Here is a 72,089-nt window from a genome sequence, read left to right on the forward strand (position 1 = left end):
GTTTTTGCTTTTATGAACTTATCTGATCTGATCTAATATGAATGTCAGATTTGACCAAAATTAGACCTTAAATATACGATAATCTATGCAGAAAAAATATATCAAGTGGGTTTTGTTAGATTCGTAATAATGTGAATTTTATTAATATGTGATTTTTATAATTTTTTTCATTACGAAATTAAAGATATTTAGCGACAAAAAACTGCATATAAAATGATGATTCGATTCGAACTTATTTTTTCTAATCTGATCTATCAGAACTTATTTTTTCTGAAATAAGTAAAAATAAGGTGAATTAAACAAGGCCTTAATGTGGTTACGATTGTAGAAGGGTGTTTGAGATTGAGATATTATCAATATCAAATGTGACACATTTTTCATATTGAATTAGGAGAATAATATATTTAGGATTATTTACGTTAAAATATTATTAGTGACTATATTTTTAGGATTCGTGGTTATCTATCTATCTATATATTATACTAAAAGACAAGCGCCTCAATGTGAGGATGACAAATGTCACTCTCTCATTGGCTTATCTTATGTATAAAATATATCTATATAATTACTGTTTACATATTCAAGCATCGTTATTTTTGTTAAACTTCAAACAATAAAAGCAAGTTTCTATACATGCATAAGATTTTCATGATTTCCTAGCATAAATATTGATTTAATTTTTTTTATAATAAATATATACTTTCAATACTACAAATAATCCATAAAGTCTTTCCAATCTTTATTTATAGTCAAGTTAAAGAATAATAACTAATTTGAAGCAATATGATTAAAGTGGCATAATTAAGGAAACAAATATTTCGTATTTTGAAAGGCTAATATTGTTTTTTTTTTATGAAAATTAAATAAAATCGATAGAATTTAGTTTGACGCCAATTATGAAATTAATACAAACATTTAAAAAAAAAATCAGATGTACAATAAAATATTGTGCACCTATTATAAAAGCTACCCTGTAATGAATGAAAGTTATTTATGCTTTATTGATAAAAGTTGCCCAAAATAGTCTACAAGTTATCCTAAATTCAATTCATGTAATCGGATGAATACAAAAGTTTTTGATAAAGATACAAAATAGTGTAAAAACTACTTTTATCGTTTGTTGTACTCCTTGAAAAATACTGAATGCTGAGCCGAAATGTTGTCTTGGAAAAAAATACATAATCTTGAACATCAATTTAATTTTAATCGGTCTTTCATTTTCTATACAATGTCTTTTACAACGACCTTTTGTTTTTCTTGCATAAAAATAAAAAATAAAAAATAAACTGAACCAATAACCAATCTAAACAAGAAGAATAAAAGTTAAATTGAATTAGACATTTGACGGAAAAGGGATAGATATAAAATGTATTATAACTATTACTCTTGTTTTAAATTGTAATATTCGTATTAACAATGCTATTACTTATGAATTTTTTTTGCTCATGTACTATACTAGATATACAACAATCATGTGCAATAATTTATGTTGTTTTATACATAATAATACTTTTAACTATAATAGTATGTTTATTTTTTATAATATAAAAAAGTATATGTATATAATATAATATTTTATAACACGTGTCCTCCCTACCTAGTGTAGTCTCAATCACCACTACACCAACTGCAACAACAATCGGAAGGGGAATGGAACCTAATAACACTAGGCGAAAAAAGCAATTGCATCGGTGGCTTTTTGGGGGGTGGCAATAATATTTTAAAAAGCCATCGATTCAAAACCGGTGGCAAAAACAAGAATTTCCACCAGTTAACCGGTGGCAATAATGCTTCCTGTTTTTTTTTTTTTTTTTGGATATTACATATAAATGCCACCGGTTAACCGGTGGCAATAACATACATGATTTTTTTTTTTTTTTTGCTACAATTATAATAATAAAAATATTTTTAAAAAAACCGTGTAAAATACCAGGCAAATAACTCACAATTCACAATCAATATAATAGGAGCGCAATATTTCATTATATTCAACAATAACAGTTACTGTACAATACAAAAAAAAAAAATTACAATGAATTATAATCAATAATGTAATTCTAACTTTAAATTATTATGGTACAATACAAAAAAAAAATTACATCAAAAACATTATTCCAAATCAAAGTCTTGAATCTTGTTGCATCAATTAACACCTGCATCAATTAAAACCCAGAAATTAATAAACTCACAAAAAAAATGCGTAATAAAACCTAGAAAATTCGCCTAACAAAACCCAGAATATCGCTTAACAAAAATAAAACCCAGAATATTCGCCTAATAAAAATCGCATAAAAATTTACTACGAAAAGGATGAAAACCCAAAAAAAATCGCTTGTAGATCCGAAAAAACAACAAGAACTCCAGATCCGAAAAAATTAATATGAAAAGGATGAAAACCCCAAAATAAATCAATTAAACCCAGAATTAAAATCGAATTAAACCCAAAATTAAAATCGAATTAAACCCAGAAGGAGATCGAAAAAAAAACTGAGAAAATTCCAAAATCGAATTAAACCCACCCACCACCATAACCACAACCACCACCACAACCCACGAATTCCACCAAAAACAACAAAAAACAAAATAAAAGTAAGAAAAGAGAGAAATTACCTCGAATTTCACCAAAAACCCCCGAAATTATGTTAAATTTCGGTTATAAAGGTCAAAATCGACCATGAAAACTCTATATCTAGAGTTTTCATGGTCGATTTTTACCAGAAAACCTTTGGCGGCAATAGTAAGTGGCGGCGGCGGCGGTGGTCGAAAGAGGTGAAGAGGAGGGAGGGGGCGAGCGAGATGAGAGGAAGAGGAGAATGAAGGTGGAGCGAAGGGGACTAGAGAAGATCAGAACGAGATAAAATGAGGGACGAGAGAAGATAAGAACGAATAAGATAATTAAGAAGATCAGAAGGAAGATAGAATGAGGGAGGAGAGAATGAAGATCAATAAGAATGAGGAGGAGGGAGGAGGGAGGAGAGAGTCGATGAAGAGGCCAGGGTTTGGTAAAGGGGGTTATATATACGGAGTAGGAAGGAACAAAAGGGGTGGGCTAAATTAAAAAGGCCGGTTTTTTTTTAAAAAAAAATAAAGCCACCGGTTCAAAACCGGTGGCATAAATAATTGCCCCACCGGTTCAGTTTGAACCGGTGGCAATACTTTTCCCTCAAAATCCCGCCCGTTTTTCCCCCTTTTTTCCCCACCGGTTTTTAAAAACCGGTGGCCTTAGGGCGGTGCCAATCTTCTTTTTTCACCTAGTGTAACCTAGAACTGATCCTCAAATCTGGATTAGCCCAAAGGGTGAACCGGATAGAACACCCAAAACTCAATGCATATATGACGGGAATTAACTTATCCTTTATCTATCTTATACAAAAATCCAAAGTCAAATTTTTTTTTCAAAATATAATAATAACATTTGTAAATTTTTGTTAATATGAAAGATATAAACCTATCAAAATGTATATATAGTTAAATTGTTTAATAACTTATATCGAATGTGTAGTTTTATTAAAATTATTTGCATGTAATCATTAAATGTGTTGGATGTTGTGTAGTTATGCAATGTCCAAAACTTTAGTTGAGCGACTTTGATTTAGTGATTGTACTGTAAAAAGATATTGACTTCGATCTTGAAACCTAATAGTCTAATAAATTCTAAATAGAAAAATTAAAACAAAAGGAAATGAAAATAGTAAATGGCTTTAAATATTGAAATAAACATAACCTTTTAAATCAATTTAGCGAATTCAAGATACAAGCTTAAGGCTTTATTTTAAAATTAAATGGGGAAAAATATATGTAAAAAGAACATTTTTAGATATATAAATGTCCATGCACTATTATAAGAGTTTTGTTAACCTTTTTATAATTAAGGTAGGGATAAATCTTAGTAATATATACTCCGTATATTTTATTTATATAAAATTATCAGTATCCATACCTATATATGAAGTATTTGTGTTGTATACTATATTTAATCAGCTGTTGGTTATATATGTGACTATTATATAATATATAGTTTTTGGCACAATGGTTAACTTAGGAAAATATATGTTCTGGTAGGTCAAATATAAGGTTATTATTGTGTCTATAGATTTAATGAGTGCGACGGGTAAATAAAACATGTATATATTAGATTGATTGTAGCTACTAATGCGGATGGTATGATAAGAAAATTTTAGTTTTTTCTCAACGGGAGATATATATAAATTAGTCCACTTCTTATATAGCTATGTGGATTGTGGAGTATTATTCAATTATTTTTCAATTAATAAAATAACATTATAAAAAATTAAAAGAAATTCAAATAACATAAAATACTATTCAAACAACGTTTCTTTAATTTTTTATTTTATTGACTATTAGTAACCAAGTCCTTTAATAGCAAATGAATTACCTTTGTTTTGATTTTTATTTTTCCTACGGGTTTAAGAATTTGATTTATAAATCGTGCATCGCACGGACACTATGCTAGTGATAGTATATTTTTCAAGAAAATTGTTTCCTATCTCATGAATCTTAAGTTTGTATAAATATTATCTACCTATTCTTGAATAATGATTAAGGCATTCTATTAACTCTCTACTTAAAATTTTCACGAATTCAATGTGGTTCATTATTAACCGGGTAAAATATTACTGATCCCTAAGATTAACCTATCTTGTAAAAATAAGTCTTGTGTAAGGCGAGTGTGCATTAATTTTAGGTAAAATTGGCCTTAACACTCTAAACTATGGCTTGGGTGCACCTAACAGCTTGTACTTTGCTTAGTAACCATAACACCACAAACTAATGAATTGGGTGCAAAGTGCACCTTTAGTTAGTTTTCCAGCCACCATTCTCGCCGGTGAATTAAATTTTTATTTTTCGATTTACGTGCTGAAAAATGGTGGCCGGAAAACTCACAAATGGTGCGTTTTGCACCCAAGTCATAACTCATACCTGGCGCGAATTAATTCCACTTTGAAGGAGGGGTGGATGAGATTCAAACCTGTGACCTTTATGTCACGCTGGCTCCGATACCATGTTATAGGACCAACTCAACCAAAAACTTAAACTGATGGTTGAGGCCTAAGAATATGTTTTATACTCTTAAGCAAAATATAGGGTGTTGGGTGCCCCCAAGCTATAGTTCAGAGTCTTAAGACCAATTTTTATAATAAAAATAATATTTTGTACAATAAAGAGTAACTTTAAATTAATAACTTTACATCATCTTACAATCTTACAATAAATTAACATACACCGTCTTTTTAAAGAATTTATGACCAGGTAAACACCTACTTACACACTCCTATTTTTTTTTGGCGGTGATACCTTTCCATCAACATCCACAACTTTAACGTTTATTTTCCATTTTCCCCTCAAAACTAAAAAAAAATTCCATTATAAATATCTATCTAGTACTCAACCAAAAACAGAACAAACCAAGGGAAAAAAAAAAAAAAAAAACAGAGCAAATAAACCCCGAAGTCCCCAACTACCTCTCCCCTCTCAACACAACCTGATATACATACAAAAATTTTTTTTTAAAAAAAAACCCCTTTTATTTTGTATTTTTCTCTATATATTTACGTGTCCAAACTCCAAGCTTTCAACTTTCAAGAATAAATTCTAGTCATCTTCATCTTGTACTCTTCTTACCCCTTTCCTCATTCTCATGGATAATTCTAACATTAATCCTTCTAAAGGTGGATGGAAATCTGCCATCTTCATCATCTGTAAGATTTTATTTCTCAATTCATTTCTTTTTTACATTTTATTAAAATAAAAAAAATAAATTCCCATTTTTTTTTACTAACTTTTTTTTTTTTTTTTTTTTTTTTTTTTTTTTTTTGGTAATAAAAATGAAAAAAATGAAGTTGTGGAAATGGCAGAAAGATTTGCGTATTATGGAATAGCAGGGAATTTAATCATGTACTTAACAACAATAATGGGTATACCCCTTGCAACTGCTGCTAAAAATGTGAATTCATGGAATGGTGTTTCATCTCTTGCTCTCTTTATTGGTGCTTTCTTTGCTGATTCTTATCTTGGTCGCTTTAAGACTACTCTCCTTTCCTCCTCCGTTTTTCTCATGGTAAGTTTCGCTTTTCCTTTTCCTCTACTTATGGAATAGTATCTATCCGCTTTCGCTTTTTAACAAAGGCTACGTTTGTTTTGACGGAAAACATATTAATTTGACTTTTAAAGGACGGAGATAAAACTAATTTTGAAAGGAAGCTAGTGATGTCACATTTTCCACCCTACTTACTCGCTTTTCTCTCCTTCTCTTCGATCTTTCCCCTTCCACGTTATATCAAGGCTGTTTTTACAACTGTGTTTTCCGTAAAAAATTGTAAATTCTGTTTTCCGTCGAAACAAACAGAAGTTAAAGAATATATCTACGGCAATTACTTATGGCTTGAGATTGAATTTCGTCTATAATAAACTTGGACCTCACTTGAGTTTTTACAACTGTGTTTTTCGTTGAAAATTGTAAATTCTGTTTTCCGTCAAAACAAACAAAAGTTAAAAACTACGACAATTACTTATGGCTTGAGATTGAATTTTGTCTATAACGGCTTTGGACGTCAATTGAGTTTTGAACTTGTTAACACCTCATTTGTTTCCCTTTCCCTTTAGGAAATTTAATGAATAATGCCAAAAAAAAGGGTGGGTAATGAATGCATTTTTATTTTTATTTTTATTTTTTTACTTTATGTTTTTGGGTGCTAAAAGCTCCTTAAAATAATTAGTACGTGATTATCTGTCAGTGCCATTCAACTAGTCTATCCAGGTCATACTGCTCTCTCTATCATGAAGTGCTCATGATACTAGAGGGTGAAAATCAAGTCATACTCATGTCATTTAATGAAGATGACATCACTAGTTGGTCCTTAACATAAAATTTAATAAGTTTATATGAGTATAAATTTCATACATCTTGGTGTTAATCAGTATATTTAAATTGCATCCATTGTGATATTTCGGAGTTATTAAGAGTATATGATAAGTGTGTGTCTCATATTCTATATACTACCTCCGTTTCATATTATTTGTAACGATTAGATATTTTTTCTCTCTACTTTATGTCAAATCGTTGTAAATAATATGAAACGGAGGTAAATAGGTAATAGATGGTAATGTGCCAATGTGGTATTAAGAAATTTATAAGGAATATGATATGTGTGTCTCGCTCATATTGTATTTATTACGGATGGTGTCCGTAAATATATTTGAAATGTTTAAAACATATTTTTACACTTAATTACCTTTATTAGTGGTGTAACTGTGTAAGATCATGAAACTGATGTTGAGTTAGTGCCTTGAGAGAAATCAAGCAATACATTGAAACTTAGAAGGTTTGTCAAAATTATGCTTATTTTGATATATTAACCTTGTGTAAATAATTACGGAGTAATTGCTTGTTATGAAAGAGTATACGGTTATTAGAGCTAAAATAAAAGTGTTACTATATATTACTTAGTTAGGGAAATTTCCAACTTTGGAGAAAAAAAAAAAATTGAATTTCTAATGACTTTCTTCGATAAATTCCCTAGAGCTCTTGAACAAGTCAAGAACTTAAAGATTGTTTTTCCATATTAATCCGACATGATACGATCTTCTCAAAGCTATGATATTCTAAATTAATTCAAAAAGTTAAGTTTAATGTTATAGTGATAGTCAAAGTTCGGATTATTCGTTTCAATCTTTACCTTTCAAAATTTAACAAGTAACTTAGGGTCTGTTTACATTTACTTAATTTCAGTTCAATTCAGTTCAGCTCTAATCACTTCAGTTCTCAGTTCAGTTTAGTTCAACTCTTAATTTCCCTCTGTCATAAAATATTCATTTCAGCTCAGCTCCAATTAGTTCAGTTCAGTTCATCTCTAATCAGTTCAGTTCAGCTCAGCTCATCTTAGTTCAGTAAATATGAACAGACCCTTAGTTTACTTACGAATACTGAAAATTCACTCCTAAAAGTAAAATCAACAACAAAAATAGCAAAATATCATTTTTGCAAGTTGCGAGTCTAAAAGTATATGATGCACTCATAATTCTCATGGGACTAGCTGATTTATTATGTTTCATTTTTAATCAACAGGGATTGATTTTGTTGACAACATCAACAGCCACTAAAATCCCACAAAACATTCGTACACCCTTATTTTTCTCGGCTCTTTACATAACGGCTTTGGGTGAAGGTGGTCATAAACCATGTGTCCAAACATTTGCTGCTGATCAATTTGACGAAAATACCCCTGAACAAAGAAAGGCCAAGAGCTCATTTTTTAACTGGTGGTACCTTGGAATTGTTGTTGGTGCAACAATTGCCGTGGTTATAATTGTTTATGTAGAGGACAACGTTAGTTGGACCGTCGGGTTTTCCATTCCTACTATTGCCGTAGGGTTGGCTTTAGCGGTTTTTATCTTCGGATGTTCGACTTATCGGATGGAGCGGCCCGTGGGGAGTCCGTTTACTAAAGTGGCACAAGTGGTTGTTGCCGCCGTTAGAAAGAGGCACGTGGTTGAGACTAGCAATGGTCGAGGGTTGTGCTACGATGATGATGTTAGTCATGGATTGGATGCGCGTAAATTGGCTCGTACTAACCAATTCAGGTAACGTACTCGTGACAACTTTTATGTTACGATTTTATTCTACTTGGTTTAATACTGGTAATGTTGTCATCTGAACAAAACACTTTTTATTCCGTAACATTATCATTGCTTATACGCTGTTAACCCCATTCAATATAACTACAACACCATTCTAGCCATTATTTTACATATATATATCTTGTTCTCCTTTATAATAAAATATAAATTTAAGGTAAAAGAACGCTATTACTCACTTCAAATGTATTACTCCGTACTATTAGTTTGCAATTTGTATTTATTTTGGACATAAGAAAAATAAAATAATGGGAAACATTTGCTTCAAAAAAAAAAAAAAAAAAAAAAAAAAAAATAATGGGAAACATTGTCGTACTACTAGTTGCTATTGCTAGAAAAAAATAAATAAAAAAGCTCACTTGGATATAATATTTGATAACGTACTAACGTAATATATAGGTCAACTGCTGGGACCATGTGATTCAAATTCGACACTTAATTAGCTACGAAATTGTTGCAATAATAAATTAATCGTAATTAATAAATTAATTGTTATTTTGGATATAAATTGACATTAATTTGGGATTAGTCGGCAAGTCTGATATAATTCAACACGAAATCAGTCGGTAAGTCTAGGATATTAGTTTATGACTTTAAGTCTTTAGGACCTTTTAAGTAGTGTTGGTCACTCCACTAAGTAGAATAAGCAAACTTTGAAAATTATTTGGGATTGAAATTTTTTTTATTTCTTTTTATTAGGTGTGATGATTTGATGTAGATTTAAAAGCACGTTTTAATTAGCAAATCCACTTGATGACAACCCTTGATGGAATGAGATTTTCTCGAGTTTTTTTCCTCCAATTCTCATCTTCTTATTAATATATTTAATTTAATATCGTCATATTTTCTATCATTATTTATATCTAGCCGTTCTATTGTCTTATTAATATATTTAATTTAATATCGTCATATTTTCTATCATTATTTATATCTAGCCGTTCTATTGAGAGTTGGATGACTCAACGTAATAATACATACTATGTTTCAATTAGAAAGCAACATTGCTTTATAAAAATAATTAAATAATCCTTAATATCTTTGATTACTTATTAATAAAACTTGTATTAAAAGTTGACTCTTTCTAATCACAAAGGCTAGTGCTGACACTGCTGAGTACACTATAAACCAAATATAGTACTAATAGAAGAATTGAGATCTTCTTTGTTGCACATATAGTATAATAATGGACATCACATGAAATAAAGTAGATTCCATACTGAAGGTTGTTATATGTTTAGTAAACTCATCTATACAAAAAGTATCATGCATCATCACAAAATATTCAAGTCCAAGAAAGAGGGGCAGTGGCCAGTTAAGTCTAGGGATTGGGTACCGGTTTATCTGGTACCTTTAATTTTAGGGATCGAGTCTCATCCTTTTCAGGTCGGGTTTTTCCTTATTTTTCGATCTTCATCTTATCTATATAAAAACAAAAATCAAAACTTAGACTCAAAATACACCAAACTAAGTTATTAGTAAATTAAGATTACCTCATAAGTCATTATGAGATAATTAATTAAAATAATATGGATGATTCGGGTAAAGATTATGGTCTATATTATATTCCTTGTTGGTGCATCACATTACTACTTACTTTAAACTTTACAACAATCTCATTAATTAGCATCTAACAATAGTCATATAACGACAAAATATAGGAAAGAAGGGATAGTAAATGAGAGTAACGACAAAAACATACAAGTTTTTGTTCTATACTTTCATTGCTTTGCATTTGTTTCTTTTGTGGAAAACATTCTTCCCATTACCTTTTGTCTCATTTTTAGTCTGGTAGAATTGGGGAATGGATGCTCTTTGCCCTCTTTCTTTTATGAAAACATACACATTACATACATTGATCATTGGATTTTTCTAGATTGAAGTAAGAAATAAAAATGTTCAAAAATTTACAAATAAAAAAATATCCCGATATTCTGGTAGTAGATATTTTAAATAAGACCGAGCTGAGGAAGTAATAGTGTAATACGAAGTATAAAATATGGAGGAATTAATTTCATGAAATGGTTCTATAATGTGTTATTTCTTAGGTACCAATTGCTAAGTTTTAGTGATTAATAAATTTAATTTTTACTCATTTCGAGTTATATTTTTACTGATTAAAATTAATTTTTGCTCATTCATTATTATAATTGTTTTATGAGTTTACAATTTTCTACCAATTTTTTTTAGAAGGCTACCAATTAAAATTAAATATCATCTAATTTGGATATGTTTAGATGTTAGGTGCCTTAGGTCTTTAATATTGTCAAAGAGGAATTCTTTGTTTACTTGGCCCACATATTAATAAATTTATTCACAAATACATGTAGTAATCAGACAAATGTTAGGTTAAATCTATCCATAAATACTTAGCCAATAAGATACTTTTTCAGTTTCATGCTTTGGGTTCTCAAGTAGAGATGGCAATGGATCGGATTCGGATCGGGTGGAGCTTCACCCGCATCCATCCATTACTCTAATCGCTCCATCCACATCCATCCATCATCCGCTTCACCCATCATCCATATCCATCCGTCCATCATCCGCGGATGAAACGGGTGGAGCGGATGACTAATGGATGAGTATTAAAGTTGAAAAAAAACTCACATAAACTTTAATATTTGGTTATTTGTACAATAGTTTTATTAATTTTATTAATTAAAAAGGAAACAATAACAATATATTGTTTGAAAAATTAATTTGCAACAAAAAATACATATAATTTTCTTGCACATTTCATATTTTATTATTAAAATTCTTTGATTAAAAAATTAATATATGTTAAACGGGTGGGTGGATTGTTAGCGGGTGAAAAAAGTATCATCCATATCCGATCCGATCCATCATCCGCTTCATCCATCACCCGCTTCTCATCCATTTAATTCGGATTTTCGTCCATTTATTTATTGCGGTGGAGCGGGTTAGTGGATATCCACTTAATATTGCCATCCCTATTCTCAAGGGACCCTACTTCTACTAAAAGTCAGCCCATACTACTCTTATTAATTTTTATTTTGTTTATTTTTTTTTACCCCATTAATTAAAAAAAAAATTAAAAAAGTAACTCGAGGGATGGCCGTCATCATCAATTTAGTCAAAATTAACAACGCAATGCAAAATACTCATCAATTAGATCATTATTAAGCTCCACTAAGCAGTTGCATGGATTATTTTTGCTTTTTACCTCAAATTCTCAATACTTATCTTTAGAGCTTAAATATTTGTTAGTAAAGTGTGCTTTTTCTTATTTGTCATTTCTTTGAGTTAGCAATATTAAATATGAGGTTGAAAGTATACCCCGATAAAATCAGCCTATTTTTAAATACTCAATAGAAGTTAAAATTGTATCTTTAATTACATGATTTGATTTTGACATGAAGAAGTTATTTGATTAGATTTGAAGTGACCCAAAGTTAATGCGACTAATATTATCTAGTTAATCCTAACAACTTGATTGATAATAGATTCAAAATCAAAGCTATATGGCATGAATCCAACCAAATACCACAACCTATTTGCCCATTGTTTTAGAAAGATAGATGTTTGGTATAGGAAGACAAATCATGTGTTTTTTGACCTACAAGTCATTGGCCTATTGCAAATGGTCATTGTAAAGTCAAGAGTTTTTTATTTTTTTTAAACATGTTTCTTCCATCCTACTAAGATTATCCCATATTCTTTAATTAGTTCGCTTTTTTTTTTTTTTCAATTATAATTTATTAATTTGAAAGAATGTGGAGTACCATTGAAGTAGTGAGGCAAATTCAAATTCTCATTTATTGTTAGATTATGAGACAATTTTAGTGGGATAAATAGAATATATATGACCATATAGGTGTTTTGGACTATATGAATTGATTGGAGGCCAAGAAGGTGCTTTGTGGTTAAGAATTTGTACTCTATTTCTTTTTTAGAAGACAAATTTCATTCTTTTGCCAATAAGAATTCAATTTAGTGAAATGTATGACAAATTGGGTCATATAGTTAGTTGTTCTAGCATTCTAGCTTAAGATCCTTAGCTTTTGTGTTTTGCCGGGTTGTACATTGTACTACTAGGCTACTAGCCTCTTTTTATGGGTCACAAAAATGGTCAAACAGTCCGACCAACATCATTTATTGAGGATCAACCTAAGACTAAGGCAACAAATAGTATAGGGCCACTTTCATAATAAAGGTAGAGAGAGCAAAGTTGGGTAAAATCAATACAAAATGTCTTTAAGATTATGCTCCACAAGATTTGGACCATTATTTGGTGATGGCTTGTACTATTAAACTTTTTTTGATCACAAAAAAAGCATATCTATTATGATAATGACAAACCTAATGAGAAGACATTTCCGGGCAAAATTGAACCATAACTTTGTCAATTTTACACATTAAATCACCTTTTCCCCCTAACAATTGCACTAATCTTTCGACACATCATGAACAAGTCCATTAATTTTGAACCATCATTTGTTTTTCATGGGATACTATTTCAATAAGATTCTATGTACCGTTAAAAAATCCACCAAATCTACATTGCTGTAATATAGAGTAGAATATAAGTTTTCTGTAGTTTACGTTTTATTAACTTATGTGAATTTTAAATAGTATGAATAAGATATTTGGAAATAAAAACCCTTATTCCTTCTAGAAAACACTATTATATACATTTTGGTACATAAAGAACTAAAGAAGTACAAAGCACAAAAATACAGATGGGATTCGATATTAGTTTTTGATCCCCATTGACCTCCCCACTAGTAGGGAGGGTCGAGTTAGGGTTGGATTTAGAGAGTGTCACATTTTTTTTTTTTTGTTTTTGGCCAATGTGAGTCGTGGGTTAGTAATGGACAAATCAATAAACAATCAAGAAAAAAGAATAGAGGAGATATATTATAATTTAGTACGTGTAATCATATAAGAATACGAAAATAAGTAAACGTAATTATTTATTTTTTATTATTATGTATGTTATCTATCTATTCCCTTTTTCTATTAAATTGGACAAATAATTTAGCCCTATAGTGATCCTATATTCCTATCCAATAAGGGACATGCGCCCATGTCCATTAAGGTCCTTGTCCATTATTTAAGAGCCTTGTAACCTTGATCCAAAACAGATCTATTCTCTCATAAAGCTTACCATACAACTTAATAAACATCCAAATGTTTTTTATTTTGTTTATTTTATTTTATTTTATTTTATTTTATTTTATTTATTTATTTATTTTAAAAAAAACTTTTTTTTTTATGAAGTTTAGAAAACGACACTTGACATTAAGATATACGAAGTATAATATACATAACTATAATAAGATAAATGGAGTATAAATGTATAAAAAGCAGTTTTCTTGACCATCGTTTTTAGGCAATATAACTTTTTATTTTGAGAAGCTTCATTGTTACTAATCTTACTATATATGCGTAACACCTGAAAATATTCATCTTTCAAAAATTCTGAACCTTCTTTTTTGGTAAAGGTTGATACTCCTACTAAACATATCTTTCTAATTGAGGGGAACATTTGAACAGTTAAGATAAGGTTACCACTAATGCATATTCCACACAACTCTAAATTGTTTGGTACGGTTCATTGTTTCAGTTATATGCATGTATATCACTACACTCAAAACCTAAATATAGAAACCCACTAATTTTGAATAAGTGCATGCACCTTCATAATTTCTAAAACTTGCCATAAGTTTTGAACCTGTACATCCGATCCTTGGCCATAAAATTTGAGCTTCAAGCTAAGCATCATTCCACTTGCTAAGTGAAACATGACATGATTATTCCAATTTGGTATACTTGTTTTGTCCAATTGTCCAAGTACCAAGTATATGATATGATATGATGTGTGAGCCCAATGGTACTAACTTGCTTATTGACTATCGAGTGTGTGTACCTTCGTTTTTTTTAGTTGACATATTTTGATTTTAACATTTTTCACACGCTTTCTTTTGACAGTGTTATACGTAATGAATAATAGTCATGTAGGATTTTGTTAATTTATCACGATATATATTTTCATAACTTTTATTTATTAGTAATTAAAGTTATCAATGATTGAATTTATGCATTGACAAACGTGACTAAAGAAACATGTTAGCTAAAGAAACAGAGAAAATATATAGTAATGAATGTGGAATCCACCATACATACTCTCTACTACTCTAGATCGAGGATGCATGTGGATTGGAAGTGGAAATGCATATGATGCTGCTTTCCATACTAACTACCAGATCCATATTGTGACATGAGTCACATGACATCATAATAATATTATATTTTTTTAGGTTCTATAACTCGTATCATGTTTGTGATGAAATAAGTTTAATGAATTATATCTTTAAATACAAATATAATAATTAAAAATTATATAAAGTTAATACTATAAAAATATACATTGAGACAATTATACCAACATATTACACGATTATAGAGTATATTTTATCTTATGTACATATTATAAAATTTAATTACTGTACAGTTTGTAAATAATGTCAAAAATCAAAATGTGTTAACTTAAAAAATTTACTAGTATATGAAGTATATGAATGAATTTTCTAGAATAATTTAGAAAGTGTATGTAAATGAAAACACCTGAGGAAATGAAATAGAGCAACAAATATAAGACGCATGTGATTGACAAAGACGTAAAGGCAAACCCTGTAATTTTGAGTTGAATTCACTTAACTTTGTTCACCACCATCTTTCTCATCTCTCTACTTATTGGAAGATGAGAACATGTCTTCGTTTTCCTGCATTAGCTACTTGATTGTGTTTTTATTGTGTTTTGACTTGCATGTTTTTTGCTTTTTTCTTCCTTACTTTTCACATTTTGCTAACGTGAAACTATTTTTTTCAAAGTAGACCTTGAGATGTTATTTTATTTTATTGCTATGTACATGCATATGGTTGGATCAAGTCTAAATCCTCTTATCTCTACTTAGGGCCTGTTCTGGTTTACTGAACTGAACCGATTGAAACTAAACTAAACTAAACTGAACTGAATATTTTATGAGAGAAGGAAATTAGAAACTGAACACTGAAAATAAGCTGAAGAGAACAGACCACTCATAATTGGTTGACTTGTATTACTTTATGAGAATCAAACTCTTTTGAATACGGACCACAAAAACAATCATAACTAGCTCTAAACAAATGGTGTATCATTCGGTTTTTTTTTTTAATTTTTTTTTTATAAAGTGTAGGAAAATTTGCAAATTGCAGCCATTTAAAGTTCATATTTTGCAAATTGCAGCCATTTATTTTTTTTTTTTTGCAAATTGCAGCCAAAAAGTTCGTATAAATTGTAAATTGCAGCCCGATTCAATTTTTTCATCGATTTACATGTTAAAAAAAATCTTTGGTTAAGGTTTTAGGGGTCATTTTAGTTCTTAGGGGCCGAATTGAGCTCGGAATTAGCAAAAAAATAACGTAAGTGTCTCATATATACAGTTTCCCACAAATCGATACATTTTTGTTGCGCAAAACAAGATACTTGCGTTATTTTTTTGCTGATTCCGAGCTCAATTCAGACCCCTAAGGCCTAAAATGGCCCCTAAAACCTTAATCGAAGATTTTTCAACTTATAAACCGATAAAAAAGTTAAATCGGGCTGCAATTTACAATTTATATGAACTTTTGGGCTGCAATTTGCAAATTTTTTTTTAAATGGCTGCAATTTGCAAAATACGAACTTTAAATGGCTGCAATTTGCAAATTTTCCTAAAGTGTATCATTCATTCACGATTTATCTTTTCGTACTTTTCTCATTTTACATCTGCTTAAGTTAGCTTAGAGAAGGTGTCAAAATACCATAAAATCTACTTAGAATTACTCAAATACTAGACTAAATGATTCATCCCTTTTTTTAGCTAGTACTTTTCTCATTTTGTTTACGTTAATCAGACTTCTAGCTTTGTATAATTCTCAATTTGCTAATCACAGTTAATTTCTTTGCCAAATTAAAGTAGTTTCTAAAGTACTAATTGTAAAACTTAGCTTATTATTTTTCTAAAGCAATATTTTTGTTGTTAATTAATAAGCACTAGCAAAATGGTAAAGCCTGGAGTGTTAATCTCGAATACTCCTAGCTAGTATCTAACTATACAAGTAAAACTTTAATATTACTTAATATTTGATGATGGTTGATGATTTGTTGTTAAATAATTTGATATAATCTGTATTTATTTGTTGCATACAATTTTAAACATTCTAGAATATGCTACGTTTTACAAGTATTTAGTTGTTTATTGCTATGTATATTCTAATTAAAATAAATTTCAGCCCATTTTAGTAACTATTTCCTTTATCCTTCCAATTGACCACTTACAAGTGCCTAACTTGTAAATATCGAACCCTATTAAAAAAAAAAAAAAAAGTCTAAAGAATAAGGGTCGAGATCTGATAAGAGTCATTCTTTCTTCAAAGAAATTAGAAGTTGGTCATAAGATTTTCATTGAATATTTGTATCAAAAAAATATTATATGTAGGAGATGACGCATACACTTTGTACATGTCTTTTTACAAGCAATCAAACTCTTGCAGATGTCTCGACAAGGCAATGATCATCGACGAGAGAGATTCATTGATGAAATCCAGAAACCCATGGAGGCTGTGCTCCGTTAATCAAGTGGAAGAAGTGAAGCTCATAGTTCGGTTAATCCCGATTTGGGTATGCACCTTTGCCTACGCAATAATCGTAGCACAAGTCCATACCTTCTTCATCAAGCAAGCTAGCACCATGCAACGTTCACTTGGCCCTAAGGTTTCAATCCCACCTGCATCTCTTCAAGTCATCCCTGGGATTACTATCTTAATATCGGTTCCAATCTATGATAAACTCTTCGTTCCTTCTATGAGAAATATCACTAAAATCCCCTCAGGTACGAGTTTTAAATCTTTAAACATTTCAATTATTAATATCAAATTTATTTTAATACTTCGTAGCAGTCACCCCATTAGAAATAATAACTATATTATTTTTTTCTCTTACAAAAATTATAGCCCCCGATGTTAAAAATAATATTGACAGCTGACACCCCATGGATAATAATGACACTCGTCTTTAAAACCTGGCCCCGCCACTGTTAGCAATGTTAGACTAGTAGAGAAAATCTTAATTGTTATTGTAACAATCTAAAGTGATGTTTTACTCTAGTCAATCGCAACCAATTAATCATTGAAGATGCCTAAATATGTGTCACGGATCGATCATTTCTGATTATTATAAAGAATACAAATATTAAAATTTGGTAAATTTCAAGTCATATGATGCGAGATAAAAATGAGAATAACCTAATTTAATAAGGATTATGTTATTCAATATATTCAATATAGTTAGTTTATGTTAGGTACTTTTCTACTTATTAGGAATCAACTTTATGTAGTGTCTTATGATACAATAAACACCTTTTTGTTTGGACAAAATTGCTTCTGTAGTTCTACTCTGTTAGCAAACTTGTCTTTTTTTGAAAATAAAAAGCTTGATAGAAACTTTTCAGTTTATGAAAAGCTTGTTCTGTTCATTTTTTTTTTAAAATGTGTGCAAATAATAGCCAAAAGTTTTTGTTTGTTGGTTCTTAAGAAAAACTTTACAATAAAGGACATCTTATGATTAGTCATACAATTAGAAAAAATTAAAATAAAATCACTACACGAGGCGGTGTTTTTAGTAACATAAGGGCATGTAACGCGTAATAAGCTGCCCTATGCTCTTTGCAGGGGTACAAGTACTAATATTCGCAAATGTTACATTTTTTTCCCTATTTTTCTACATGTACGCGTACTAGTATTGTTACAAATCTGGAAATATAATAATATATGGATTGTATTATGTTTAATGGATGTATAACTATGTAGAGAAAGTTTCCTCCAGGTATAAGCTCACTCCATAGGATCGGCATTGGGTTGGGACTTTCCATCTTGACCATCGCGATAGCAGCTCTAGTAGAAAACATGAGGGTTGGTGTAGCAAGTAAGCACGGGCTCATCAACGATCCAAAGGCTATAGTTCCGATGAGTGTGGGATGGTTAGTCCCCCAGTTTGTAGTGATGGGACTAAGTGATATGTTTGCATATGTTGGAATGCAAGAGCTTTTCTATGATCAAATGCCAGAGGACATGAGAAGCATGGGTTCAGCCTTAACTAATGGTGCAATAGGGGTTGGTGCTTTCATGAGTAGCGCGATTATAGTTGCTGTACAAGAGATGAGCAAGAAGTGGGGGGAAGAATGGTTGGTTAATGATCTTAATCGCGCTCATCTTGATGAGTTTTACTGGGTTTTGGCTGGGTTTTGTGCTTTGGATTTGGTTATATATGTATTGGCTGCTAAATGGTTTGTGTGGAAGAATACTACTCAAGTGGATCAAATTGTGATATGTTAATTAGAGAATGCATGTATATTGGTGTGACTATATATAATTAATCTTGTAGCTCAATATGAGGGTTGCCTAAATCATAATATATGTAAATATGTAGAAGGTTTGTGTTTGTGTGAGAAATTATCAATAGAAGTAAAGTTTGTTTGGTAAAGTTCCCCTCTTCTAATGTGTCTTCTATAAGCTAATATTGTTATTCCCCTAATGTACACCCAAATGCAAGTTTTATATTCGTTCCAGAGTAAACATATATGTGAAAATGCACTCTGACCCCATAAAACATCACATGTGACTGGATTAAAAAGAGACTTTACAAGTGAGGGAAAGTGTTAAGACATAGTTAGATAACCTTTGCAAACAACACATGTAAATGTCTTGCATTGATAAAAGATACGAAAGAAGTTATACTACTATTTCTATTGCCTTATGGATGAGATGGAACCTCCTTGGACTCTCTTTTAGTGACGGATTCAATGGCTAATAACGTCGGTTGGTATTAAATTGTCTAAACCTTATGAGACTGTAAGAGTATTCCACATTGATGAATTCCACTTCCATTGCCTTATCTTTTGAGTCAAAAGGCGATGGAATCGATCTCCAAAGCTTATCAGGCCTCATGCCATGATGAGTTGCTGGTACAATTATTTGAGGTAAAAAAAAATTGAAGTTTTTGACTTGTCACATGCCAATTTTAAAAATTCAACAGTGCTTTGACTACACATACACATTTATGTACAGTAATAACGATGGTGTAATAATCAATCAACAGTTACCAATAATACCTCAATAATTGAAGAAACATTCATTTCTCCCAAATTTGAACAAATAACAAATTAAAACTGCTAAAATGCACACTACAAAATTATCATCAGAACAAAATTCTAACAATGGTGCTAAATTCATACAGCCCCTTATCCCGGGTTTCTTCAACACCTTTGTACGTCGTCCCTCCCTTGATTTTATCCCACGTCTTGTTTACCAACTAAGCTAGTTGACATTGACCGTTTATTGTTTACACCTTTGATTTGCATGCAGTCAATTCCGGTGTCATTTATGGAGCGTATAGAGATGAAGCTAGACGGTCATAAACCGGAGGGCGTGAAGCTAGTCACGGACGATAACCACCATTGGGCCGTAAAACTTGAAGGCGGCCGCCGTTTCGGGGATGGTTGGAGGGAATTTTGTGAGCATAATGAGTTGAGTGTTGGTGATTTTTTGGTATTTACACAAATTTCTAAATTGATCTTCAGGGTTACTGTGTATGATCCTACTACTGCCTGTGCGCGCCAATTTAGTAACGGTATTTTCTCCTTTTTTTTATTTTGTTATTTTTTAAATTAAAGTTTTTTCTGATTTAATCAAATCAATGAGAAATTGAAATCTTTAGTGATTTTTTTGTGCTTAAAAAATTTTACTGATTTTATTTTGGAAATCATCAGGAATAACATCTTTGAAGTATCTATATTTCGATTCTATTATTGACAATAAAAATTACTCCAATTTATAAGCTAATTATAAATTTATACGGAGTAATTGATTACGAGTTTTTTACTACTGTGATTAAAACATTTGCACAAGATATTATACGGTTTACCTATGAATGTGTCAATTGTCAATGTGTCAACGAGAGTGAGATCCAACTCAAGTAAAAAAATATTTTTTACTTTTTTTAAGAAAGAAATGACCGAAGTAAATTGGAACATCCTATATAAGAAATTGAGACAAGTAAATTGAGACGGACATAAGTAATTAAATTGTCATTATTATAATGTTTAATATGACGAGAGAATCATTTGTAGAGCCTTCACTAAAGACCTTTTAATTTGTAAGGTATGAAGACATGTAATATAAATAAGGGTCTGTTCACATTTACTGAGCTGAACTGAACTAAACTAATTGGAGCTGAATTGAGCTAAAATGAATATTTTATAAGAGAAGGAAATTAGGAGGTGAACTGAACTGAAATTAAGCTGAAGTGAATATTTTATAAGAGAAGGAAATTAGGAGCTAAACTAAAGTGAAATGAAGCTGAAGTGAACATGCCCCTAGTATGGTAGTGATGGTACTATCATTTCTGGAATCTTGATTGGTGTTTATGAAGATCAAACAATTTAAGGCATTGTTGTTAATTTCAAACTTTCATACAGAGTAAATTTAAATTACTGGTAATTAAGAGGTAAGGAAATTTAGGATTGTGGAATTAGTACACATTTGTTGTCTAGTAGTAAATTATTAACAGTATTATTAATGTGTTAGGGACAAAAAAGAGAGGAAACCCAATGGAAGAAGATGATGCTGCAACGGCACAATTGCCATCAGATGAATCCAAATATCCGACCTACAATGTCACTATCAGTCCTACTGTCATTAAAATGGGTCAAGCGGTAAGTCCATTTACGCCATCGGCCCATATAGCGAACAATGTACATGTTAGCTCACTTTGCAAGTTTTTTAACTTAAAATTTTGAGGTCGTCTTGTGTTCAGTTCCTAGTTTCCTACCAATAATTACTCTAGTCATAAATGACATATCATGTATTTATTGGTAACATACTTTACACCTTGTGTATTATATTGTATCAACATAAGATTTTAAAAAACCAACACGACAACCTCGTTAAAACATAATGTTCAAAATCCCACATTAGAGGTTATTGGGATGATACATACAAGTAATTACTTAATTATGAAGCATTTAGCCACATGTATGTACAAATTCACCCTCCTACTTCATATTGTTCTTCCTACTTTGATCAATTTTGTACCATTTACATACGAGTGTTTCTAAATGTAGTATCTTCCGAAGGGCTTCGTAAAATCAAGCGGTCTATTAAATAGACAATGTTACATGAAGCTCATAGATGGGAAAGGAAAGGCTTGGAAAGTGATGCTAAAGTACAAGAAAAGCAATGGTCAATCCTACATTGGTCAAGGATGGAAAGATTTTCAGATTGCAAACGGCCTCAAGCCTGGACATAATATCGTCTTTCAGTTCCTTCAGGATGGGAAAATGCCTATCTTTAAATGCTTTCAATTTCCAAAGTCACCTTAATTCCTATAAATGCATGTTACACTTGCTTGTATTGTTCTTCCTCTATATATAATGTTCAAACTACGCTTACACATAATAATTCGAGAGTAGATCGATTTATATAAGTATTTTCTTGAGGGAATGAAGTTGACTCGATTATTCAAAGCTTGCTGAACTCTAATTAATTCAGATTTGAACCTCGTTAGACTCCAATTGAGGGTAAAGTTTTATTTACAAATGTTGTTGCACTCTTGAAACTTAATTTTCTTGTTTTTGGTGCAAATATGTTAAAAGATTAATTATTGAAAATAGAGGTGATATACTTCGTATTATAATTTTATTCTAAATTCTAATAGATGTTAAGCATAACACATCTCTTAGCCTAGATTCACCTAGTCATAGAACCACCAAGGCCCCGTACTTTAGAGCTGCTCTGCTTAAAAATAATACTTAATCTGTTCTGTTATGCTCTGCTTCAATCTGCTCTGCTCTGCCTAGAAGCTCAAAAGAACATGGTCCAACTTAAGGATAAAAAATTGCTAAAAATTGAGTCATAGCCAACTTTTTTTTTTTTTTTTTTTTTTTTTTTTTTTTTTTTTTTTTTTCAAATTGGTCTTTGTAACTTTCCACTATCACATATTCATGCACACGTGATTTATGCATCTTCGGTTTAGTTAATCTGCCTCAAACGAGGAAAATCCATAGAAAATTAATTAGGTAGTTTTTACAGATATCATAACTTCTGTATCATTTTTAGACTAAACATGATTTATGCATCTTCAGTTTAGTTAATTTGCATCTTCAGTGTGTTTACAAATTACAACTTAAGGTTTTATGATATAATCTGGTTTTAAGTTTTTAACTAAATTTTGACATAAGGTGAACTAAACGTAGCATAGGTTTGCTAGGAAAAAGGAGATGGAAATAGCATAAGAGAAGAGAGGAGTGTAATTATGAACAAAAAATGAGAATAAAGAAAAACTCTATAAGAGGAGCTTCTACTGAGGGATTGTGCCAACATACAGAAGGCATCTACAAGAACAAAAAATGAGAATAAAGAAAAACTCTATAAGAGGAGCTTCTCCTGAGGGATTGTGCCAACATACAGAAGGCATCTACAAGTGAACAATTAACCGTAGATAACATGAAATTAATAAAATATGATTTATGTTAAATCCACTAGGTGAGAGAAATGAATTAAATACTGTAAAAACTTTTCAAGTAAGGAAATGAAGTAAGTATTTAAAAACGGTCGAAAAAGAAAAGTGGAGCAGGTATTTAAAAACGGAGGGAGTGTTCATTATTATTACTTAGAGATAGAGGTGTTAATTCAAGTGTTTTGGTCGGATTGTCGGATCGGTCGGGTTATATTTCAAACTTGAGGCATACTAAATATTGTGTCCATGTGAGACGAAATATGAATTGAATTTTTTTTTGGACCGTTTCGCATCGGGCCGAGTCGGGTGTGGTTTTGACATCTTAATTTCAGTACAAGTAAATTCAGTTTAGTAAGGATAAGTTCAATTAAATAATTTCAGTTTAGTCTAAATTAGTAATTTTAAAGAAGATATATAACAGAAAATTAGTTTTTAAAAAAAATCGTTTCAATAAAATTAATTTCAATTCAATAAAAATAATTTAAGTTCCGCAAAAATAATTTCAGTTCAACAAAAATAAAGTGAAGTTAACGGGCCTTACTCGTATTATTTTGTATAAAAATCTTTTAGCATTTAATTAAATAATTATGCTGATAAATGTAAGGAAAGTTATTAGAATTTTTATGTTTCCATTTATTTCTATCCATGTATGAGTTGTAACCATATGTAGTGCATGAACCTTTTAACCCAAAAAATAATTTGATATTATCCATTTCCTTACCTATTAAGAACTTTTAAAATTTGATTAACATTGTATTAAATTATCATTTAATACATAATCTGTATTGATATCAATTCACACAAGTCAGTTACAGCCAAATTTTGTGACTTTTTTTTTTTTAAATGAACTTTCTTTACCAAAGTGATTGGTACATAAAATTAAACATGTGAGGATGCCTTTTATGACCTTGTTCAATAAACTCACTAGCTTAGAGATAATATCAGTGACATAGAGTTAACTTAAAAACTCATATGTGATTTGTGACTAATTATTGTTTCACATTAAAAAGGATTTGTGACTAATTATTTTTTCACATTAAAAAGGAGTATAGAAGATGATGAATAACCTTTAAAAAAAACAAAAAACAAAAAGAAGAAGATGATGAATAACAAATAAGTTTGATAAGTTATTACACTAAGTCACTAATAATTACCAATTAATTTTAGGATTTTATCTTATCTGGGATTATAGATGGCCTTAAATGTCCTCCCTTGTTGGCTTAATGGCATAATAAGCTAGTCCATACTTATATTAAGTCTCCCTCCGTCACTTTATTAGATGTCTATTTCTAGCATTTATTACTTACATAATAAAGAGAAGTAGACATCTAATTAAGAGACGGAGGGAGTATTAATTTTCTTTCTACCAAATTAAGTGAACATTAGCTACATACTCTAATTTGGTTAGTAAACGTGATGTATCAGTTGAGTTTTATTTAGTTTTTAACTCATAACTCCTATGATAATTGGCATGAAGAAAATGCTTATAAAGTTGAATTAGCTTAAAAACTATGTTGTGTACATACCCAAGTTGTCCACTCTAATACACTCCAATCAATGGGTTCTATCACACTTTTTGAACTCAATCTCTTTCATTCCATTGATCGTGTTCTCTTTTCAAAGCTAGTTACTACTTTGAAAATACAAGCATCTCAAGCATTGTTGATTATGGCCTTGTTGTTTTGGCTAGAGGATGCAAAACATTGCAAAATCATAAGCAAATTAGCGGATTTATCGGATAACTTTCTTGATGCTGTAGTCAATGAAGTTGTTTTGTGCATCAATTGTCTTAAAACAAAGACACCAACTACTCATAATGGTAGCCTTCATCTCTTGTCAAGAATGATGGACAAAGAAATATCCTTGAAAATAATATGCGACATGAAATACACCGCGATTAGTTGTGTAAAAGCTTATCTAAATGATGTTTGTGCTTGGATTTTTACTGACATTTTAATGCAAGTTTTGCAAATGTCCTCTAATTTGACCCTCAACCGTCCTCTTTTTGTTCCCGGTTTTCCTCATCCTACCTTCGGTCCACTTGAAATATCTATCGTACCTATAAATGCTATTGTTCCTAGTAAAGGGTTATGGGGTTGGAAATTAGAATTCGAAGCTCCAATTGAAGATAGGACCCTATTCCTCACATTTTCACGAGGTTTTCCGGTTTCTCAAGAGGAAGTGATGCAATTTTTTACACAAATGTGTGGAAATTGTATAGAGAGCTTTGAGATGGAAGTGGTTAATAATCACTCATCAAAGGTACAATCTTTGTATGCTCGAATGGGGCTACGTTGTGTTGCCTACATGGATCAAATTATGAGAGGTAAACATCTTGCTATGTTTCGTTCAAAAGGTAAACATATTTGGGCTAGAAAGTTTGAGCGACGTGACCTCTAGTTTGAGGGGTCATGCATGGTTACTTTGGTTAATAATGTAACAACGAAAGGAATAAACGCTACCTAATGAATAAGTTTAATTTGAAGAGTATTGTGTCCTTTATCTGTTATACTATGGGTTTTTTTTTTTTTTGTTTGTTTGTTTGTTTGTTTGTAAATACTACTATGCGTCTCTTTTAAATGGAAAAATCCCGGTTTCTCATGGTGAGAAACGAAATTTGTTTCTCATGAGGGCATTTTCGTGAATAAATCAACAACTTTTTCATTATTGTGGGCCCCACAGTTGAATAAAGTTTTTGATTTATTTACGAAAATGTCATGTGAGAAACCAAATTTGTTTCTCACCATGAGAAACTGGGGCACCCTCCATTTATACTATGGTTTTTTTTTTTTTTTTTTTTTTTTTTTTTTTTTTTTTTTTTTTTTTGTAAATACTACTATGCGTCTTTTTTAAATGCAACACTTTGATTTTTATACTATTTATATACCCTATTTTGACTAGCTTTTTATTGATTTATGGTTAAAGAAAATATAGTCATGTGACTCATGTCTAGGATATATGGACCAAGTCCTAAAATATAAGATTTGGAATTGGAACCATTGGATATCGATTTCGGTTCCAATTTCGAGTATCCACTTATATATATATTTGTTAGAATGTAATACAAATTATAATATTTATCTAGGTCTATTTTCATTTATTACTTATATATTTATTTTATAAAATTTATTTAGCTTAACAAATGCAGCATAATCGGGTATTTAAACGGTTTCGGTTCCAAAAATTTGAGAATTGAAATTAGTTATTACCGGCTCTTTAATTTAATATCCGACCATTGAAATTAAATCACCAGATTCAATTCCAGCTCCGAACCTGCCTATTCCTAACCAGTTCCAATTCTAATTCTAGGTGCTCGATGATAGAGTATAAAACATATTCCTGGGCCTCAACCATCAGCTTAATCTTTTGGTTGAGTTGGTCCTTTAACATGGTATCGGAGCCAACGTGACACAAAGGTCACGGGTTCGAATTTTTGCTCACCCTTAGGGAGAGCTGTGAGCACGAGGCACACGTCACGTTAGACATGAAGTACGTAGCGTGTTTGAGCAATTTAATCTAGCATAGTGGTTTATATAGTGCTTGGAAACTCTGGTAGGTTCCAAAGTTCGGTTACTGTTGCAAAACACATGCAAAAGATGGTAAAACCATCAAAATCAGAACTGAAGAGTTGCAGCATTAATGGCGCTCGATTCATGCAGCCCCTCCTTCCTGATTTCCTCAACTCCTTCGTATGTTTCTCCCTTAGCTCAGCAACTTTCATTCTTGTTTAGTACTAACTCTAAATTAGGTGACATATTTTGAATTTTGTCTTTTGTAATTTATTGAAATGAAAAATATGATGTTAAATCTGTTATAACTCTCTTAAGGTGTATTTTCAATTTATAAAATTTCAATAGTTTTAATTGTTGATAATTAGAGAATCTACAAATGAATTTATGGAAAGTGATTTTGACATACCACCAATTGATTTTGGCACACCCTTATACGAGAATGACATAGATAATTATACTCTCGCATAAGGTCATAAGGGTGTGTCAAAATCAATTTTGGTTTTGGTGTGCCAAAATCATTTCATGAATTTATGCATGAAATAACTTAATATTCCCTCCATCCCTTTTTTAAATGCCTAGTTCTCTTTATTATGTGAATAATAAATGCTAGAAATAAGTATCTAATTTAAATAGGCGTGTATTTCAATATGGAGAGTGTACTCCCTTTGTTTTAAAATGATTTCCAATTTAAATAGGCGTATCTGTCAATACATAATTTTGATGTATAATATTTTTAATTGTTAGAGGACCAACTCAACCATATAGCTCATGGTTGAGGTTAAAGAATATGTTTTATACTCTTTCACTCCCTCTCACATGAAAACACAGGCCCACCCATACTTGGTGCGAATCAATTCCACTTTGAAGGAGGGGCGGATGAGATTCGAATCTGTGACCTTTGTGTCACGCGGGCTCTAATACCATGTTAGAGGACCTACTCAACCAAAAGCTTAAGGTGATGGTTGAGGTCCAGAAATATGTTTTATACTCTATCATTAATGTACATAAATTACTGACATTAATCAAAGTGGTCAAGTGGATTATGTAAGTAGTGCAAAAGGCTAAATTGAGACATTTCTTTTGATATGGATGGAGTAAAAAGAAATGCGTTAACTAATTTAAACGAAAGAAGTAGGGGTCTAAGTTAAGCATTATTGAGGCCATCAAAAAATTTTAAGCATTAATGAACATTGGAGCATGTTAAGTCAAAGGCAAAACAACTACTTTGTACAAAAATCGAATGAAAAATAAGAGCTTGTCCGGGCCAGTTCTCTCAGCGATTATCAAAACCGTTTATCACATGTCATTTTCGTAAATAAATCAACAACTTTATTCAATTATGGAGCCCACATTAATAAAAAAGTTATTGATTTAATTACAAAAATGTCATGTGATAACAGTTTTTATTTCAAACTTGTATTTTTTGAAGGAAAATTTGTCTAGAAGGAACATATATGTTCACTTATTTGTTTAGAAGAAACTTATAAGTTTGTTTTGTTGTTTGGGGGGACTTTTAGGTCACTTTAAATATAGAGGGTCCTTCTAATAAGTGAACATATATGTCCTTTGTAGACAAATTTTCCTTTCTTGAATAACAATAATATGAAGTATCATTGACGGCCTATATCGATATCCTTGCTTCATTTGCATTTGAATGCAGTCATTTCCATTGTCATTCTCAAGGAAGCTGAAGGAGTTGCAGGGTTGTCCATCCTCGACGGTGGTGTTGACAACAAAGGGTCAGCCTCACCGTCATTGGATTGTAGAAATCGAAGGTGGTCGCCATTTGTTAGATGGTTGGAAGAAATTTTGTGTTGATAATCAGTTGGAAGTGAATGATGTTTTGGTATTTGTATATCAAAACAGCTTTATCTTCTGTGTCTCTGTCTATGACTCTGTTACCAAATGCGAGCTAAGATTTTCGTTGTCCTCCGATCACCATATTAAGCTCAATGGTACCTTCTACATAGCTTAGCTTCCTTATTTAACTTTTCTTCATTTTTTATAAGTTTTATACTTGACGTAATGTTGCATTGATATTCTCAAATAATTTGTTGTGTAACATTGATATTACAAAGTGTTAAAACAAATATGAAATAGATGAAGTGAAATCAACAAAAAAGTGTGTTGTCAACCATAAAGTGTTCCATAAAAAGGCACACGTCTTATGTATTTTCATGTCAACCAAATGACCACTTAATTAAATTTTCGAATCATGTCATCATGATACTGCTATTGCTTAAACACTATGCTATTGGTGGTATTCATATTTTGATGCTTAACATAGTTTGTTCACTATAGGCTCAAGAAAGGAAAGATCCAAATTGAACATTCGATCTACTACTTTGTCAACTCGTAAAAGGAAACGGCAGGACTCTGAAACTGAAATTGCAACTTCATCAGTACCAAATAGGCAATGCCAATCCCCAAGCTGCCATATCACTCTCACTTCCTATAGTATAGAAAAAGGCATTGTTGTAAGTTTTTCATTAACATTTACTCGCAAGTAGCCTATTATTTTACTTTCCAAGAATTTTGTTCTGATTTCTTCTGCCTATGCATATTTATTTATCTGTTGTTTTTTTTTTTGCAAAGTATGATCTTATACTAACTTGTAATGTATGACTGTATGAGAATAATGAGCACCGAAACTACACCTTGTGAACCTCAAAGTTTCCTTACTCCCTCGAGGTTAGGGTACTTACATACGAACTCCGTATATGTTGGATTAGACCCTACAGAGTCCTTAGCGTAACATATTTATGTATTCCTAGTTTTGCAGACTTGCAGTAAGTTAAATTTCATATTGATTGATGAAGTATTTTATTTGCATCAAATGAGGATTCTAAGCAATGTTTATAGCTCAAAGATCATAATCCAATGCCTTTTTTTGTTATTGCAATACGATATTAAATGTCACAGTATACTTAGGATCGATAACTATCTCCACTTGTGTCTCTTGTCAGTCTGTGACTTGTTTGATCAACATGCTTTCAGAATATCCACAGGAGAAACCAGCATCTGTCGCGCATAGTATTGCATATTATCTGCTGATACACTTACCTGTTACATAAGTAGCTGTAAAATTGCAGATCATTTTACAAATCACCTATTAGTCTTCTGATAGTTCATGAAAAATAAGTGCAGTATCTTCCTAAATCTTTTGTGGTATCAAGTGGTCTCCGAAGGATGTGCTGTAACACGAGGGTCATAGATGGAAAAGGGAGGTCTTGGCAAGTGAAGCTAAATTACTGGAAATGTAACGGTCAAGCATATATTAGTAAAGGATGGAAACAGTTTCAAGTTGCTAACAATTTAAAGCCAAAAAATGTCATCAGTTTTCGGGTTCTTGAAGCTGGAAAATGTCCTGTCCTGAAATGCTATGTAAGTATGCTTTTCCTTAAAAGATCCTATTTTAATCAACTTAGTATTTTCCTTTAAACTGATGAATTCAAGTTTCCCTTGAATCTATGGATTGTTATTTGTTAAGACGAAAGAATTGCATTACTGAATTTTAAGTGAATTTATTGATAATATTTGAGCAGATATCAACTCGAGCATAGTATAATTTCAGAAAAGGTTACTCTTTTGGCTAAATTACTAGTTCCGGAATCAACATAGACTCAGCTCGATCCATTCTCTTGAGGGTGCTGGAATGTTAAAGAAATGTTGCCTATGTTGCTACTAGCTTGGTAAACATAATTAGCTGATTAGTGTTCATATTAAGATCGGTATGTAGTTATGTACTATAACAAGATAAGTTCTTATGCTAGACTAAGCAAAACATAACAGCTATTGATATTATGCTGGCTATACCTTGTGGTTTTTCCGCGTGCTAAATCTACATTGTTGTTTGTTATTAGTACTTCTGTATAAAATTGCACCCCATTCCAACGAATGTAGCATGTAGTCCTTGCTATAAAGTTGTTTCGAATTAAGTACATGAATGCTTAATCTCCTTCACCCCAAAGAAGTCCTTATTTACTCCACACAAGCTTTCGTGGATGAATTTACCAAGGTAAGTACTCCAGGCACAAGGTGATTAAGTACCGGATAGTTGGCTTCCCTTGTCTCATGATTCCGGCCACCATAGTGTTGGGATTATTGGCATTTCCTTCCATTGATCGGAATAGAAGCAGCTAGCATTCGCGAAGCAGTTCATGATAAGCTTAATAGAAGGATCATCAAAGCCACGTCTAATTTTGAACAGAAATCGTTGTCTTCCGATTGATCTCATATTCGGCTATATTTTAGACATCTCATATTCTCATCAACTATTAGCCAGTCCCAAACACATTAATATGTTTTTCTTCTTACTATTTTTTGTGAATTTATTACATTCAAAATAGAGGTGATAGGCTTGGCTCACTTGATATTGGGCCCAAAAGTCCATCACCTAGCCTAAAAGCCCTTTAATGTGGTCCAGTTTTAAGTCGACGATGGCCCTTTGATTTGTCAGCTCTACTTTAATTTAATTACAAACTTCAATTAAAGAAATACTGTGAGTCTGTGACATGTGATGATGTGAATAAATAATCAACTAGTAAAAGTAAAACCAATTAATTTGGAAATTACTATGGAAAAATGAGATTGGGAGAAAATTGATGTATATTAATATGAATTCGATTGGATTAGCTTGTGACTTCTTGGGTTTAATTGAAATATTTACTACTTCTATAATACGAAAACAAATCAAATAGACACAACACGAAAATGAATCAATCCAGTATGAGCCTTTCAGAAGCTCGGCATGACATGTCATAAGGCATTATCTTAATCTAGCACGAGTACGATTAGGGATGACAATTCAATCCGAGTTTGATTGGAATCCAACTCGATCCGAAGAATAAAATTCAATCCAAATCTGTTTAAAAGTAGTCCGAATCCAAATCCAAATAAGAGGCGAATTGGATTTGGACCCTACGTAAAGTCTGACCTAGTTTAACCCGAGACAATATTTTTTGTTTTTTTTTTTTTTTTTTTTTTTTTTTGGTGTTCCATCCGGTTCACCCTTTGGGCTAATCCGGATTCGGGGATCAGTTTTGGGTGGTTAGGTTCCAGTCCCCTCCCGATTGTTGTTGCGGGGGATCGAACACGGGTCCTCCCTACCAAGTGTAGTCCCAATCACCACTACACCAACAACCAATTGGTTTAACCCGAGACAATATGATATAATAAATAAAGTTTATTAGGGAAAATTTATGCAATTATAGGTACATCACACATTACAAAAAAGAAATAAAGTATGCGGATCATTTAAAGGTCTGAAAAACGGATCAAATTCGAATCCTAAAATTACGAGTTGGATCGAACTCAGATTTGGACTTTTCGAATTTGGATTCAGATCCGAGTCCAGAGTCCATTTAGTAAACGGATCGGATTCAGATTTAGGTACATCCGACCCAAATCCTATCCGTTTTCATTCCTAAGTACGATGTACCAACCCAGTCCATTTTTGGCCAATTAAAGAAAAAAATATATATTATCATGTAACCTGGATCGCACATGATTCATATTTATGAAAGATTAACACAACCTACCGTAACACAAGTTTTTCTTGAATCATTCCTAACCCGACTCACTTGATTACGAGGCATAACCTATGACACGTGGATTTGCCTAGTTCGATCTATGTCCAACTCTACTTCTACTTCCACACGCGGGAAGCCACGAATATAATTATGATCCACGTATCCCGAGGACGGGCCCTTAACCTGACCTCATCTTCTCCCAAAAAAAAAAAAAAAAAAAAGTTGAAACTAATGTGAGCCCCATGCTCTAATTAAAATCAATCCGATTCGGAAATAGAATGGTCATAAGGAGACAACGATAAGAATGATAATAGGGTGAACTGTCACAGCAATATCATTCATGCTGGGCCTCCTGTTAGCATCCCCAGATTTGAAGCAAGATTTTCCAAAGGATCTGGAAGGATCCACCAAGGAACCGGGGATAGCCTTTTGTTTGTTTTTTTTTTTTTTCAAGGAGAATATTATTTATTGTTTCTTTTCTAAAGAAGATTTACCCTCAATAAAGTAGACTTTGTTAACGACTTTCTCCTTCATTTCCAACCATGTAATATTCCCATGTGCGAACGTACGTTTTCAATTTTTTGATTCTTATATGTCTAGGTGGTATAAAATATAAATCGATGATTAATAATACGAGTCCATATTTTTATTTATTTTTTTAATGGTAAGAATGATCGTGACAAAACCTCAACTTTTTCGGGTTTTCAAATTTAGTATTTACGGACCAGACACTTTAAAGAATGGACATAGAGGAGAGGGTAAGAGAATCCTTACCCCCAATTATAATCATCACTTTGATAGGATTCGAACCTCATACCTCTAATACATATTATCATACTTATATAATGTTTGCTAATTGAATTAAAATTTTATGTACGACGTTGTAATTATTTTAGGTATACTGTCACATTTTGATCTCCTCTAAACACCAAGTGTAGATGTTGTGTTCAATAACAAGGTTAATTAAATCACCGCTCATATATTTGAAACTAGTTATTTGCCCGAGCAACGCTCGGATGTTCACTAATTTATATATATATATATATATATATATATATATATATATATATATATATATATATATATATATATATATATATATATATATATATATATATATATATATATATATATAAATTACTATGACTCTATGTTGTTAGTGTTTATAATCTTTTTTAATCAGCAATCTCACTTTTCTTTATTATATATAATGTAAAAAAAAAATATTTATTTTAAGTAGTTGTAATTGTTCTATTGTTTGGGTTATTGCTTAGGTGGTAGATTTTTTTTAAAGATACATTATCTTAATTTTTTAAACCAAAAATAAATAAAGTTTTTAGAGGGAATAATTAAAAAAAAAATAAAGAAGTTTTTGGAGGGAATAATTCAAAAAAAAAATAAAGAAGTTTTTGGAAGGAAATTTTTTAATATAAACGCAATACGTGTACTTTAGGGATAAGGCTGGTAATTACTTTAGTATATCGTAACTATTGATTAGTAAGTTGTACAACTGTCAAACCTAATAAAATGGTTGAAAAATCTAAAGATGGGTGGATGAGTATACATGAGCAATTGGGAACAATAATGAACAAAATTTTATAAAATACTTGTTGCACTTGTCAAGTTGATTTGCACTTGAGGTAAAAACTTTGGTGACAACAAGTGTATAGTACATTAAACTATAATGTACAATTAGAGTAAGCAATAAGTGATACGATACGACAATATTCGATACGCTCTAGACAAGAAAAAAAAGGGTTATTGTGAAAATACGTGAGTAACTCTTTTTGTTAAGGTACGTGAGTAACTCTTTTTGTTAAAGGACCAACTCGATCAAAAGTTTACGTTTTCGAACTCGTGAGGCCGTGATCTTTGAATTGTGTCACGTTGGCTCTGATACCATGTTATAGAACCAACTCAACCAAAAGGTTAAGCTGATGGTTGAGACTTGAGAATATGTTTTATAATCTATCACTTTCTAATACTAGAATAAAAACAACATAACATGACACTTTTGCTTGCTCAATTAATAGTTTTGAGCTTTTAATGTAGCGTTTAACATGATTGATGTTAGCTTTGATTTATGATACGTATATTACTTCATACTTTGTATATCTTAAGAAATGATTTTCTGGGGTAAGTTTTAGGGCCTGTTCTCTTACATTGAAATTCAGTTCAGTTTAGCTTAGTTCTGTTCAGTTCAGTTCAGTTCAGCTCCTAATTTCCTTCTCTTATAAAATATTAAGTTCAGTTCAGCCCAGTTCAGCTCAGTTCAGCTCAATTAAGTTCAGTTCAGCTGAGTTCAGTCAATAAGAACAGGCCCTTATAGCATCTTCAATAGACGTACAATAGTAAGTTACAGTGCTTTGTAGCTTTCTTTGCCTCATTATTTTTAAGGTACGACACTTGATAGTTATTAAGTGTTCCAATGGTGAGCTATAACATCTTTTAGCTTGCAATTGTTAAATTAAAATAAAATCAAATAGCTGTACATATATATGTCACAATATGATTGAAGTTTAGTTGTTTATTTTTTTCAATAAAGCATGTAGCTTGTTTTGGCTACAATAGCTTATTTTAATAGAATATTATAAAAATAAAAAAAATAAAAAAAATAGAGAAAAGTTACTAAAAGGGGAAACGTTTTATTTATTTAAACACAGCCGGCGAAGAAAAATGTTTCATTTATTTAAACATGAAAAAAAAGATTACACTCGGTATACAATACTAATTGTATGTGTACCTTATTATTAAGATGAAGGGGTTGGTGGCGATTAACATTACAAAAGGAGCAATTTAGGTATTTCACTAGATGAAATGGGTATCATTAGATAACCTTAATCAATAAATAATATCATAAACAACCAAACCTTAACCAAAAAAAATATATTGAAAAGTTATCATTTACCTATGGGGCATCCTAAGTGACATCAAACAAGCATGACATACTAATTCAAAATAAAACGTTTCTTAAAATAGGATAGGTTAGTTGATAAACCTAATTACAAATTTTTAATTAGAATAAATCCCATTAATTAAATAAAATCCAATACTTAAAACCCATAAAGAAAAGGTCAAAAGCCATGCCCATTCACCACACAACATGGGTGTGATGGTGGCTTATCCTTATATCGAAGAGTCAAACAAATCCACCCAAAACCCAAGATATCTTGATCTTGGTATAGCATATATTTTCTATTTTGACGAAGATTTTCTAATCTTAGAAAATCAAGAATAAAGATATTGCTAAAAAGACTCGTACCAAAATTATTAAATTTAAATTCAAACTTTTTAATCAAATTCAAACTTTATTTTATTTTTAATTTAATCGACCCCACAAAATAAAATATGCCGACAAAAGAAATCCCGCAGATCCTCCTACGTATCCCTTCGAATCTCTTTCCTCAACTGTCCAAATCTCCTGAATCATTAATTTTTCTTACCCTCTTAAATAAAACCCCCCAACACATTACCTTATTTCCATCATTCCTATTCTCATTCTCTCTTCTTTACCTTTCTCTCCCTTTGCCTTTACTATTTTTCCGTCCTCCGGTTTTTTTTTAAGTGTTACACTTTCTTTCATTCGTCGCTAAAGCTCAAGTTGGAAGATAAAATTTAATCGATGGATACCCAATTTCATGTTCTTGCTGTCGATGATAGCATCATTGATAGGAAATTGATTGAGAGACTCCTCAAAACTTCTTCATTTCAAGGTACTTTAATTTTTCTTAACTTTAATGGTGTGGCGAGTCACATATAAGAATTTTAATTTTTTTTGTTGCGTGTTTGTTTTTTCATGTTATCTGACCTTTGAATTCGTTATTTTTTACAGTTACCGCAGTCGATTCACCAAACAAGGCTCTAGAATTTCTGGGTTTGAGAGGAAATCAAGGGAGTTTCGACGAATCATTAGCAAACAAAGTTAACATGATAATCACAGACTACTCAATGCCAGGAATGACAGGGTATGAATTATTAAGGAAAATCAAGGAATCAGAAAGATTTAGGGATATTCCAGTTGTAATTATGTCTTCAGAAAATATTCCTGCAAGAATTAACAGGTGTTTGGCTGAAGGAGCAGAGGAATTCTTCTTGAAACCTGTGCAATTATCTGATGTTGATAAGCTTAAACCCCATTTGTTGAAGAGCAAAGTTAAGGATTTTTGCAAGTTTCAACAACATAGAAGGTTGTTAACTTGGTATTCTCATGCTCAAAATTTATGCCAAAGATGCATATAAGTTTCAAATTATATTCGAGTTTTGAATGAGATGGATAGAATTTCAAGTTGTTTGACTTGAATTGGAGATTGGGCTTTCGGAGATGGGTCAAGGAGGTTCAGATGCACGCAACCTTATGGCTAATCAGCATCGACGGAATTAAAGTGGGTTTTTCGGGTTGATCCATAAGCAAGCTAATTGGAGATTATATTGGCTTTTGAAATGGCCCAATTAGTACATGGTGTATCATCAAACAAAATTGTAGATGTGAATTTTCTTAACTTTAGTCAAAATCGAAATTAGAGGTGTTAATTTTTATTCGCGACAATATTCTTTTAGATTGTTTGAGAGGAATTTTTGTTCATGGTCCTCTTTTTAGATCTGTATCTGTATATATCCAGACCTAAGTGAATAATTTGCAATAACATTAACAATGAATTTTTGTTCTTTGTGCAAGATTTTGAGGTTCATCCTCTTTTATTTTTCTTGTAACCTTTACCAAATTTTATTAGAATAATCAGAACAATCAATAAAATTTCAATTACTAGACGTAGAATAACTTCTTTGTACAAACTTTGGAAGGTCAAAATTACTCGTGACATCATTTAAAATAATTGTACACGGTTTAATGGTAAAAAAACTTCTTTTCCCATTTAAAAAATGCGATTAAGCATCTTTATCATCGGAGATCCTTACAATCAGTACGGGTAATTAAAAGTTGACGAAAATTAACTATTATTCGGTATGACATAAATTAAGATTATAGAGAATATTTATTTCTTTTTTGTTACTCTTGGCTAATAGAAAACCATATTTTAGGGAACCAAATAATCCTGTTGAGATCTGCAATCGTGGCCTTGTTATCAATAAAAGTATCTTTTGCGCTGGATATAATTGATTTTTCTTAAGAATCGAAACCCAACAACCACTTGGTGAAATTAGTTGGAACAATACGGTATGGATTATATTGTAAGGAACATTATTTGTTTTATTATCAACCTTCAAAGCAATTGCTTTTGGTAATGGCTCCAGCTATTAAAATTAAGAGCATTTAATAAAATTAAATTTTAAATGGCTTCTAGGAAATTGTTACTCAAGTTCATTATTAGCCTGTTCTGTTCAGCTTAATTTCAGTTCAGTTCAGTTCAGTTCAGCTCCAATCAATTCAGTTCCTAGTTTTTTTCTCTCATAAACAATTCATTTCAGCTCTGGTTCAGTTCAGTTCAATCCAGTTCAACCTTAATCAATTCAATTTAATTGTTTTCAGTAAATCGAAACAGGACCTTAAATCATCCATTTAATAATTTAGTTTAGCTAAATGATAAAGGGAGAAAAGCAATATTATGCTGGCTATTAATTATACCGTTGTCTCACATTAACTTCCAAAACTTATCATGTTTATTATTTTCGACTTTTACAAATCAATCACATAAGCTTAAAAAAGTAGGTGAAAATTAGGGCAAAAACACAAAGTTCACACATTTCAATTTGGTTTAGTTTGTTTTTAGAAAATCGAATTACTATTTGGTTTGGTTTTGACCGAATAGTAATTCGGTTTGGGCTAAAAACCGTAAACCGAACTTTTACCCTATATTCAATACCTATTATTGATTTTCAAATGTTGAAGTGATTTGATGTGCAATTATGAAGTTGAATTTATTATTCCAATTAATCAAATTATAAAAAAAATGTAATTGATGAATTCATTATTGAAAAAAGGTGTTTTCAAATTATTTTTATTATATGTTCTAATTATTGTTTTTGTGTTATTTTCTAAGGTTGAGGATGATGTTATTTTGAACAATTATTGTTTCGTACAGGCACGTGTACCATTCGCATGGTACACCCGAAAAAACATTACCCTATAAATTAAAGAACATAACTTATAAATAAAAGATCATTACATATAAATGGAACAACATTACTTATAAATAAAAGAACATACACTAGTAGAAAAAATGTAATGGCAAGCGGTTCAAACCCCCTAATGGCAAGCGGTTTTGAACCGCATGGGCTTAGGGGGCTTGCCAATATCCATTTAAATGGCAAGTGGTTCAGAACCGCTTGCCATAGGGGAGAATGGCAAGCGGTTTGGCGCCAAAACTACTTGCCATTTGCACTTGACATAATATTATGTCAAGTGTAATGGCAAGCGATTTTGACGCCAAACCGCTTGCCATTTGTTTAATATTTTTTTTCCAAAATTAATATTAATTAATAATAATAGTATTAGTGACTTGTTTTGATATAAATATTAATCTGTCATTATAAAAATTATTATTATTATTATTAATTAATTAATATTAATAATAATTAAAATATTACAAATTTAAGAATAATAATACAATAACAACAATAAAATGCATAATAATAAAATTTATAACACTCACAAATAATATATAGTACTAATTATATATAATTAATGTACATATAAAAAAAAAAAAATAGTAACTAAATATTGTTCATATATAATAACAAAAAAAACTCAGCTCACTAATATAATTCTACCTAGATGCCATCAAATGTCACGAAGAAAGCCCACATTTATTCTACTGCTTATATAACCTATAAATAAAAAGGAAAATTTGTAATTATTAATCCCAACTTTAGGCTATTTACTTTGAGTAATCCCAACTATCCATTATTCGTGAATAATCCCAATTTTGGGGGGTATTGATTTTTATCAGGTCCAAATGACCGATTACCTGAAGAGAAGGTGTTTTTTTTTTTAAAAAAAAAAAAATCGCCACATGTCAAGCTCTAAATGGTCCAAAAAATGTCCTAAAAAAATTGTCAATCCACGACTGCTTCTACCCCCAGCCCTAAACAACTGGCGACTGCTTCCACCCCTAGCCGGCGACGCAACCGACGCTGACAACCTTCCCTTATCCCGAAAAATCCCTCCCTCGCTGAGGCCCAACCCCCTTATAAGAAAATACCTCCCAAACAACCCATTGCGAACCACTATCCCCCGCTTGCTTCCGCCGCAAAAATTGAACCCTAACCCACTGGCTACTGCAAATTTGCCCAAAAAACCACCATTATTGCTTGGTGTGCGCGTTGCATGGTCTTCCTGGTGCGTGCATCGCGGTGGAGCAGCCAAATCAAAGAAGTGGAAGGGAAGGGTTGTTTTACAGGTCGGGGGAAAGGAAGGGGAAGGGTTTTGGGGTGGAAAAGGAAATTTTTGGACGGGGGAAGGGTGGGGAAGGGTTTTGGGTGGGGCTGCAAAGCCTAAAATTCCGATGGGAGGGGTTTGCTAGTGGTGCCGGCTGTGGAGGATTGCTGGTGGGGCTGCAATTCTGGTGGGTGGGGCTACAATTATTTGTTTTTTTAGAAATTAGTTTTTTTTTTTTTTTTTTTTTTTTGGATTTTTTTTAGCAATGGTGTGCTGACACATGGCAAATGACCTGCTACAACAAGTTTGGTAACCGGTTTGGCCTGATAAAAATCAATACCCCCAAAGTTGGGATTATTCAGGAATAATGGATAGTTGAGATTAATCAAAGTAAATGGCCTAGAGTTGGGATTAATAATTACAAATTTTTCAATAAAAAATTATATTTATAATAATTTATTATACATTACAAACGAACAAAGAGTACATCATTTTTTCTGAAAAAGAACAATACATATAAAGTAAAGAACGTTATGTACGAATAAAAGAACATAACTTAATAAAAGGACATTACTTATAAATAAAAGAGTATTATCTTTCTGAAAAAGAACATTAAATATAAAATAAAGAAAATTACATATAAATAATGAAATAATGTTACTACCTAAACTAATGGAAGAAGATGATGAACAACAATGGTAGTACCAAAAATTCAAACAATCAAGTAATTTCATTATAATAAAAACTTCTTATGAGCAACAAACATCATTACAAACACACAAAATGTAGGTAAAAAGAACAAGCAAATAGAGTTCACCATTGAAGCACAACCTAAGGTTCGTTTCAATGAAGTAGAACAGAGATGAACAAAGAAAGAGAAATCATACCTCAAATGAGTAGGATACCCCTGTACGTAAAGTGAATTATTAATGGAAATCAAGCGGGTAGAACACTCAATTGCAAGTTCTGTAATCTACTCTGTCAAATCAGCATATATGCTCGGTAAGTCCTATAATCTGGATCTTTTTTCATAAATCCTGGATATACATTTGGAAGCTGAAAGTAAACCCAAAGGTCCGCCACTTTTTGTGGCTTGTTTGCACTGGAACACTCCCTGTGCGAGCTTATCTCAACTTTAGTCATATGACCGATTTAATTGATTGTCCTTGGTGTATTGGATGCCCAGAAATCGTGCAACATGCTTTGTTTGATTGCCATACTGTTCGTGAAACTTTGGTTAGAATGTGACTGCGTGGAGATGTCTTTTTGCCCAAATGGTACGTCTTTATTGTAATTAATTGATTCATGGAGTAAGTTGGATGCAAAGGTGCAATTTTGATGTGGAATCTATGGAGCAGAAGGAACGAAATGATTTTTAATGGGAAGGAAGTATACCATCCTGTGATCTTGGAGTATACCCACAGTCTAGCTATGACTGCAACTCTTATATGAAGAGGATTAATCATTTATGGAGGGGTCAAAAAGAATATATGCCGCAGCTCTAAAGTATGGAAAGCACCATCTGAAGGACTGATCAAAATTAATTGTGATGCCTCCCTGAGCGACGATGGATGGATAGGCCTAGGGGTGATTGCTAGGGACTGGAATGACGATGTCCTATTTTCTGCTACCAGAAAGATTGAGGGCAAATTGACCTCCAATCATTGTTGAAGGGAAGGCTGCTGCATTGGCGATCAAACTTGCTCAATGTTGTGGCTTCACTGATGTCATCATCAAATCGGATAATCAAGTCCTCATAAATCGCCTTTCCAAAGCTTCAATCTTCTTCACCGATCTTGATGCAATTTTGATAAAATTTTTTCATCTTGTACTTTGCTTAATTCTATCGCAATCGCTTGGTGTCATGTTAAACGGGACGGTAATGTTGTTGCTCATAATTTAGCCCGTTTAACACCCTTTGGTGTAGAACAAGTATGGGAGAACCATTACCCTTGTGAGGTTTCTTCCTATGTTTTGATGGATAAATTATCAATATAAGGAACCCATAGCGGTTTTTCAAAAAAATTGCAAGTTCTTCAGCCAAAATAAAAAATACCCAAAATTCTCAAATCATGAAAAATCCAAAAATTTGGTTGTGAAATTCGGATTTTGGAGTGTTAAAACTTGTAAAAATATGTTTGTAAGTGATGAATTAAGCACATATATAAAAGCTGTAAATTTCAAGAAAAAAAATGAAATAAGAATGAAGTTAGAAGGAGAGGGGAGAGAGTATCGAAGAGAGAGAATGAAGGGTCGTGAAAGAAACATTACATATAAAATAAAGAACATTATATTACATATAAATTTCCTTACAAAAACATTAAATATAAATAAAAGAACATTAAATTTGTCCCAATGTTCTTTTATTTATATGTAATGTACTTTCGGGTGTACCATGCACATTATACACCCCCTCTACAATACTATTTTCATCTTTTGATTGTAATGAGTGTTATTTTTTCATTTTTTTTCGATCCATCTTGAATTTTATTTTTTAAAAAAAATTGAAATATGACATAAGTTCTTTGAGTCTTATCAATATATTTCTTCGGCTATGAACAATATAGCATCAGCTTTTCTGTAAAAAAAAAAAAAAAGAAGCATCAGCTTCATCGTTCCCGATGCTCTTGGTGCAGTGGTATATTAGGCCAGAAATACCTTTGTAGATACGAGTCCTGAAAGGGGTTAATGAATGTGCCCGCGTGCTAGTTTGCGATTAACAATGGTTAACAATAACGAAAAAGGAAAAATAAGTAATAAACGAGACAAGGAGGATTTTACCGTGGGAGACCCAAGAACATAATAAGCTTTCAATTCACCATATGAAAGCTCCCACCTCAAACTCACTCTCTCAAATACTCAAACCTTAAATGTTTGGGTTTACATTGAGGCTTTCTCTCTACATCTTTCTCATCATTCTAGAGTATATATATTGCTAGATTATTACAACGGCTAAGATTACATCCCAAGCAAAATAAATAAAATCGTGCGTTGGAACAGGGGCAGGGTGGTTTAGTCGAACCTCCAAGAGGTTTGATCGAACCTCCAAGAAGGTTCGGTCGAACTCTGGGAAGTCGGAAACTTTCGCCTAACCGAACTTTTCAACAGTTCGGTTGAACCCGCACTACGCGGAAAGTCCTTTGTAAAATGGTCGTTAGTCACTCGGTTCTTAACCAAATCAAGATTATGACTGGTTGTTGGAAAGCTCTTGAGACAAGATATCGCCTCCAACTTGAATCATCTCAATATCATTTCTAGCTACATCTTGAGATATGTCCATTTGAAGTCAGCACCTACTTTTCATTGTTTCTTTGCACCAAACAAACATTCCATAGCTTAACACCAAATCTATGCACCCTAGATTTCTTGAATTGTTCTCCACACTTCTCAAACCCAAAAAAATCTTATAATTCTCATGCATATTCACTAGTAGAAAAAAAGTAAATGGCAAGCGGTTCAAAACCCTAATGGGAAGCGGTTTTTGAATCGCTTGCGCTTGGGGGCTTGCCATTGACCATTTAAATGGCAAGCGGTTCAAAACTGCTTCCCAATTGAAGATAATGGCAAGCGGTTTTGCTCCGAACCGCTGCCCATTATGACTTTAAAGAATTTTTTTTTTTCACAGAAATTGATACACAAAAATAAAACATATGTACTCCTAGTAATAAAAAAAATAAAAAAAAAAAACTACTGAACCATAGTAATATTACATTATAATTCTATTAATAATTAGTTGTAATATTACATTAATAATTAGTTGTAATATTATATTATAATTAGTTGATTACAGTATAAAAATATATATTTCATTAATAATTAGTTGTAATATTACATTATAATTCAACAAAAAAAAAAAAAAAAACTACTAAACACTAGTAATAAAAAGTCACTACCACGTCGCCACCAGCCCACAACCGCAACCACCTCATCTGACATAACCATCACAATCGACGCCACCAGCCCATCATCGCAACCGACGCCACCCCGTAATTGGAATTATTAAAAAAAATAGCTCAAAAAATTTACACATGCAAATAGAACATGAAATTTGCAATAACATAAAAACAGATCTAAACACATTAAACCAGATCTAAAAACATAAATCCCGTTCAGAAATGCATATAGAACTTTAAATTTGAAAAACATAAAATTAGATCTAATTTATTACCTAAAAAGTAGAATTCCATGGTCGAATATTAAAAAAAATCCATCCAACAAACAAACCCAATTACATAATACCAGAGATAAGATGCGAATTTATATTAGAATTTATCAAGCAGTAATTGAATTGAAAAAAAAAAAACTAAACTTATAATTGGCAAAACACAATTAAACAAAAAAAAAAACAGATAAAAATAGTAAACAAGGAATTAAAATGAGAAAAGAGAAACCATAATTAAAAGAAACTCATTTGAAGAAAAAAAGAATGACTACCTGGCAGGACGGTGAACTGCTGAGCTTTGATCATCCAACTTAAATCTGATTACCGCCGATCGCCGAAGATATCTATCATCTAATTTAAATTTACTCGGATTTTTGTTCGATTTTGGGTTCGAATATTCTGGGGTTTGATAGTTTTTTTTTTTTTGCTCGAAAATGAGGGGTTTTGGGTTCAAAAATCTGGTGTTGCTTGAGAGGAGAGGAGAGAGGGAAGACGATCAGATGGGGGAGAATGGAGAGACGAGGAGGACGTGAGAATGGAGAGAGGAGAGAGAAGGAGGGCGTGACAAATGAGGTGAGGGAGGAGAGAGTGAGAAATGAGAAGGAGGAGTGAAGGTCAGGTGTTTGAAAATTTCTAGGTTTTTTTAGCAATCGACAAGTAGTTTATTGTTTGAACCGCTTCCAATTACATTTTTGGGAGCGGTTCAACCCCAAACCGCTTGCTATTTGATATCTGATGTTTTTTTTTTTTTTTTTTTTGGCGGGTTGTTATAGGGATATTGAAGCGGATTTTAGTAATCGTTTCTCATTTGGGGCTTCCTATTTACTATATTCTACTAGTGATTCCGGCACTAGGCGATCCACTGTTAATTGTTATTATTTGAAATTCATTTGTAATTCTTTTTATACGTATTTTATTGATTTCTATTCACATATATTAAAATTGAATATAAACGTACGACAACTAATTTTTTAATACGGAGTAAATTTTTTATTTTTATACTCAAGTTGAAGTGAGTTGTGTCTAACTCTTTAAACACCCATTTATCTATCATTTTTTTGTAAAAAAATCTTTAATCAAATTAAATTTTAACCCTCCAACCTCCCATAAAATTTGCCAAATTTTCCTTCCTTAATAGATGGATCGGAGGAGTAACCATAACACTCGTATAAAATTATATTGTACCTATTTAGTATCGACTTCTTTTTTCATGTATAAAAGTTTGCTTTTAAATTCTTATTATATATGTTATAAAATAGTATTGAAATTTAATATATGCGCACACATGTCTTATTTCATTAAATATTTGAACAAAAACAAGCTAAGTACCTATTATTTGAGAATATAAGAAAGATTGATTCTACATATAACTTCTATTATTTTATTTTATTAGCCCTCTCTTGAATATAAACCCCACGCTTGTCACTAAAATATGACAAGTATCTCCATCAAATGATAGTAAATGGAAACCAATCAAACCATCGATATATTTGTTGAAAGATTTTAATAATTTCTACAAGTATTATTTGTGAGATATTAAATATTTCAAAGTTGCAAATAATATGAATTGAAATAGAGGTAGTATATATATTCAAAGGTCAAGGTATTTAATAATATTAGAAAATCATGAATTATTGTAAGGGAGTGTCCTGACTCCTTTTTCGGTCATCCTTGGTATAGAACCCGTAGTAAAAGTGTATCGTTAAGAACACTCTATTATTATATCATGGCCAAATCTTTTGTTAAAGAGTCAAATTAAAGTATCTATATCATGGAAAATATGTAATGTACTAATATGACAATTTCTCACAAATCAAAATCAATAAAAAGTAAAGAGATCAATAGATTCAGAATCATGTATGATTTCATATCATTTTCAAATTGACAAGGATCCCAAGTAAGCTAAGTACAATTGACCTATCAATCTATCATCATAATATTATTATTTATTAACTATGATATACCCTAAAAAGGTCATCAATAGTTTGCACTCTTCATATGTATAATTTCATATATTCTATTGGAGTTATATTTGAGTCATATTACAACTTCTAAGCTATATGACTATGTATGGCTATGGAAGTATGGATACACGATTCTTTGTTCTTACTGTACGTTGAGGATAATTCTCTTGACAGAAAGATCATCGCAAGGCGCCTTAGAGTCTTATCTATTTGAGGTTCATTAACTTAAATTAAGATTAATTCGATAATTAATGATAAATAATTAGTAATGATTTTGATGAATTATTATTTAATTTCTTTTTTAAAAAAATCTTTTGATTAATTAGAAGAATGATTTTTTTTTTTCCAATTATTATTTTTTAAAAAAATGTTTTGTCCAAAGAAAACATGTTAATATGTCACCTTTGTTCTTATTATACACTCCTATTATTACCTGTATCAAGTTTTGTTGTCCTTGTACTAATTAATTTAATTAGTTGAGACTACTTCACTAATTAGATTACATGTTTTAATTAATTATGCAATGACTACATTGCAGACATATTAAGGGTTTGTTCACTTAAGCGATATTCTTCAAGTCAGTTCAGTTCAGTTCAGCTCCAATCAATTCAGTTCAGTTCAGCACCAATCATTTCACTTCAGTTCAGCTCCTAATTTCCTTCTCTCATAAAATATTCAGTTCAGTTCAGTTCAGCTCCAACTAGTTCAATTCAGTTCATCTCAGTTCAATAAATGCGAACAGGCCCTAAAGCTTTATAGTTGTTGGGTTTGGGATGAAATGAACAAAATAGTGACACACACTAATACACTATATCATCAAATACTAATTCAACACTAATTAAGTTAGGCTTTTGAAATTCATCTTTTGACAATTTACTAATTTAGTTAAATTATTGCATTTTATCTTTATGTTATCATGAAATGGAGGTTAATTTAATTATAACTGATTATATTATGCCTGAAAATGACTAGGTATGAATTTCTCAAGAAAATTAAGGTATATACTACCATTTTAATTATTTAAATTTTAGCCTAGGTTTTTTTATCAACAAAATTATATTGCTTTTCCTAGCTAGTTTTCTAATGAAATATTTATTGTAAAGGTGTGTTGACAAACAAATCAACGGTAATAAAATATTTTCTCACTCTTTACTCTTAAATTAGTCGTCTTTGTATTATACTATGGATCAATATTATATGAAAAAAATATGATATTTAAATTTGATATGATCAGGTATCTAAAATATATACCGATGGTGTAATACCCCGTATTTTTATACGCATTTTATTTAAAGTATGTATTTTATAAAGTATTTAATGGTTGTAATTATTTTAATTAAAGTATTTTAATTAATATTATTATTAAAGGAAAGTTTATTTAATTATTTTATTTAAAAGTTGGGGTTTTATTTTTGGAAGTTTAAATTTTTTTAACAAGTTTTATTAGGGAAGGAATTAGGAAAAACCTAGAAGAGGGTTAGTAGAGAAGGGGGTATAAATATCCCACTTATGAGGCAAATCAAACTTTGCCCAGAGTGGAGAAAACCCAAGGTAAACTTCTCTCTCTCTCTTCCTTATTTTTTTTCCTTTTTCTTTTTCCCCCTTCCCCTTAAACTTGCGGCTGCCCTCCCTCACCACCGCTGCCAGCCACCGGCAGGCTGGTGGCCACCGCTGCCAGCAGGCGCAAGCCGCCGCCGCCAGCAGCCAGCAGCCGGTGGTGGCTGCCGCCCTTCTTCCCCTTTCCCTTTTTTTCGAACCATATATAAAAAATAAAAAAATAAAAAAAATTGAAGCTTTCTTGTTTTAATTGAATATATTCTTGGATCTAAATATAAATTATGAGTTTGGGGGTTTAATTTTGATGTTTGATAATTGCAATTGTATGAATTAATTTTCAGATTTGGTTTTAATTAAAAAGCCCCAATTTTTGAAACCCTAGGTCTTTGATTTATGAAAATTATGAAAGCATATGAGGAATTAATGTTTGGATCTTCAATTTAAGTGTTTTAAGACTAAATTACAGCAAGTTTTAATTAGAATAAAGTGCTGGAATTTTATGTAGAGCACTTAATATTATGTTTTTGAAGGAAATTTAAATTACCCATTAAGTTGGACTTAATTAGAGTGTTTTAAATATAATTTCAGCTTATTCTAATTATTCTAAGAGGGATTTTAGGATAGTATATATTGCTGGAAATTTGTTTAGAGTGGGTTTTAATGCTCTATTATAATTTTAATGTGTAGGAGACTTCGAAGTGAGCAATTTTTACTAGTTGTGACGATTTTAAGATTGTATTCAAGGTACGTTCGCGTACTTAGCATATTTTGATGATGTAGAATCATGCTAGGTTTAATTTCAATCAATTACAAGTAGTATCATGCTAAGGTTTATGTATTAAATTGTGAATTTTTGGTGTTGGTGATTGAATTGTGAAGCATGAATTATTTGTGATGGTTTATGGATTGGAAAATTATATTTTGACATGATTATATGGACTACATATTTATTTATGGCATGATAGAGAGCATGTTTAATTAAACTAATTGTTTAATTATGTTTGGAATATTGAAAAGAAATTTAATTACGGTTCATATAATTCTTATTGATGCTTTAAGCATGAGGAAGGAGCTAGATAAGTGTCTATGTACACGAGGAATAAATTGTATGTCGGTGCCTTTGTGCATTTAAGGTGTGTTTAACATCGAGGGTTAGGATTTGTGGCGCATTATGCGTTTAAGGTGTCTTTGACACTGAGGTAGAATTAAAAAGGGTTCAACATTAAATCATATGTGGTCACTAATTATTCAAGAATTAAATTGGTATATTTGTTTGATTGAATAATTATTGTTGATTGACTTATTATGCCTTAGAGAGTCATCACCAAGTCTAATAATAATGTAAATAACGTAAAGTGAAAGAGATTACGCACCAAAACTCTTGGAACGTATATACCTTGAGTATGAACATATGGGGGGAGTTATGTGACTTTATATTTGATCATAACTTCTAACGGAGTACAGGACGCTGTATATTCCTTTTTTTTATGCGCTGGAATTCCGCCACCTATGTGTGGCACAGGTTTGTTGCTGGCACGGTTAGCTCCCGTGTCAGTTAACCCCAATTTATTGGGATATGATTAGTTGGAAACCCGTTCGATGCGTAATCAACGTTAAATGAATTTTTAGTGTCTAGTTAAAGTGTCTTGCTGATTGTTGTGTGTGCTTGTAAACAGGTGCAATGAGGTAAGTGTGTGTGATGATAGGAGAATGCATGTTAGTGTGTTTAATTACGCTTATGTACTAAGCTTTGCTGATTGTGTGTGTTGTTTGTGTCTGGCCATGTCTTTATCTTGGCCCTACGATGATCCATTTTAATGGAGAGTAGTGGGGGCAAGTAGAGATACACATTTCAGGTATTGAAGCATGTTCATGACGGGGCATGAGTGAAGAGAGAATCATGCTAGCTTCTATTAGAATATGATGTGTTTTATGCATTGAATATTTTGTTATATTACTTTATGGACTAACACAAAAGATTGGTTGTTCGGTTTTGAATAAGGGCCTTAAATGGTTCCAAGTTGTAGTGGATTTTAATTGGCTTTGATTTTGTTGATTTTCAACTTTATTTTCGTTGGTTTGGTTTTTAAATCGTGTTATCTAAATAGCTTTGGTTTTCAAGTCTTCCGCTGTGTATCTTTGATAGTTGCCTTAGCCGTTTTCACGGTGGCGGTAATGTCTTAGATATTCCTAAAACGTATTTTAAAAGGAGTAAAGTGTGCATTTAAAGGAAAGGAATTTCTAGGGTGTTACAGGTGGTGAGCATGTCCTCTGGGAATATCCCTTCTAGAATAAACAGGTTATTGTAAGTTTTTGATTTGATAACACTACATACCTTTATTTCTTATTATTTGAAACAATGGGGTATTATTTTTGCGGCAAGCGAAATTTTCTGCTAAGGCAATATTGTTCAAGCTATATTTTTCACGTTATTGATATAATTTGTCTTGACTGTTGTACGTATATATTACATTATTTACATTACATATTGATAAATCGTTAATTTTTTTCACAGAAATGATGATAAACAGAGTATAATAATAACTCATTTTCATTATCTTAATTTACAACAAAGATGAATAAAATTATAAAATGATTAGTAATTACTTACGAAAAATATTTTAATTTTAATTTGTTGATGGCAAAATATGGAACAAATGCTCGGAAGAGGGAGCAGATGAGTTTTTGTTGAAGCAAATCAAAGAAATCAACAAGCTTAGTTTAATGACCACTTATCCTTTAATGTTATTTTACGTTACATTTTGAAAGTTGTTAGCTAGCTTTATTGACATATTAGAGGTAGGTTATGTAACACAATGTTATTGACTACTTAATTGAATAGCTTATCCCTAATTAATCAAGTATACAATCAATTTCATTATTGACTTCAACAATTACATGAGATAATAAAGAAACATCTATCATATATTTGATCGCCAGCAGGCCCAAGTCATTACAATACGTACTTAATTGTTCATTACTAAAATTTATACTTGTGAATATAGGGCCTGTTCACATTTACTGAACTGAGCAGAGCTGAATTGAACTGATTGGAGCTGAACTGATTGGAGCTGAACTGAAATGAACTAAATTAAATTAAACTAAACTGATTGGAGCTGAACTAAACTGAACTAAAATTAAGCTGAAGTGAGCATGCCCATATCCATATACATAAATAAATAATATACACACACAAAAATAAATACAAGTACTATATCTGTAAGTACGTGCAAAAAAAATAGATGAAAAAAATAATTGTTGTGCAACTTGGAAGAAAAAATAAATAAAGAGGAATAGACTAAACAATTCCAATACAATGAAGAGTTATCCTCTTTGATTCTCTTTTTTACTAACATTATATTTTAAAGTAGTAACCCAGTGCAACATACGTAAACCGAGCCGCACACTAGATATAAAAATTGGAATTCCTCATACACATCGTGTACATACATACACTATTTTTAAAATTTGGATGAAGGGTGATATCGTCAATTCTTTAACTTGTAAGTACATGATTTTTTTTGGTGCAAATAAAATATACACAATAAAAGTGTGATACAAAACTTGACTCTCATTGGTGAGATCTCTATGAAACTTATAAACCAGAAATGGTCAATCATGATCTTGCTAGGAAATCAACAATTTTAGGAATCAAACCAAGAGGATCAAGAGGAGATGTTCTTGTTGATTATCCATGATTATATAGCCCAAAATTAGAGGATAATATAATCTTAATTAACCCTTAATAAGCCCTTAAGAGCATAATTAAGCTATCTACTATGGCCTAAATCTTCCTTCTAAGAGTCAAAGCATCACCAAGTAAAAAACGAGATCATAATATTAATATTATAATAAAATTCAAATTGGAAACATAGCAAGAAACTTCTTTGTTCTTTGTATACTATCAACATAATATCAAAATCAATAAGAAAAGATCAGAAGATAGTGATTCATATCAATAATATTATTTTGTCCCATATCTCCTCCAAACTGTAAAGATCCTATACAAGCTTTTATAAGCCATATCACACGTTAACATGTATATATAAACACTACTAGTCACCCCATCTTCAAAGTTTATCAACCACAAGCAGTGTGCACCTTCCTACCTATATACCAATCGATCGAATTGTCGTGTTTTTCTTCTTTACCATACATTGTTTTCTTAAAGTTGTAGTCGTCGAGTATGGCTATCGATACTCAATTTCATGTCCTAGCCGTTGATGATAGCAACATTGATAGAATGCTCATTCAAAGGCTCCTTACCACATCCTCTTTTCAAGGTTAGTTACTAGTAATAATTTTGTTCCTTTAGTAGAGTATCCTTATAATTTGCATTCTTTTTGTCAAATTCAATTCTTTGAAAATGGGTTGAGATTCTCTCTAGCAACTAGATGATCCGTACATTTTTTTAAAAAAAAAATCAAACGAATTTTGAGTTATTTTATTTTGAAATACAAAGTATTCATCAATTATTTACTCGAATTTAGTTAAAATTATAATTAAATTTCGCCTACATTAATTAATACCATTGTTTAATTTTATGTGAAAAATTGTACGTACCATTTAATTTTAAACCCTATAAAAGTATGGTAAAATACTAAAATGTAAAGTTACTCTTGATGTTTGCATGCAGTAACCGCAGTGGATTCGGGCACCAAAGCTTTAGAGTTGTTGGGTTTGCAAGGAAATGTACGTTACAACGAACAAATACTCCCTAATTTTTTTTTTTTTTTTTTAACTAATTATAAATTTTATGTTATTGTAATTAATTTTAATTGTGGTTGATTTTGACTAGGAATTGGAGGTGAATTTGATAATCACTGATTATTGTATGCCTGGAATGACTGGATATGATCTCCTTAGGAAAATCAAGGTGAATATTGAAGATTTTTATAATCCTTTTGCATGATTTTATTTTCTTGATATACTTAAGTTGATTGTAATATATATTTTTGATTTGATTTTGTAGGAGTCTGAAAATCTTAAAGATATTCCAGTCGTGATTATGTCCTCTGAAAATATTCCGGATAGAATAAATAGGTAATGTATAGACATGTACACTTTAATTTCCATTAAAAGAAATAGCACTGAAAAAAAATTGATTTTTTTTTATTTTTCAAAATAATTTATTTATCACACTGAATAAATTCTTAACTTCTTGTGCATTAGCATGGGTACATACTAATAATGTATGATGCAGGTGCTTAGAGGAGGGTGCAAATGAATTTTTCTTAAAGCCGGTTAGTTCATCAGATGTTGATAAGCTTAAACCACACTTAATGAGGAGCAAATCAAGGGACCAATTTTCACTAGACATCCAGAAATCAAACTATAAGACTCAAGAGGAGCAAATCAAAGGTTCAATATTTATTGGACAACAAGATATCAAACTATGAAGAAGAAGTTTTTTATTTAGAACAATATCAAGATCATGATTATGTCATGTCCTTTTCAAGAAAAAATTACATGATGTACTTGTTATTGAAATTCATACTTCGTAATATCTAACCTTTAGTATTATTATAGAATCAATTTTCATTATATTCTTTGTTTGGTTTCATACATTTTTATTTTAAAAAATGTATTATATTTTTAAATAAAAATGTAGTATATATTTACTAGCGTTGACAAGAACAGATCAAGTACATAGGATGATAGGAACAAAAGGATGTACACCGACCTGAACTGGTGAATCCGAACCGTTTCGAACTGTTTCGAAAAGGAACCGAACTGATAAGAACCTGTTATTTTAAAACCGTAAACCGACCCGTCCCGATTTTTCAAAACTTGAAACTGAACCAATCCTAATGTTTGAGAACCGATAATGAACCGTACCTGTTATCAAGCCGAACTGATACAACCCGAAATCGAGAACAACCCGAACCGAGTACTTCCGAACCCGGTAGCAACCCGACCCATTGTAAACAGAAACTGTTTAAACCCGACAAAAACCCGATAAACCCAAATCACTTACAACCTGTAACTAGTTAGGAACGAACCATTTATAACCCGTACTAAATTATGACTGAACAGTTTACAACCCGTAATCGGTTATAACCAAACCGTTTATAACTCGTAAGTCCGTAACCTGTTATGACCGTAGAGGATTTTTATTTATTTATTTATTTATTTTTTGTATATTTTATCGATAGTAAAACAAAAGGGTTTAATTTGAAATACAAAGTATTTATATTGAATAGGTTTGGAATTTTGATGTCAATGAAACTCTAATGATAAAATATTATCGTCCTTTTACGAGTAATGGCTTGTGGAACACTAAATTGTATTAAAAAAAATCTGAATCAAAAGGTAAATCTAGATTTGTTAATATCATTTGATCTTGAAAATCATTATACAAAAAAGGGACATAAAGCTAAACAACTAATTAATCCTCCATATGATCTACTGGAATAACTAATTAAAGGATGTAGAGGGTATAGTAGAAGATATACGTTAACGAAACCCGTTTAAAACTGTCAAAATAAGTTGTCAAACCGAATGAGTTCAACTCGAACTGATTATGACCTGAACCGATTACAACCCGACCCGATTAGGACTCGATATGTTTTGACCCAAAACCCGATTTAAACTGATAAACCCCGTTTTTAAACCAACCTAATTTAACCCGAACCGATTATGACCCGGACCAATTATAACCCGACCCAATTAGAATCCGACCCGAAAAGAAACTGTGATAAAAATAAACCAAACCGATACGACCCGAAATTATTTAAAACCGACCCGAACTGACCCGATAATAATTCCAACCCGTTAAAAACCGACCCGTTGCAAACCGAAAACCGATAAACCGAACTCAAAACCGAACCGAAAACCGGATTGACACCCCTAGATGTACTCCATATAATGAAATTAATCAAATTAACATTGAAAGAATTCATGCTTAAACATTTTCTGTATTTAATTGAGCAATTTAATTTAAAATTAAAAACCTACATAATTTTGATGACAAATTTGTCTAAGGATATTAGGATACAAAATTTACATGTTCACAGCTACATATAAAACAAATAACCTTTTTTTTTTTCATTTTCCAACAACAAATATGTATAACATTTCTATGTTAGTACAACAATCCTATGATTTATGTTTTAAAGATGGCTATTTTGCCTATTGATAAACTCCCAAAAAAAATTGCACGTTGATAAGGAAATTTTATCTTTTCATTTCACCCAACAAAAAAAAAAAAAAAAAAAAAAAATCTAAAAAAGGAAATTATAAGCAATGTAGAAGTTGTCTTTGCATTACAATGTACAAACGCAATTCATGTTAGTTCTTGGCATTGCTTTTCTTCAAGGGTTACAATGAACCTTTTCTTCAAAAAAAAAAAATGGTTACAATGAACCTCAAAGGATAATTCAAATTTATAATCTATAAATTTTTCTATAGGGTTTGAAAGATTTTCCAAGATATATTATGACCCCCACAATATTATATGGTTTGACATGCTTAAACAAATTAAAAACCAAGTATTTTCTAGTCAAAATCATAATAAGCATACTGCGTACTAGTTATGACTTCTTCCATAATAGTTTGATTACAAATAAATAATAATGATAGTTTAGTGAAGATAAGATTTTGTCCCCAATTATAAAGCAATGTTGGTAAGTCAAAGGGCATAGTTTGTTTCGTGGTACCATCGTTTTATGTGACCTATCAAAGACCTACAAATTTCGGTGACCCTTTTATAACACTAAAATATTGCTATTAGTCATCCTATGAATGAAGAGGCAAATATAATTATATAAAACACCTCATAATAATAATAATGTAATACACTTATCAAAAATATAATGTTCCTAGCTATAGGTATAAGTATAGGGCAATTTTATACATAAGGTTGTGCTTTGGCCTCCAATCTTCATGGAAGATCAATGTTTGTTTGTTTTTATTTATTTATTTATTTGTTTATTTATTTATTATTTTAATTATTTAATTGAAAATTTTTATTATTGTGAGATTAAGTTAAGAAATGCACGTAATTGACAATAACACTTGACTTCTGACTGCTAATAACATATTAGTCACACTTAATTTCTTGTATAAAAAACATGCAATGAAAATTCATGATATTATATTAACAAATAACAATTCAGCATTGCAAAGCCCACAAATACTTGAATCAGCTAGTAAGGGATTGATTTTAGCTTAATTAAGGTTTTTAAATTCAAGACTTAGGGATGCTGGACATTTGTAGGGAAAGTTTTTGCCCCAATTGATGCTTGACTTAGTTAAAAATCGAATTAGTTGGAATCTAATAGAATTTTGATTACCAGGTATACTTATATAAAATAAATTAAAAAAAAAAAAGTCATGATTGGTAGACTATGTATTGATATATATTATTATCAATACATATAGTTTATACCATAGATCAACTTACCCTTATTTTAATACTCGCCTTCTCATTTACATACCAATTAAGTGTCTTTTATTCGATGATATAAGAGATAGTGAGATAAATTGTTCTGTTAAAAAAAAAATTTCTAATAATTACTAAGCATGAAAAGACAATATTGAATGTGAAATTATGAATAGATAAGTCATAAAAAAAAAAAAAAAAAAAAAAAAAAAAAAAAAAAAAAAAAAAGTGGCTAATTTATTGAGATTAACACAAATTTTTTTTACAAGAAAAGCTAGAGTAGTTTTCACCATTTGTTTGATGATATTTTTCACGTTTATAAGGCTTTTGTTAGTGTTTTGTGGTGTTTTTCTAGTTGGACGTGTAATAATGTACTCCGTAGTATGTAGCTCATAAGTTGGCTTATTCCTTGCCATGGATTAAAGGTTGGGGACAAATATCTATAAATTGACATCTAATTTGTCTCTGTGTTCGGATATAGACTTTTTGAATACTAATAATTAATGTCTCTCTCAATATTTCTTACCAAAATCTCACATTGTCAACTTTTATTACTCAATCTTTTGCTCCTTGTAAAATAAAACAAGTTATCATATATAAATAAGCAAATTAACTTGTTTAAATTTTCTTACTTAGCTTGCACAATTTCTCGTTTGTGCAAATGAGCTAAATCCATTTGTGAAAACATGACTCAAAATGCTCAACAATAAGTCATAAATTGTGTATTGACATTATATCTGAAAACCAAGCATGGCTATCTAGCCTAGACATATACATGTTTTGTTTAAGGAAAAGTGCATAAGAAGTTAGGACATACAGGCCGGTAATCCATTGTTAGAGGAGTAACTCAACCAAAATACCCTGCGCGAAATATTTCACTTGAAAGCGAGGAGTGGATAAGATTTACACTCGTGACTTTTTTTTTTTTTTTTTTATCACGTTAGTTCTGATATTACGTTAGAGGACCAATTCAACAAAAAAGATTAATTAAACTAATGGTTGAAGTCCGATAATATGTTCTATATTCTATCATGACTAGGGGTGTCAATTCGGTTAAACAGTTCGGGTTTGGGTTGGGTTTATCAGTTTCGGGTTATAACGGGTCGGTTTATAACGGATTGAAATAATAAGCGGGTCGGTTTGGGTCGGTTTTGAAAAATTATCGGGTCAGTTCGGTTTGGTTTTTTTAATTGCAGTTTCTATTCGGATCGGGTCCTTATCGGGTCGGGTTCTAGTCGGTTCGGGTCATAATCAATTTGGGTTGAACTGGGTCGGTTTGAAAACGGGTTTAGCCCATTTAATGTGGGTTTCGGTTAAAAACAGTTCGGGTCTTAATCAGGACGGGTCGTAATTGGTTCGGGTCATAATCAGTTTGGGTTTAACTGGGTCGGTTCGAAAATGGGTTTCGGTTCAAAATAGATCGGGTGAAATCGGGTCCAACCATTGTTGTTTCGGTTATAATCGGTTTAGATTGAACTTGGTTGGTTTGAAAACGAGTTTACCCAATTTGAAACGGGTTTCTAATCAAAATCATATCGGGTTAAAATTGAGTCGGATGATTATCGAGTCGAATTAGTCAGATAATGGGTAGGAACGAGTCATGTTATAATCAAGTCAAGTCATAAATAAGTTGGGTTTATCGAGTAGTGGGTTGAAACAGATTAGATCATAAACATATTGGGTAACAGGTTGTAAATGACTCAGTCATAACGGGTTACGGGTTTTAAACGGTTTGGTCATAACGGGCTACGGGTCGTAAACGGTTCGGTCACAACGGGTTACGGATTATAACCGGTTCGGTCACAACGGGTTACAGGTTGGAACGATTTAGGTTTATCGGATTTTTATCGGGTTTTTACGGTTTTCGGTTTAAAACGGGTCGGTTACTATCGGGTTTAAACGTAATCGGTTTGGGTTGCTTTCAGTTTCGGGTTGTAACGGTTTGGCTTGATAACGGGTCGGGTTAGTAACGGTTTGCACACATTCGGTTTAGTTCAGTTTCGGTTTGGAAAAAATTGGGTCGGGTCAGTTTTCGGTTTCCAAAAAACGGGTTTTAAACAGTTCAGTTCCTTTTTGGATCGGTTCGAAACAGTCGGGTTTAACGGTTCGGGTCAGAAACTGACAGCTCTAATCATGACCATGCACATATATGTGTGCTTAAGGGGCCTATATATTAGTATAGCACGTGAATCATACCATATGATATATAGGTCCCCTACTTGACAAGAAATCAATAGTTATGTCATCCTTGCATAAAATTGTCTTTGTTAGATATATTTTCTCCAAATGCCAAAACTCAATTCTATCATCATTAACATGCAATATAATTCTCACAACATATTTTATCCCACTCTAATGTTGGACCCTCTTTATGTTCCCTCAACTCACCTTTTTTTGTAGGCTTTTGTGGCTCTAATTAGTTACAAACGCACGAGTATATGAGTTGGTGGAGCTCAATTAGCCAACATCCATCATAAGAGTCGACCCTCTTTTTAGATCAAGTCTAGTCGGCATTAAATAATTATAAACACGATTCTAAAGGTCCCTCTATCACACAAATAGACTAATTAACAACATTCGACATTATTATATGGATGATCTAATATGATCTTGGGTTGATCGCTTTCATAATAGAGTGCATCATGATTTTGTAGATATGCATTATGCCCACACAATATTAGTGGACACCTCTTATTTGTCTCAAAGAATATAGTTTTAGTATGTACCGACAAGCTGCTTACTAGAGGTGACGTATGGTGGATAGTTCTTCTTCATTCATTTTTTAGTATGATATATAATTAAGAATTAATGTTTAGATAGGATTATGAAGGTTATATATGGATGCCAGCTAGTTCCTAACAATTAGGAATGTAAAAGTTTTATTGCTTTAATTTGAAAAGGGTTTTTTCATGGCCAATTTTGAACATCGATTTGTTATAGTCTAATGGCCAATTTTGAACATCGATTTGTTATAGTCTTAAAGTAATGTAAAAGTTATCAATTTAAAAACATAAAGTGAGTGTCGAGCTTTCAGCTAATTCAATTGTATACATAGTTCGTTTCAGTTCATCTTCTTTAATTGTCATCATCAAATGAACAAGCTAAGTAGTCAATAAAAAAAATTTATAAAGCTCATTTCATTTGTCACTATTCGTCACACAGGATAACAACTTATTATAACATCAATAAACACGTAACCAAATCAAGGAAATTGTAGTAAAAATGTGGCAAAGTCGATAACTTCATATGCATACATTTACGATTGTTGAAGAAGATGAAATAGAAGCAAGGAGAAATTTATGGTCATGATAGATCTAAAAATTGCTTATGCTTATTATTTGGAGTGTGGTTGCTTTTAATTATTAAACCTTGAAGCTGCTAAGAATATTATAAAATTGTCATTGGTGGCATCTTGGTACGGTGCAAGGTACAACTTATTATAATATGAAAAAGTTCATCTAATTTGGCCAAAAAAAAGTACGTACATCATTTGTTTTGTGGAGTCTAGCTAAGTCCTCCATAACTCCTAGGCTAACAAATTATATCCGATAATTATGGTTAGGTATTCTTTTTATTTATGGAGATTATTCCCAATGAAAATTATAATTAATTAATTTAGTCCGTCTTGTGTGTGGCTGACCACACCGTATGACCACTTATAAAAGAATAAAGTAACCCCTATAACACTGACCGAGTAACTCTTATAACATTATCAAAATAACCTATCCCTTTAAAATTGACCAAGTAACCCCTATTACACTCACAAAGTAACCCATACACTGGATGTAGGGATGGCAACGGGTTGGACTCGGAGCGGATTATGCTAAATCCGACTCCGACCCGACAGGAAGTTGGAGGCTAAATCTGACCCCGAGTTTTTTTTCGTTATTCAATATACTTTGAGAAATTGGGCTATTTGGGCCTTTACAACTCACACCCAATGCCACCAAGACCCACACAAAAATCCACTATCTATTAGAGTCGGAGTCGAATAATCTGTCAGAGTCGGACATTTGTCGGAGTCGAATTTTTTTCTCGGATTTTTTGTAGGATCCGACTCCGACCCTCCTCAACTCGGAGTCGGATTATTTTAACGAAGTCGAACTCGGATTACTTTTTTCTCGTACTCGGAGCGGATTTTTTTACCTCAGATGGGGGCGGAGTAGGGTCGGATCCGGATTGGATTGTCATCCCTAACTGGATGGCCACACCGAATATATATAAGACTTTGTGTAATTAATTTGATCCAAAGAATAAATAATACGGGGTAGTAATTGTATTGTTATCTTTCAAAAACTCTTGGAAAATAGGACATATTAAATAAATTAAAAAAAAAAAAAAAGTACTCCGACATATATATAAAATCAAAGGAAAATCTTTGTTTTTGAGATATTAAGGCGTAACGGTACATAAAAAAACATTAAGCTTGCAAGAATTGTGTAATTTGTACATTGATCCAGCTAAGTAGCTCTATACAAGTATTACATGTATGTGCCGCAATCTAATTACGCCTTCATCGACCCAAAGATCTCATATTTTATCTCTTTCGCTTAAAGCCTAATTAAAAGATTTCCTTACATGAAAAATTAAATAAATTAATCAATTCAGATCGAAATAGATCAAGTACAAAAGATGATTATATTTTCAACGTAAAAAGTTATTTCTTTGTTCGAAATCAACTGCCGTGGTGAATATGTAATAAACTAGTAATGTGACAGCTAAACTATGATAGATAAGTAGAGATCGATAATCTACATAGTGCTTCATATTAAAACGAAAGAAGGTAATTCATGATCATTATTAGTCATTTTCATCCTTGACTTGTTTGGAGAAACACACTCATCGTTTCTTTTTCTCTTGTTAATGTCGTAGTCACGTTCCTTAGATTTGCACCTTGTGATATGTGGTTTAAGTTTGTCAACATCAGCTAATTGAACAGGCTTTAGAAAAAATTCTTCTGCTCCTTCTTCCAAACACCTAAATAGGAAATTCAAGTACAATATATTAGAATTTAGAAATATATAGATTAATAATTAATTATGACTATTTTCAAAATTATAATAAATACTTTGATGTAAATTAAAAATTATACTACCTATAAATTAGCTGATATGTACTTACTAGGTTAAATCCCGTGCCATGCACGGTCATAATTAAACTTTACTCGTACAACAAAATTTATAAAGAATGATGTTAATTCAACAAATTTATTCAAAAAAAATATTTGTAACAAAATAATAGTCTCTAATTAAATATATTGATGGTCAAAGTTATGTCTCAACAAATGTGCAAATTCAACCATAACTTATAAAAAACGGAGGAGCATAATGTAATAAAATGATTTTGTTCAGTTGTTCTTAGAAACGTTATGTATATTTGTAAGATTTATACAAAGTACCCTACCAAAATTATTATTCCTATTTTTAATTAAAATAAATTTTAAGTCGGAGGAAAAAAAATTATAATAATATTATGATAATCTTCGATGATGATATATGTCAATACCTTAATTTTAAACTATGTTACTATATTTGTAACTAAAAGATTTATAGTATATAAAATATATGTTGAAAAATAATAAAAAAAAATAAATTAAATTGAGTATGATTGGATTAAATGTGTTGTCAAAATGGAAATAAGTATTATGGTAGGTTATAAAATGGAAGTCATTAAAATTTGGCAAAAAAAAAAAGAAAAAAAAAAAGAAAGATAAAAAGGCGGGAAAATTTTGTATAACATCGTGACAAGTGTCACTTTAGGTTCGCTTTTAGTATAGGTTAATAATTGATTTTTCCCGAACATAAGTATGACTTTTATTAATTTATACAAAAATTGGTTAAAAAAAAATAAAAATACAAAAACATAAAAAAAATTTGTGAAATATTTATTCTTACCTGTTAATTCTTGCAGGAATATTCTCAGAAGACATGATCACCACTGGAATGTCTTTCAGATTTTTTGATTCCTGAAAAAAAAAAAAAAAAAAGTAACAAATTATATACGAAGTAAATAAAGTACCTACATTATTTTTGCTAATTAGAAGGGAAAAAAATAAAAAAAATTTGATTATAAAACAATAAAATTACGGCTTAAAATGCAATTATTAAATTATATATACCTTGATTTTCTTGAGCAGATCATAACCAGTAATCCCAGGCATGCAGTAATCAGTTATGATCAAATTAATCTCAATATCCTATTAAAATAATAATAATAATAATAATAATTAGAATAAATAAACATATATTTTAATAAACAAATTAAATAAAAATATATACAATAAAAGAATACATACATGATGATCATTGTTAGTCTCTTCTTGCAAACCCAGAAATTCCAGAGCTTTATTGCCTGAATCTACCACTGTAACTGCAACAAAAATTATAAATCAATGTATTGTTAGATAAAAATAAAATAAAATAAAATAATTAAAAAAAAAAAATACAGTAAAAACAAGTTTTCCTTTCTTTGAATTCTGTTTCTTATTCAATTTATGGTCGAGTAACTAGAGAAAATCATGTGTACTTACTTAAAAATAAAAAAATAACACGTAACACGACAATACACGAAAAAAAAAAATTGTTACATACCTTCAAATGAAGATGATTTGAGGAGTCTTTCAATCAATTTTCGATCAATGATGCTATCATCAACCGCAAGAACATGAAATTGTGCATCCAAAGCCATTGTAATGAGATAAAGAAAAAAACTTAGAATAAAAATTTTAAAAGTTTGAAAACACTAATTAAAACAAATAATTGGCAAATAGTTCATCTACTAGTGATGAGTATTTATAAAATTCCATTAGAAAATAAAAGATATATATACATGTATAATGCATGATATGTAATCTCATAAATCTTAACAATTTGAGAAAAATGATATCATCAGACATTATATGATACGGTATCTTCAGAATCAACTTTGATTTTAGTGAAAAAAATATATAAAAATTAAGAACAAGAATATCTTATGTTTATATGATACAGTATATTATTATTATTATGTTATAATATAATATGATATAAATGTAAAAATTTCTTGACCCTTGACTGAAGATTAAGCCAAAGGTTTTGTACTTAATATATTTGTATAATATAAAGTTATAGGAATATTATGTTAAGGGGTGATTTGGGTACCAATAAATTAGGGTAAGTTGAAGTGGGGTGCACTCCATTTGCACGTGCATGTTACAACTTACAATTATCCAACCTTTTAAGAGAAAAAGGTGATGAAATAATTTCAACAATCCCTAAACAAGATCCTGAAATCGGATTTCCAAAGATTTGGGATTTTTATTTTATTTTGATTTTGGATTGGAAATTGAAGATGGCAAAAATCGAAGTGAGTGAATAAAATAATGAAATTTCGAATTCAGAATTTTATTTATTTATCTCAAATTCTATTACGGAGTATAATATATAATTTCTTTGAATTTCCTCCAAATTTTTTTTCCTTATATGTTATGTGACACATGAAGTTTAAGGATTATATAGTTATATTGGATGATTAGTTAGTGTATTTTGTTGGAAAAATTAATATTAGGATGTCAAATAAGATAAATTATATTGAGTAATTCGTAAATAAAAAAAAAATGTATGAATGCCAAAAAAAGATACCCCTCCATAGTCTCGTATGGAATCAATCACATAAAATAAGATAAAAAGAATATTTTGAATCTAACATCAAAGTACAAAATAACTCATAATTAGTTTACCTTATTAAATTTTTGATTTTTCTTTTGGGAAAACACAAGTCATAATGCATAATTCAAGGAAGAGATTTCCTTACTTAGAATCATGTCATCAATTCACAACAAATTAATTCCAAAAAAATAATTTAAAAATGGAACATAGGTAGATCTTTTTAAAACGCCCCCAAAATAGTATATGGGACTAAGACCCTGTTCTCTTCACCTTAATTTTGCTGAACTGAAATTATTTTTACTGAACTGAAATTATTTTTGCTGAACTTAAATTTTTTTTGCTGAACTGAAATTATTTATAATGATTTTCTATTATAATTCTTCTTTAAGAAAACTGAATTTTACTAAACTAAACTTATTTTTACTGAACTGAAATTATTTTTACTGAATTGAAATTAATTTTACTGAACTGAACTTATTTTTACTAAACTAAAATTATTTTTATTTAATATTTTTTTTAAAAGGAGAATAGAACAGGACCTAACATTATGAAATGGAGGGAGTATTGATAAACAATTTCAGAGCTTGTTTGGTTGCGACTTATTTGACATAAGCAATAGAAATTCATAGAAAATGCTTAGATTCCTTGTTGTTTGGTTAACATGAAATTTGCAAAATGGAGATATTGCATGCAACTTCCTTAGAATTTTGAGTTCAACCTATCCTAGGAAGTTAGTTACCTAACCTCCCCTAAATCAATCACAATTCACATGAAATAATGCAAATTTTCTCATGTCAACCAAATAAGTTTTGCAAATTCCTAGGAAATATATGCAAGAAGTTACTTTATATAAAATGTAAATTAACAAGGGAATTTAATTTCCAACTTTTCAACGCAACCCAACAAGCACTCAATGGGTATTGAGGACCAAATGAAGGAAAGGGTAGGGCATCACTTTAGAAGTGGAAGTTTCTTCTTAAAAAAAAAAAAAAAAAAAAAAAAAAGTGTTAGGCCCTTTCACTTCACCTTAACTAAAAATACTCCGTATTAAGTAAAAATTATTTTAAATCAGTAAAAATAACTTCAATTCTGTAAAAATAATTTCAGTTCAGTAAAAATAAGTTCAGTTCAGTAAAAATAAGTTATCTTAAAGAAGAACTATAATTGAAAATTAGTAAAAATAATTTCAGATTAGTAAAATTAATTTAAGTTCAGTAAAAAAATAATTTAAATTTAGCAAATATAATTTTGTTTCAGTAAAAATAATTTTAGTTTAGCAAAAATAAGGTGAAGTGAACGGAGCCTTACTTGTGAAAAGACTACAAATAGTTGACGGTAATAGTCGTATATGCTTACACCTACAAGCGCTCATTTCAGTCATGTACACACAATTGTTTTGGTAAGTAGCTATAGGTTAGTTAGGCTTGTACAATGCACGATTTTAACAATATTTTTTTTTGTCTTATTTACGTGTAATACGCAATCACAGTATAAATAATTGAGTAAAATATAATAAATTGATGAATTAATAAATAGTGATGAAAACCCCAAATTCATACAATCTATATATACAAAATATACGGAGTAGGAGGAAAGAAAATGTTTAGAGAAAAATGAAATAGTACAACCATCTTTTTTTTTTTTTTACTCTATTAAAAATTGTGTAGTTAGTCAATTTAAATATAAAAAATCTTTTAAAAAAATGTATATTTAGGGCATGTTCACATTTACTGAACTGAGCTGAACTGAACTGAACTGAATTGATTGGAGCTCAACTGAACTGATTGGAACTGAACTGAACTGAATTGAGCTGAAATGAATATTTTATGAGAGAGAGAAATCAAGAGCTGAATTGAACTGAACTGAACTGAACTGAACTGAAATTAAGTAAATGTGAACAAACCCTTAATTTAACATTTTCAAAACTCTATTTATCTTTTAAAAAAATAATGTCAAGTTTTAGCTAGAAAACTTTTTTATGAGATATTGACATGTGGACAGTAATGATATCAACTATAATTACTTTAGTTAAAGTTATATAGATAGATAGATAGATTAGGAAAATGACCCTACTAACAAGTCACCATACATGTTGATGCATAGTCTTTCAAAACAATTATATGTAAGTGTCCTAAATTATTAATAATTGAGAGAGTTAAACACTTTATAAGGTTAAAAGACTTCTCCTATTGGCATATGATTTTGGGATTAAACCTTGTGAAGTGGACTCTCTCCCTTTATGACAAATGCGACCCAGACTCGTATATAACACACCCAGTCTCATTGTTTGCATAGGCAGTGGCGGAGCCAGAATTTTTTTTGTGAGGGGGCAGGGCCAAGATTCATTTTAAGGGTAAATTTTAATTACTTTAGGCTATTTTTATAATGGACTTAAAATAATTTGTTTTTTTGAAAAAATAGTAGTACATGAGGCATTATTTTGGGAAGATTTTATAGATCACGATGGGACCAACGGCTACCCAAATGTGGAATAAAGTACTGTATGTGGATATGACGAGTGATACTGCAAATAATAAATTTGATGTTGTTAGCTGTATTTCCGAATTTAAGTCACTAATTTCTTACAGAAAATAAATGATATAATCAATTAAAGGAGCAGGCGAATCAAAATGCATGGGTATATGCCCACATTTTCATGTATTCTGTTACTTATTGCCTTGCCCACATGTCTTGTATTATTCGAATCAACTCTAATTTGTCTCCATTTTCATGGATCTTATCCATTCTAATATACGATTTTTATGATTCTCTATCTTAGAGTTTATGGTCACTTGGACTCAATTTATGTTAGAGTACCTCATGTAATCAAATGTCAAGCCAATTGTTTTTTTTTTTTTTTTTGGTGTTTAGAGAGCCCCAAGGGCGGGGGGTGAGAATCGATCCCAGCATATCTTGGAGCCGGGAGGGAAGCTCAAACCACTTAAACTATCCCTCCCTCTCAATGTCAAGCCAATTGTTAGTTGACATATTTTATTAATTGTAATACGAGTGTCTCCATATTATTTAAAAGCAATACGTTTATTTAAAATCCCACATGAATATGATTTATCGTTATTGAGATAATATCATATATTTAGAATATTTAGATTTATTTCCATATGTTTATCTATATTCTATTTTAGTTAATTACCTAAGATCCTACGTTATCTTTTGATACGAGTACTAGGAAGTTGTATTGATTATATATTCCCAATTGCGATTAATGAGAAGCTAAGCAATTATCTCTCTAATTCTTCATGGTATTAGAGCAGGATAATTTTTTTTCTAAAATATAATCATGCCCGGTGTAGACACCCATTTGTGTCTCCCCAAAACCAAACCCAGTGATGAGTACCTTTCACGTCGAATCATAATCAAATGAAACGAAAGTGTGGAAAGGTCTAGTGTTGCGGAAAGTTTTAATTTCTTTTCTCTTCTTTCTGTTTTTGAAAACTTTATTTTAAGAAAACAGCCAATCCAGTTTGGTTGGTCCATGATATGGGTCCAATAGTGGTGTAGTTGGATAGGGCTTGCAAAGACCTTTCCAACGATATATTATAAGCCCAATTCCGATGAATATTGAGGAAATTATGGCCAAATTACCAAACTGGGCCCGGTTTGAGCTTTATGTACGGCCCAATGATCTTGGGGAGGGCCTAATATGATTTATCATTCCTAATGCAATTAGGAATGGTTTAGTCTTCTAGAATCTTCTAGAAGGTTCTTTTCATTCCTAATTCAATTAGCATTGATAAGTTGACTTTGTTGACTTTTCAGAGTTTCAATCAAAATCAAATAGCATTTTCGAAGAAATTATATCATTTTATCCTCCAGTACGGTAAACTTATCGTATTTTCAAAAACGCGTTAAAATAAAGCTTGGCGTCCAACCCCAGGCCTTGGCGCCTGGAACCAGGCCTGGCGCCTGGCGCTAGCCATTGGCGCCTGGCGCTAAGGCTGGTACCTGGCGCCAGCTAGCCAGGGTTGGCGCCAGCTCTGTTTCCTGAGCGTCAGACTCTGTTTTGTTAATTTATCTTTTTTGGCTGATTTTCTCTATAAATATCGTATTAAAAACTCCGTTTTCAATCACCAATCATCACCAATTATCATCATCTACATTCATTCATTCACCAATTGAATCATTCATCTCTCTAAAACATTCAATTCTTTCTTACTTTGCTTTTCTCATACAAAATTCCGCATTCACAAGATCTAGAAACACCTAGCTATATTCGAAGTTGCCTTCGCCCTAGACGTGAAAGGTTTTAATTTCTGAGGGTTTGGTCCCAAATCTCTCTTTCAATTATTTAATTTGATTGTTTTGTTTATTATTTTCCTTGAAGTTATTAACGTGTGTATTTTGTTATTAGAAAGAGGTACGAGGCATCAAAGTAAGTACTTTAATGGTTTTTAATTGATGTTATGATGTAGAAATCATGTTTACATTGTTATTATGATATTCCTAGTATCATGTCTAGGGTATTTTTAATATTAAATATGATTGTTGCGATGCTTCCTATGTGCTTCCTAATATTTATTCATGTTAGTATCATGTTAGGATTAAAGATTTGATTTTTATTGCTTAGTGACATGCTAGGGTTTGTTATTAATCTTGTTAGTATCATGCCTAGGATCTTGCTATTATTATTATGCTTTAATGTTAACATGAACATGATTATGATTATAATTGTTATAATGATTATGAATATTATTATTATTATTATTTTGATGATGATTTTATTTATGATGATTATTATGATTATAATCATGATATTTATTATTTATTATGTTGCTTGATATTATTTATTGTTATTGCTTGAACACCTTTTATGCATATTTAAAGGGAATTTGTACTTGTAATCATGCTTAATAAGATATTAATAATCTTGTTAGGGTTAATTGTGATTATAATTCAAGTGATCGCCAATAATATTTTATTTGTGCATTAATATTCAACCAACATAGATTAAACAGGTTTAAGGTAAATCTATTGATTGCATGTTAATTAGAAAGCGCACATGATGAATACGATCAGAATAAAGTAGAGGCCTATTATTAGGGCAGGTTCAATCTCTTTTAGGTTGGATTTGTACCTTCATCCCCGAACCCTTATTTGGTTCTAGACCTTATGGAGTTGACGATCTCTTGGATCGTTAAGGGGTGTAACCTTCACCTCGTGAACGGTTTACAAGTTCCTAAAAAACTTGTTGGCGACTCTTTTGCTCTATCTTCTTCCCTTTTGGACGCCACCGTACTTTAGTGTATGATCACAGTGGGGTTCAAGCTAGTGGGATTTTAAAGGCTTGAAATTATTCCCTACATTTTTTGGCGACTCCACTGGGGAGGATTTCTATTTTAATTCCTGAATTTGTTTCGGCAATGATTTAGAATGATTGGATGAGACTCGAAAAGTTCTAAGTATTTCATGTGCGTAATTTTGATTAACATTATCGTCATATGCATAAAAAGGATCTCATTGGAAAGACCATCCGTAATGAGTCAAAAACATAGGATTTTACACGTAGGAAATTTGAGGAATGTCTTTCACAACTAGGACTGAAATAACACCGCGCGAAACTGGAAGATTTTATCGAGCACAGAAAGCTGCTGAGGCATGTGGGAGGTAGCGTCAGGGGCCAGAGCTTGGCGCCACACTTTTAGCCGTAGCGCCAGACGCCAGTATTGGCGCCAGGCGCTACAGTTAAAAGTTGGCGCCAGTCTCTGATTGCTGGCGCCAATTTCCCCCAATACCGAGCCAGAAATATGCGTTCTAATTTCGACCGGTTTTTCGTATTGTTTGCTCGATCCTACTTCCTGATTGAATTTTTTCTCACTTTTCTGAAACCCATATGTGTTCTACATATGGACATAACCCTCTGGGAATTCATGCTCCATCTACCTGATTGAACGCTCCGTGCAACAAAGGGTACATCCGAGATGTTGAATTCACCAAACCATGGAAGCGAGTTTTTTTGTTTTTCTAAAACTCGCGGTGTCCCATCCACTCGCGCCAACCCTTCACGGTTAGGCTTCTGCGCGGTGCATCCGGACAATTAACCATGGACCCTCTTTGACTAAACCATATCCCGAACTTTAGAGAACTAGAGCCATGGTTAGGTTGCAAACGCATTGCATCATATCGTGCCTACTTGACTAATTGTGCATTATTTGTTGTGCATATATATTCTATGTTTCTCTTAACCGTTTGTTGACTTGTGTTGAGATTACATAACTTAATGGCTTAAATAACTTTGCCTAATTAATTAATTAATTAATTAATTTGAGTCAATAAAGTCTAATATTTTAATCGAAATTGACCTAATACGACTTTAGGCATACCCCAGTTGACTAATAACACCAAAAACAGTCCCAGACCGAAGCTCCAATATTGGCGCCAAGGTCTGAGCTGTAGCGCCACACTATGAAGTGTAGCGCCTGACGACAACTCTGTCATCTGGCGCCAAGCTCCATGGTGTGACGCCAGTCCTGTCGTTTGGCCGACAGTTCGGATTATTGGTCGAGTCATCGCCTAATGTCTAATTAACCAGTTTGCTAATTAATTCGGTTAATTTTCGCTGTCAATAACACCTTGTTGAGTCATTAATCGAGTCTTAGTCACATAGTCTAGCCACATGGTCATGACACGAGTCTTAACGTACCATCTACACTCACTAGTCTTAGCACACACTTTGAGTATATGTCACCATGACCATGTCTTAGGTTCATGCATGAGTCGGTCTTTTCCGTCATTTGAGTTGGGGGTACATTTTGTTCCTAATTCTTCATATCCCTCCACCTAAATCTTCTTCACATTCTTCCATCTTTCTTCACTTCCTCCATCCATTGCATGTTGAATAAAGTTTGAGTCAAATAATTAACAATAAGTATCCCCAAATTCCTTTTCCACAGTACTTGGTCGAGGAGAGAAGGGCGATTAATCAAGGACAACCTCTTTATTCAGGTCTCACTTTTTGATAAACCGATTTGTCAAAAGAGGAAGACTAAGAAGATAATGGCAACTCAAGAAGAAGTCAACGATCTTAAGAACCAACTGGCTATTGTGACTGAGACACTGAAACTTCTCGCACTTAGGATCGATGACCCCGTGAAGCAACAACAGATGGACCTCATGCAATAGAGTCTAATCAAGCTATCTAGCGACTATAAATTTCAGGGCATGAGTTCACAAGGGGTCTCGCTGGACAAGGAACTTCTTCCGCATAAGTTCAACGCCACTGACATCCCAAAGTTCAAGGCAACAAATAACCCTTATTTCCATCTAAGAGCTTTTGAAACTATAATGAGTATTAAGGGTATGGATAAGAAGATTTTCCCCTCTCTATTCTCACTATCTCTTGAAACCGTTTGCCAACAATGGTACTTCTCCCTTGACAAAGAGAAAACCTCTACTTGGGAATCGATAGTAAACGCTTTCGTTGATAGGTACAAGTGCAATATCCAAGTTGAAACCGACTATAGACAACTTGAGATGCTAAAACAAAAAGAGAATGAAGGCTTTACTTCTTTCTTTAATAAGTGGAGGGAAACTTCCACCAAGATGATTGAGGTCCCCACCGAAAAGGAGTCTGTGAGAATGTTTGTCAAGAATCTCCAAGAAAAGTATTCAGCACTTAAAATATCAACACAACTTGAATACCTTCAAATCCGTTTATGACATCGGAATTGAAATCGAAGACGACCTCGCAAAGCAAAAATCTACTAACAATAGTAACCACGGTGGCTGGAAAGGAAAGAAGAGCGACAATCCTTTTTCTTCCGAAAACGCCCACTCTAGTAATAGTGTTAGTACCTTTGACCATAATGATGACTTAGCCATGGACAATCAAGGATCTAAAAGGAAACCCAGGCGAGAGTTCACATCCATTGGAATGACCTACGATGCTGCTTTCGATCGTCTCTATGATCGAGGATTAATCAAACCTATTGGCCCTACCGAGGATCCAACACCAGAAAACTGATCTTCGAGATGGAATCCAAATTCCTATTGCAAGTACCATCGAGGAAACGGTCATACCACTGATGAATGATAAGTCAATATTTTATATACTTATTATCTCTTTTTATAACTAAATTGGGTATGATTTAGTATCTTTTTATACAAGTTTATATGCATAATCAAGAAAATATAATTTGAATGGCCTAATTTGCAAAGTCTAGTATTTACTTCCTAATTCTATTATATTACAAAGCAATTCATTATAATGTGCATATATATTTGTTACTCACTTTTATCATACAAGTATATAACATGTTCCCATTGTATTTTTAATTAGGTGGAAGTTATAATTAGGCAGCAAATATTTTCAAGTGGCGGTGATCGTGAGTCAAAGCAAAGCCCACTATAATCCCACGAGCAAACTTCCACAATTAAGAGAATGTGGGTTGAAAACCCACTAAACTCAATACTCCCAAAAAGTGCAGCAGCGGCAAGAGGCAAAAAAAACCCACGATGAAACCCTCACAGCTCACAACTACTACTGTATAAATCACACAGCCACGCAGCAGATGAGAAGGGGAGAGGAGAAGACGCAGCAACACGAACACACACACGCAGGAGACGAAGAGCAGCGTTCAACCACTTCAATTGGAGTTTACTCTTCATCCTTTTAGTTTATGCAATTGGTTGATTTTGGTTTGATTTAATATGTTTATTAGTATCAATTCTTCATCAATTAGTTGTGTTTTCTTAATCTCCATGTCTAGCTAAATCTCTTTGTTCTAGGTTAGGGATGTAGTCCATTATAATCTATCAATGAATTGAATTACTTTGTT

The 72,089-nt window shown here is 31.6% G+C and overlaps 7 protein-coding genes across 8 annotated transcripts; 6 read left to right on the forward strand and 1 right to left on the reverse strand.

The window, feature by feature from the left end:
• Window positions 1-5,500: 5,500 nt before the first annotated feature.
• LOC145555730 (protein NRT1/ PTR FAMILY 5.4-like) lies at window positions 5,501-19,100 on the forward strand. The gene is made up of 5 exons (XM_081617458.1): window positions 5,501-5,720; window positions 5,862-6,079; window positions 8,087-8,601; window positions 17,191-17,528; window positions 18,521-19,100. Exons 1-5 carry the CDS (start codon window positions 5,660-5,662, stop codon window positions 19,027-19,029), a joined length of 1,641 nt encoding a protein of 546 aa, XP_081473584.1. The 5' UTR covers window positions 5,501-5,659; the 3' UTR covers window positions 19,030-19,100.
• A 770-nt stretch (window positions 19,101-19,870) lies between these two features.
• LOC145642672 (putative B3 domain-containing protein REM15) lies at window positions 19,871-22,073 on the forward strand. Its single transcript, XM_081693849.1, has 4 exons — window positions 19,871-19,960; window positions 20,059-20,323; window positions 21,280-21,407; window positions 21,816-22,073. The coding sequence occupies exons 1-4, from the start codon at window positions 19,871-19,873 to the stop codon at window positions 22,071-22,073; spliced, it is 741 nt and encodes a 246-aa protein (XP_081549975.1).
• Window positions 22,074-24,766: 2,693 nt separating this feature from the next.
• LOC145642673 (uncharacterized) lies at window positions 24,767-25,609 on the forward strand. The gene has a single exon (XM_081693850.1). The coding sequence runs from the start codon at window positions 24,767-24,769 to the stop codon at window positions 25,607-25,609; it is 843 nt and encodes a 280-aa protein (XP_081549976.1).
• A 1,069-nt stretch (window positions 25,610-26,678) lies between these two features.
• On the forward strand, window positions 26,679-30,493 carry LOC145641666 (B3 domain-containing protein REM10-like). Its single transcript, XM_081692567.1, has 5 exons — window positions 26,679-26,898; window positions 28,382-28,676; window positions 29,023-29,198; window positions 29,869-30,105; window positions 30,267-30,493. The coding sequence occupies exons 1-5, from the start codon at window positions 26,797-26,799 to the stop codon at window positions 30,282-30,284; spliced, it is 828 nt and encodes a 275-aa protein (XP_081548693.1). The 5' UTR covers window positions 26,679-26,796; the 3' UTR covers window positions 30,285-30,493.
• A 5,284-nt stretch (window positions 30,494-35,777) lies between these two features.
• On the forward strand, window positions 35,778-36,926 carry LOC145641667 (two-component response regulator ORR10-like). The gene is made up of 3 exons (XM_081692569.1): window positions 35,778-35,809; window positions 35,871-35,965; window positions 36,085-36,926. The coding sequence occupies exons 2-3, from the start codon at window positions 35,875-35,877 to the stop codon at window positions 36,489-36,491; spliced, it is 498 nt and encodes a 165-aa protein (XP_081548695.1). The 5' UTR covers window positions 35,778-35,809; window positions 35,871-35,874; the 3' UTR covers window positions 36,492-36,926.
• Window positions 36,927-51,355: 14,429 nt separating this feature from the next.
• LOC145555732 (two-component response regulator ORR5-like) lies at window positions 51,356-52,808 on the forward strand. 2 transcript variants are annotated; one of them, XM_081617460.1, is made up of 5 exons: window positions 51,356-51,551; window positions 51,905-51,960; window positions 52,067-52,144; window positions 52,241-52,311; window positions 52,472-52,808. In XM_081617460.1, the coding sequence occupies exons 1-5, from the start codon at window positions 51,455-51,457 to the stop codon at window positions 52,665-52,667; spliced, it is 498 nt and encodes a 165-aa protein (XP_081473586.1). In that variant the 5' UTR covers window positions 51,356-51,454; the 3' UTR covers window positions 52,668-52,808. The 2 variants fall into 2 exon arrangements, with proteins under 2 accessions (XP_081473586.1, XP_081473587.1); XM_081617461.1 differs by having other exon boundaries at window positions 52,076-52,144.
• A 7,590-nt stretch (window positions 52,809-60,398) lies between these two features.
• Window positions 60,399-62,612, reverse strand: LOC145555731 (two-component response regulator ORR9-like). Its single transcript, XM_081617459.1, has 5 exons — window positions 62,242-62,612; window positions 61,947-62,020; window positions 61,770-61,847; window positions 61,546-61,616; window positions 60,399-60,628 (listed from the first exon to the last, which is right to left on the reverse strand). The coding sequence occupies exons 1-5, from the start codon at window positions 62,336-62,338 to the stop codon at window positions 60,415-60,417; spliced, it is 534 nt and encodes a 177-aa protein (XP_081473585.1). The 5' UTR covers window positions 62,339-62,612; the 3' UTR covers window positions 60,399-60,414.
• Between the last annotated feature and the right edge of the window lie 9,477 nt (window positions 62,613-72,089).

This window comes from Chenopodium album, chromosome 8, assembly GCF_948465745.1.
Source record: "Chenopodium album chromosome 8, dcCheAlbu1.1, whole genome shotgun sequence".
Lineage (NCBI taxonomy): Eukaryota > Viridiplantae > Streptophyta > Magnoliopsida > Caryophyllales > Amaranthaceae > Chenopodium > Chenopodium album.

Bases quoted from the DNA above. Each gene is read 5' to 3' on its own strand.
- LOC145555730 (XM_081617458.1), top strand. From the start codon at position 5,660: ATGGATAATTCTAACATTAATCCTTCTAAAGGTGGATGGAAATCTGCC. The intron at 5,721-5,861 runs GTAAGATTTTAT...AAAAAAATGAAG, and splicing joins ATCTGCCATCTTCATCATCT to TTGTGGAAATGGCAGAAAGA. The intron at 8,602-17,190 runs GTAACGTACTCG...AAACTCTTGCAG, and splicing joins GCTCGTACTAACCAATTCAG to ATGTCTCGACAAGGCAATGA.
- LOC145642672 (XM_081693849.1), top strand. From the start codon at position 19,871: ATGCACACTACAAAATTATCATCAGAACAAAATTCTAACAATGGTGCT. The intron at 20,324-21,279 runs GTATTTTCTCCT...TTAATGTGTTAG, and splicing joins TGCGCGCCAATTTAGTAACG to GGACAAAAAAGAGAGGAAAC. The intron at 21,408-21,815 runs GTAAGTCCATTT...TTCTAAATGTAG, and splicing joins TCATTAAAATGGGTCAAGCG to TATCTTCCGAAGGGCTTCGT.
- LOC145642673 (XM_081693850.1), top strand. From the start codon at position 24,767: ATGGGTTCTATCACACTTTTTGAACTCAATCTCTTTCATTCCATTGAT.
- LOC145641666 (XM_081692567.1), top strand. From the start codon at position 26,797: ATGCAAAAGATGGTAAAACCATCAAAATCAGAACTGAAGAGTTGCAGC. The intron at 26,899-28,381 runs GTATGTTTCTCC...ATTTGAATGCAG, and splicing joins CTGATTTCCTCAACTCCTTC to TCATTTCCATTGTCATTCTC. The intron at 29,199-29,868 runs GTAAGTTTTTCA...AAATAAGTGCAG, and splicing joins GTATAGAAAAAGGCATTGTT to TATCTTCCTAAATCTTTTGT.
- LOC145641667 (XM_081692569.1), top strand. From the start codon at position 35,875: ATGGATACCCAATTTCATGTTCTTGCTGTCGATGATAGCATCATTGAT. The intron at 35,966-36,084 runs GTACTTTAATTT...TATTTTTTACAG, and splicing joins CAAAACTTCTTCATTTCAAG to TTACCGCAGTCGATTCACCA.
- LOC145555732 (XM_081617460.1), top strand. From the start codon at position 51,455: ATGGCTATCGATACTCAATTTCATGTCCTAGCCGTTGATGATAGCAAC. The intron at 51,961-52,066 runs GTACGTTACAAC...GATTTTGACTAG, and splicing joins TGTTGGGTTTGCAAGGAAAT to GAATTGGAGGTGAATTTGAT. The intron at 52,145-52,240 runs GTGAATATTGAA...TTGATTTTGTAG, and splicing joins ATCTCCTTAGGAAAATCAAG to GAGTCTGAAAATCTTAAAGA.
- LOC145555731 (XM_081617459.1), bottom strand. From the start codon at position 62,338: ATGGCTTTGGATGCACAATTTCATGTTCTTGCGGTTGATGATAGCATC. The intron at 61,848-61,946 runs GTATGTATTCTT...TTATTTTAATAG, and splicing joins AGACTAACAATGATCATCAT to GATATTGAGATTAATTTGAT. The intron at 61,617-61,769 runs GTATATATAATT...TTTTTTTTTCAG, and splicing joins ATCTGCTCAAGAAAATCAAG to GAATCAAAAAATCTGAAAGA.